This window comes from Accipiter gentilis, chromosome 9, assembly GCF_929443795.1.
Source record: "Accipiter gentilis chromosome 9, bAccGen1.1, whole genome shotgun sequence".
Taxonomy (NCBI): domain Eukaryota; kingdom Metazoa; phylum Chordata; class Aves; order Accipitriformes; family Accipitridae; genus Astur; species Astur gentilis.
In genome coordinates, this window is record NC_064888.1 from 12,824,771 (window position 1) to 12,883,556 (window position 58,786).

Here is a 58,786-nt window from a genome sequence, read left to right on the forward strand (position 1 = left end):
CTGCTGGGAAATTTTCCCTTTTTTCAAGGTTGAATTTACCTAGCTTCAACTTTATTCATTGGATCTTTGTCAGCCAGATTGGAAAGCTCCTCACGTATATCTTCCCCAAGTGCAATTACCTACACAGTGTGATGAAGGTATGTCTATGCTTTCTCTTTGGTGAGCTGAATATGTTGAGCTCCTTACCTGTCACGTCAGAAGGCATGGGGTTTTTTTTGTTAAAGCCAGAGAATTCATTTGTGACACTCACTTGAACTCTGTCCAATGTCTTCAAATCCTCTTTAAAATGCAGACACCAAGACAGGATTCAGTAACCTAGTAGGGGTCTTGGCAGTGCTGCCCAGAGATGCTGGAATCCTTCATTATTTCTGCTTCATACTCTCAGCGCCCCCCCCCCCCCCCCCCCCCCCATTAAGAGTCTCATTAGTCCTTTTTGCTACAGCATTGCCTAGACAGCTTACATTGAGGCGATTATCTATAATGACCCCTAAATCCTTTTCTGAGCTCTGTTTTTCAGACCGAAGTCTTCCATCGTGTAGATATAAGCAACTGCCATTCTTGGATCCCAAACACTTGGTCTTACCAAAATACATTTTGTCAGATTACAACTATTTACCCTGGTGGCTCAGGTCATCCTGTAATGATAACCCATCTATCTCTTGGTTACTACTCCATGAATTTTTATGTCACCTAAATATGTGACTATAGCATAGAGAAGCAAAAAAAATTGGATCAAGAAAAAGACTCTCTGGCTTAAAAATGTCGCTGTTCAGTGGTATCTGCCTACCAACTGTACTTTAAGATCTGTCAGTAGCCTAGTTTTTTGTCCATAGAATACTCTATGTGTTAATTCCATAGGAGGTGTAATTTGTCATATTTTACTCATCCTCACAAGTATCTTGGAGAAATTCAAGTGTTCATTAGCAACACATGAGCCTTTGCATTTTTGTCCTGGAAGAAAACAACATGTTCCAAATTTCTTCCCCTCTAGTCAAGTCAAATCAATTCCAAATTCCTTGTTCTCATTTTCTACCTCTCCAGTTGGCAAAAGCTTGTATTTTTTTTCTGCAAAGAATATAGTGTCAATAGGGAAATGGAGGAGTTTTGCAACAGCCTGGCGGCTCTCCTGGGCAAGAGAGGATGTGTGTTTGACAGCCATCAGGTTAAGGACAAATGGGTCTGAATCCCTCCACTCCCAGATGAGTGCTACTACATAAACCCATCTCTTTTGGCCATAACAGTGATTTCTTGCTCATTATGTGAAAAGATAAGCTTCAACCTAGTCCCGGGTTTTGAATCCTTGCTGAAAACAGGCCAAGTGGGCAGGATATGAACCATGCCCCCTCCCCCGCTTTTCAGATTTAGAATCTGTTTAAGATGCTTTTCCTTACCTTATGTGTGGATCCCACTTTTGGGGGAGAACTTATGTACCAAACTGAGGCTTGGGGACTATCCTCCAAGAGCTGGATATATTGCGTGTCTGTGCCAAGTATCTCAATATGTAGTCTCTTTGTAGATAAAAGGCTAACTCAGCAAATCAGCCCACTGTCTTGTCTCCATTAAGATTTTTCTTTGTTAGCTGTTTCAAGAAAGTTGAAACCTTCCCAGTGAAGGAAAGGCTGCAGAGCCCTCTGGGAAATACAGCATTTGATCCATACATCAGAGGTGAGATTCCATGTGATATCTAGGACATGCTGCCACCCAGTGTCTTGGTGGGTCAGAAGCCTAACTGCGGAGCGCCGATTAGCTTTGAGGTTCGAACTGACTCCGGTTCAGCAGTGAAAGAGCTGAAAAATATTGCCATCAAAGCATTGGTTTTGTCTTCCCTCTATCTGTTTAATGGCATTTTTGCTGCCCCATCTGTAGTTAATAGCATCCTTAAGCTTCTGCTTGTACAGCTGCTTTTCAGCACAAGGACCTCTCATCTAATGTGATATAATTTGCTTGCAAAACTGCCTGTATTTGAATGATGGGTCAGCTTATGGGGAGAGAAATCAAGAGTGCTGCCGTAGCACCTCCTTGTGTAGTTCAGTGGAACAAATCTTGGGGCAGTGGACACAAATCATTGAACACCATGAGGGAAAAAATCCGTTATCTCACTGTTCAGCAAGAAAATTCAGATAGTGACTTCTCCAGCAATTAGAGCCTTCAGCTGTTGTCTGCCAAAATACAGTTTGTTTTACTGTCAAGATCTAAACACATTGAAAATTTAGCTTGCTGTTAAGACTTGAAAGTTTGCTCTCTGCTTCTAATTATACAATTTTCTTTGCTGGTTTTCATATGTAAGTGAAGTATTGTTGTCACCATTTCAGTCCTTTTTTTAAAAATAAGGTAAATGCGTTTGTAGGCTGCAAATATTTATCTTCCTGTAGTGACATTCTTGTACTACCAATTAGAAATAATTTTTTTTAAAAAACTTGGCTTACGAGAGCACTATTAGACCTTGCTTTATAAGTACACAATTATTTTTCAGATTCCCAAGAACAAATTGTTATTAAAAGGAAGCACATTTTCTACCGTTAGAGACCTACTGAATTAAGCGTTGTCCTCTGAAGCATTTTTCTAAACAGCGTTCAATGAGTTGACATTTATTTAAAACCTAGGTTAATTAAAATTAGATTCCTTTAAAGCAGGTAATTGAATCTGCATCTGAAATACTTCTCAACATGAAAGTAACATATAGGTGCAAATTCTTAGTTGTATTCACTATTTCTGTGGGCCAGAGTCTCAAAGGAGGTAGCAGCTTGCTTCTGCAACCTTTGCCTCGTCTCTCTGGCACTATTCAGGGGAGTCATCTCTAACCAGTGTGCAGGAGGCTGAGCCCTGAGCTTGCTCCTGCTTTTTCTAAAATGAGGAAAATCTGTAGCCCAGCACAGCGCCTTTACTCAGCCCTAGCTTCCCTCTTCTAACAGTTCTATGATCTGGTGTTGTGTTCTGAACAAAACCTGCTTTGAAAAGTTTCATACGTGGCTAACACAGGAAAAATTCCTCCCTGTGGAAATCCAAGGGTCGTAAAGTCTTAAAAAAAGAATTCTTAAGTCTTGCATGTACAATTTTAATTGTATACATAATCATTCAAACTTGCATCTTACTGAGATCTTAGAATTTTTGTGCTTTCTGTTGCTGTTATTATTGGATCCTTTTGTCCTTCAATGATACACAAGAGATTACCTTACCTTGGCGAATTTCCAAACAACACCAAAAATAGATGTGTGGGCATGTGTTTCACCATTTAAAAATTCTTATTATTTTACATACTCTTAATGCAGCAGGGCCATCCTCCCATTTTCTCTGCAGAAAGTGGAATGCCTGTTTTCATAACAAAGCACCTTCTGAGTATTTACTGTGTTAGCCAGACTAGGGTAGCTTATACAGACCATTGATTGTAATCCTCTGATGAATAATCTCTAAGTGTGAATATGTATACAAGGCAGATGGTACCCAATATTTCTGCATTTTAACTCCAAAATGCAAACTCGCAATATCGTAGGCTGAGGTGTAAGTCTCCACTTAGCCATCCTCACAGGTGAAACATGAGGAGAAATTTAAGTGAGACATGACAGGAAGGGTAAGTACTCGTGACTAACACATGCCATCATCGTATTAAAAGGCTCTTACATTACCCTTTTAGTCTCTGTATCCCAACTTCTGAACCAAACCAATCATTAGCACTTGGGGCCATGTTTATCAATTTGGCCATCCTTTTTTCCCTTTGGCGAAAACCCAGCTCACTTCACTGTTTTACAATAATGCATTCAAAGTAGTATGATGATAGACTGGGAACAGTGCAAATTCTTCCTCTGACCCTATTCCTAAATCGGTTTGTAATGCCCTGATCAGATGTACAAGAGGTGCTAGGAAAAATACATCAGAAAGCGTACGGAGCACACGAAGAATGTGCAGTGCAGAAAAACTCAACTCCCTTTTATTGAACTGTAGGTTGTTTCTAAGCGTGGGCAGCACAGGAAAGCTGAGTCAGTAAGACCTTGATTTGGAGCATTACTGAGGACACAGTAACTTCATTTGGAGTTGTGGGCATTTAATAGCCTTGAAAATAGGTCTGTAAGAGATGCTATTTAAGGTGTGAGGCGTTTCTGTCTGTTGAAAGAAAACCTGAAGAAATTATGCTGTTTGTGTCTAGGGATAAGGAGGAAAAATCGCCTTTTATTTCTTCTTCAGAAGTCTGTTTTTCATCAGTGCATCAAAATATTCACTCTCACAAATGAGCAAAATGAGCAGAATTAGACTGCCTGTAAGAGGGATACTAGGGTGGTTTGGTAATATTGGATACAATACTGTAGATCCCTGTGTGTTAAGCGTGGTTGGATACTGAATCAAGTAATTGAACCCTAAGGAGAGGTACACTTTCTTCTTCTATTTTGATCGTGAGCAATCGTCCAAACCCTCCCTAACAAAGGGCTGCAATAGCTAACGCGAAGTAGCCTGAAGTACCATCTAATTATTTTTAAAAGTGGGTATGGGGTAGCCACTTATCTTTAGTGACAGGACAAGTATTAATCACTGCTGTTCAGATTGGCTGTTCTGGCTTATAAGCTGAGCTGCTGAATGCAGCCAGGGGTTACGCTTTTCTCCTTCTTTGTTCTTATGGGGTTTTGTTTTGGTTAGTAGGTGGGATACTATCTGTATGGGAGTGTATAACCCTGTATAACCCCCTGGGCTATACTTCGGTTAGGGTAATATAAATCCTGTTTCTAGCCATCTGGGATTCTCCAGAATGTGAAAACACGATGGGATTTTGCATGCTTCAGCATAACCTACTTGAGATACGGGACCTTGTTGTGACAGGCTTTATCAGGATGGTAGCAGATATTCATTGGCAAGATCCGGACAACCAGCAGTGCCAGAGGGCACCGGGCCAGCACTGTTGTGGTGAAGGCTGACTGTGCTAAGGATAAGCTGTGTAATTAACTGGAGGCGTGTGTGTTTGGCTTCTTGATGCACTGCAGTTCGCTATCGTTCTTCTGAAAGAAACAGCACACTTGTTGGTGCGCTTGTTAGTGGTCGTCAGCCCGTTCTTCTTAATGTGGATAAATTAGTGGTGAGAACCAGTTATAGCTGGAAGAGAATTTTTGCCTTGGTGACCAGTTTCTGGAAACTTTGACGTTTATTTCTGTCTCTTGTTTGTTTGTTTCTTTTTTTTTTTGTGTGGAGAGAGTAAGATTATCCATGATCCAATAAATGACCCACAAGCAACCTCATTTCCTCCACTCTTTGGTAGGAACTCAGCAGCCGAGGCATTATGAACCAGACCTGGGGAGATGTTTAAGTCCACTCAGTTTGTTCAACTGCTTCGTTTGCCTCTTCGCTCAGTCAAGAGCCTTTGTAACTTGTATGAAAGAGCCCCTAGGCTGGGGCAGCTATGGGCCTGACTGGTTGAGAAGCATTCGTTTAAGGTATTTAGGGTGGAGAAGAATGAGAGGAGAAATGATTCAGGTTTTACGTACATCTTTAGGTTTGGAGGTGCAGAATGAAACAAGGTGGGATTTCTGAGCAGATGGGAGCAACAGGAGGTCAAAGCTACTCACTGCAACACAGTGTGTAGGGAGCCATCTGAAGTGAGGTCTCGCTCCAGAGAGCTGTGGGAGGCCCCTCTTGGGTGGGACAGCCTGTTCTCACGTCACTGTAAGGCACTGTACTGCTTCCGCTGTGGTCTCCCTTTATAGCACTACACTGGGCTATATGAACACGTCCCATGTTCTTCAAAGCACATCTGTAAGTTTTGCACCATCCCTAGGTCTGAAAGATCTCAGTGACTTTGGTTACCTTGCATTTCTTCAGTGTGGCCCTAGAGGACAGCTTTGGTTACTGCTCAGGACAGAGGCCCTGTTCCTCTCGAGGCTTGAATACCACTAGCAACTTTACGCTCACTAAGTAATAATACTCAGCTTTACCCATCACTAGCTTTCAGTAATCAAATATGAAAAAGAATACACAAACCTAAACAGAAGTGCATTAATATTTGTAGCTGTCCAACGGAATGAAGAAACAGCTCTGCTGCTTTCTACTCCCACAATAAAAGGTTTACAGTAAAAGCAAGTCAAAAATCAATCTGAAAATGGACTAAGAGCCAAAGCCTGAGGTGAGTTCCTGAGTTATGTTCCTGTTAAGCCAAAGGGGACTCAGACCCTAACCAAATGTCTTAAGCTGTTATTTATTACATTATTACAGTATTGTTATGTAAGCCACAATGTGTTTCAGTAGGCAAACATGAAGAACACTCCTCAAATTGCAGTCTTCAGAAAATGCTCAATTTAATTTTACTGCATGTCCCATTGTTCTTGTGCTGTTGGAAGCAGCAAACAATCATTCCACCCTCACATCCCCTGAACCCCTGGTTCAATAAGGCTGTCTCTGGTCTCCTCACCAGCTACCTCTCCCAAGCCAGCACCCTCCTTCATTTCATCCCTACTGTGTTCAAGCTTCTCCTTATGTTTGACCATCCCTGTGGCCCTTTTCCAGCTTATCTATATCCTCTGTGAGTTGGAATGACCCAAACTATGCACCCTATTCAGTAAGTCCAAGCACAGTGGCTTTCAAGTTGTGTGACCATGTGTCCTCTTTTGCTTCCTATTGCTTTATTGGCGTTTTTTTAGCATTCTGCTGGGATTTATCAGTGTGACCCTGCTGACAAGTAAACTGATGATTTCAAGGCATGCCCAGGTCTTTTTCCTGAGAAAGAGATAATTACATATTCAGAGCCTGTCACTGTAGATACATACTTAAAGGTAATTTTGTGCCCATACACTTTATTTTGCACTTATCAGTGCAAACATTTTGTCATCTGCTCACTTAATATTACATGTAGCTAAGATGTAAGTCTTAGCTGTCAGCTTTAGATGTGATTACTCTGAATAACTTTGTCATGGCAAAATTCACTGTTCTGTCAGGTAGTTTGTGACTAAATTGAGCCTCATAAGTCCCAAAGCACATCTCCGAATGGGATCCTGCTGGTTAACTTGCAACAAAATGACTTTTATTTCCTATCTCCAGCCATGAGGGGAGATACCCCCTTCTACCCCCTGACTGGTCAGCTTCCAGGACTGCACCATCTACCCTTTTGTAACCCATACACAACCACTTTTCCTTACCCTTTTGTAACCCATGCACAACTGGTTTGCCTTCTATTATGTTGGAAAGCATCATAGGAATAGATCAGCTTTTTCTTTGGTTAGTTTCAAAAGCTCTTTCACCATCAATACTTGGAAATGAACCATATGATCCTTGTAAGAATCAATTAGGTTTGGCTTTTTGTACACAAAATCTCTCATATTCTGTGTCTCATGCACATATTTTTTTTTGCAAATGGATGATTCTGAAACACACCTTGTAGTAACAGGCAACATCAACTGACAGTTTTTCATCCTGTAGGCAATGTAAGCAACATGAGCAAATACAAATGTTTAAAATGGATATTTCTAATAATTTAAAATATATATGAGTTCTGATAATTATAAAATAAGTGGCTTTTTAATTGCTCTGAGTCTTTAGTCACAACCGTTTCAGTGATTGTTCTCACTTATGTAGAGTGTAGGGCAATTTAATGGCAGATGGGAAGTTAATTTTTATTCTTATGACATTTTTAAAACAGAATCTGACCCATGCCTCCCTTCAGTTTTTGCTCAGTGTTTGATAAAAAGATGAATGTTTTTTTGATGGACTACGAGCTTATTGGTTGTCCTGGTAAGCAGCAGCTGCAAAATCTGATGCAGTTTATTGTGTGACAAAGCTGAATATCACACACTAATTCATTTGAATAGGAGCCAAGCTAATATTCCTTATTGGGGTAAGATGCCTACTAAAATATTTTTATGGAATTAAGATGGCAGATTCATCAAGGAAATTTGGGAACACCCATTTTGGGTGCATTGAAAATACATTGTTCAGATGAACAAGCTATTTATACAGAAATGTGGTGTAATACTGGATACTCTTTTAATCTTTTGGTAATCCAGATGTTACCATATGGACAAACTGCACAGATTGATTTGAGGAGGCCTCACTGGATAAACGCATACCCTGCTTTAGTTAATTTGCTGAGCTTTTATGTTAGTGTATCAGGGGGAAAAAAAATTGCTTTCCAGCACATAGTTTATTTGCAGTGACATATAAAATAAGACTGATAACAATCAACACAGGTTTAAGGCAGCTTGTTTGACAAGCAGCTCTTGATGGTTTGGACAGTTATCTGGAGGGCTTTCTTTCAGTACTTCATTGTTGTAGCCAATGCAGGGCCTTTCCAATGTGGAACCACCTTTGCACGTACATATCAGAGAATGCACACAGTTTCCTCTAGTGTTTTGCTTTCAGTGATGTACCTGCATTAATTTCGCTTAATGCCGTAATGGGTTATTTAGTTTTGTTATCAACCTCTGCTTTCTCAATCTTCTGTCCTGTGAGGAACTGCCATATTCCTCCTCTGTAGTTCTCGTTCCCCAGGGCATATACAAAGGCATCCACTGTTGGCACAGTCTTGGCAATAACAGCAGGAATCTGTTGTGAGACACAATATTTATTAATAGGAAAATGCACTGAGAAGCCAATGGACTGATTTCAGCCTAGGCTCAGTTTCCCTTTACCAAAAAAGTGCCTGTCTCCAATGACAGTAGCTTGCTACCCCTAGAGAGATGAGTGGTAAAACCAATTTGGTCAGTTGGAGGCTCTTGCTCAGGCAATTATAGTCTCCAGAAGAAAGAATTTAGTTCAGCATTGTCTGAAACTGGGATATTTCAATTGACAGTGAATACAAACACTTAGGAGGAGTGAAGGGTATGCCGTGGACAGCTTCCAATAGCTAAGTGGGCTGATATTGCTAACACATTTTATGTGGCATACTGAATACCTAAGTACAGTAATGCATTTGGTGAGCTGAAACTGGGCTGATTCTTGGGGACTGAATGAAAGCTGAAAGGTTTCACGTCATATTACTGAGTCCCAGAGGCAGTCTTGGAGTGAAGACTCATAGAAAAAAAGGAAAAAAAGGAGGCAGCATAACCCTAAGAGTGATCAATTGCAGCTTCCCTGAGGAGAGAAAAGTATTAGAAAAATGAATGAGACAAACAGTCTCTTCAAAATTTTGAGCTGGTACTTGACTCTGGGAAGGACACAAAAAACTCTTACAAACCATGAAGGACTACAGGCTACAGACCCCTAACTGACTGCTGAAGAAAGGCCCCCCCCTCCCAGCTTCCTAAATTGTTGCTGGATCAAAGCAGTAATATAATACCTGTTATATCACCATGCTCAGCTGTTTTGCCTCAAAAGTGATAGCTGAACAGAATGCTTTGAGGAAACAATCTACTTGTTACATATGTTACAACATTTACTCACAATTGGTTTTACTTGCTATATATGTTATATATGTTATAGCAAGTAAAACCAATTGTGAGTAAATTGGCATTGTTCCATAGGAACAGAGAGAAGAGAGTAAGGAGAATGTCATGGTTTGAATTCCCTCAGGTGGCATAGACGTACCATGCGGTATTTTGGTGAAATGAACATCACATTTTCAACTGCTGCGTAGAAGCATAAAAGGCAATAGGGACCCCAGCAAATAACCAGCGTCTTCAATGGCAAACCGGTATTAAACTGAAAAACAAGAGCAATAAATTCCTTTGCGCTTCACAACCGCACACTGCGACAAAGCGCATTGGACAGATCCTGCGAGACCGTGGTTTGTGTTCAGCAGCAGGAGAGGATCACCCAGCAGTGTACACCGTATCGTTGCTGCTCGGCTGCTGACGTCAGAGGTGTGCAAGCACAGCTCCCTCTGCATCGAGGACTGCCTGTGCAGCAAGCCCCAAAGCCCTGTTCCCGGGGGCCGGGGGGGGGGAGTGGCAGTTGCTCCTGGGCAGAGGTCAAAAAGCACCTTATGGTAGGTCAGTTAAATCAGTGCGTGTGCTGGACACAGAAGCCATGGCCAGTAATTGCTGCTGAGGGGGGAGGGCAATGTGTAAATTTAGAAACAGATAAAAAGGAATGACAATTTGCTGACTTCTTAGAGGGTCTTGCAGATAAATAAGCTGTGTTAAGCCACTACTATGGCAGTGCGACAGATGGATGCAGTGGCATCTGTGTTGCGGTGGCAGGATTCCTCTGTCCTTCATGCTAGGGCCTTATCCATGGTGTTCATGGCCAGCTGCTCCCAAATATGTTATAAATACTAATGAATAGGGAAGTGATAATTTAATCCTTAAATTTTCTGCATCGTAACTAGTCTGCACAGCTACAGAAAATCGTAAGGAAAAAATCACACGCTGTTGCATAAACTCACTGAAAAAAAGGTCATAGACTTACAATAACAAACACTGAGATTTGTTCAAGAAATATGGAAAGGGCACATGTATTTATTCCAGGCAGCTACAAACCAGTCTGCCTGACTGTCTCTTTGCTGGTATAACATCCCTCTTGGGAACTGACCGTCTTCACTGAGTGCAGGGGTCGGGCTGTGCCCGCCAGCCATGCATAGTGCCCCAGACTGTATAGCCTGCACCCAAGGAAACAACTCATATAATCACCACATTACATTCCCATAAACCTGCCACACCAGAGCAATTCCTTTGTTTCCAGCTCATAAAGCTTTCTGAATTTCCTCAGCCAAGTGTAAACACGACATGTATAAAAAGGCCCTTCTCCCCCCACGGGGTGCCTGCGTGTTTCCTTGCAGTGCTGCAGCTCTGGCTGACTTCCTCAGCGATAAGCTAAGAGCCTGTAGCAAAGCAAGAAATAATCATACTTCCTGAGCAAGTTTCTCTGCATAAATATTGATATGCTATTAGCAAATATTCTGCATGCTGCGTGTTTGCTTTGTGACTAGAGTTGGACCAGTGTTGGCGGAGGGGAATCCTTAGGGTCACTAGTTTGACCCACGCGTCGACAGGGAACTGTCTACAGCACTAGGTCAGGGCAGATGTGGCTGGTCAAATCTTGCCATCTCTAAGGATGGGGTTTCCACAAACTTTCTGGGTGGCCCCATCCTGTGTTGCACTACCCTCTTACTCAGGTAACACTGGGGAGTTAGCACAGAAGGAGCTGAGCCGAAGACTTTGTGAAAGAAATTGGCTTTTTGAGAACTTTGTCTCTATTGGATGCAGCCCTATTTTGGCAAGGCGGTTGCAGGGGCTGAGGAAGCTTTCTTACCTTATAGTGCCCACTTTTCTTGAACTTCTGGTGTATGGACTGATAGGCCGTCAGCATGATGAAGCCCGGGATCATGAAATTGAAAATGGACAGAGCAAAAAGGAACGTGATATAGTTTCTGGAAAGGGTGAGGAGGGAAAAAAAAAAAGAGGTTGTTAATTCCTCTCTAGGGCATCTCTGTAAACTTGCTGTAAACATTCATTAACTTGTATTTTTAAAATTGCCAAACCCCGTTTTGTCAGCATGCTTTAGGTGCAGCATTTGCTGAAGGCCGGTTGAGTTGTGCCGTGTTGTTGTTGTTGTGCGTGGGATGGATAGTGTTGTAGAAAATCACAACGGGCGTTTGGTTTCTAAACCCAAGCATCCCTACTCAGACATCTGTGCTGGACTGCATGAAAACAAAGCCGTTCTGAAAGAGCTTCAAGCCCGAAATCCCGAAAAGATGCAACTCGTAGATGAGCAAGGCAGTAGCAGGAGCCTAAGCACCAGCCTCTCCCACGGGGGAAGCTGCCTTTAACTGTTCCCGCACGCTGCCACGCGAGTCGAGGCAGCCTCGGGTCGTGCCTGCCTCGCCCCAGCCGCTGGGGAGGGAGATCTGCCCCAGCAACAGTGGTGGGGGGCAGCTGGGGGGCTTGGCGTGCTGCCGAGGCCACCCCAGGGGACGGCAGCTCCAGCCCCCCTCCCGTGGGAGCTGGCCCTGGCCCTCACCTGTCCCCTTTGCTGTAGTCCAGGGTGCAGCAGGTTCGGAGGGGTTCGTAGTCGTATTCCCCCCACCCCAGCAAGGGCATCACGGACCAAAAGGCAGCAAACAGCCACGCAAACACCATCATGGAGACGGCCGTGCTCCACTGCATCTTGCTCCCTGCGGGAAGAGAAAAGGGGGTCTCCGCGCCCATAACAAAACCACTGGGAAAAGCTGTCTGGCTCTGTGGGGCCAGAGCCAAGCACCCCGGCCGCTGGGCCTCGGGCAGAAAAAAGCAGTTGTCTCTGTTTTGCAGCTTGAAGCTGACCTGAGTCTGGAGGAATCAACCTCGCATAAAATATGAAGGAAGCTTTTAGACTTCAGGAAACAGCAAATCGTTTTTGTAAGCAAAAACCCTTTGTGTGCTTTACTTAGAAGTTGCATTGCTGCTCAGCTTTGCGCCGCACTGGAGATACAGCTGCTGTTACAAACATTGTATTCTTGTGTTTTGGGAACGTGTTTGAATGCTCAGATGAGGCAGCAAGTAGAAGGAACAGGGCAATGCAATAAATACTGTTTGAAGAACTGGAGCCCTGCTGCAGGGTGTGGGTCAGATCAGAACTGTGACTCTGCACACACTCCCCAGCCCCTGCCTACTTGCTGCCCTGCCAGGAGTGCAGGGCACGCGTGGATATTAAATGTACCCTGTTCTAGAATTGCTGCTCATCTATATATGTGAATATATATACACAACCTGACAACAGATCTTGTTCTAAAAACACTGCTGGTCAAATTATTTTGCCCTTAGGATCATTGCTTACCCTGGAACAGGAAATATGAAGCCCAGCATTAGTAATTTTTTTCTCATTTTAGAATAAAAATTATCACTTGTGCCTATCTCATCCAGTTCCAGAAAGTACCATAGAAATAGGTCAATGAATGAAATGAAAGATTGGAAACGTCAGAAGACACAGGAAGTATTTCTTCATGGAGAAGGCAGGCAGGCTTCCCCGCTGCTGCAGGACATTGTGTTAGCCTTGCTGCTTGTGGGTAAAAAGGCCTCGATAATTTTGTTATTGAGGCTAATGTCCATAATCATACCCATGCTGAATAGCCCGTGACGCCAGCTGCACCAGCAGGGAGCACGGTGACTTTTCCCACTGCTCCTTTCTAATCAAATCTCCCATTAGGGAGAAATAATGAGGTAATTTTCGCTGAGGTTGGGAAGCAGTCTTTTCGTCTGCCCTTAACAGCAGCATCATGACAGCAGGCCAGGAAGATTCAGGCCAATTCTGACCTTTTCCAGAAAGGTGACGGACTGGAGGTGAGGTGCATGAGGTGCATGAGGTGAGGCCCTGCCATGGGATCAGACGTGGCTGACTCGTGGGTGCAGAGCATGTGGGGTCCGCACAGGCTGTAGATCCCCATAAGGCAGCAGCTCCAGGAATGACCGCAAGCTCTCCAGTAGCTATTTTGTGTGGTACTGTCCTTGTATATTGTAAAGATGGTTAATAAAGTAGGTGTGTCAGTGAGATTGCCCTTTTACAGGAATGCTGATTCTACCTTTGTCCTTTTTCTTATCTTCCAGAGGTTCTTCAGGGAAAAGAATTAGAGATTGAATTGCATTAAAAATCAACTTGGAAAACTTGTTTGCTGCAGGTGTTCAAAAATTAGTTATGGGAAAAGACAGGTGTACACATTGCAATTTAAATACCAAGGCAAAAGTAAAGAAAATCCTTTTTATTAAAGACTCTGTGTTTTTATATGCTAGTTGCCAGAAAATCTATTGATATTTAGTCATTTAAAACATTATTTTTTAAGAATTACTAATGAAGAATGATTAGTAATGACTAATATCTGTCTTTTGTGTGATTCCTACATAGAAGATATGCTTTGTCTGCAGAGGCTCAAATATTGCTTTGTTGTACTGACATAATATGACTCTAGAATGACATAGATGAAAATAAAGGAATAGTTTCTGATTTAGAGGACTAGAAATACGAGTCAAACATTTTAGTAACTTGTAATTATTCTTAATCTTCAAGTCCAAAGAAGCAATGTAGCCTAAGTTGTATCTTTCAGAACTGTGTCCTATTTAGGTATATGCTCAAACGAGCATGTTAGAGTTGTTAGTCATCCAAGGTTTCCATTTCCATTTGTGTTTTACATAGCAGTTCTTGTAGCTTGGCTTTACACAACTGTAACTTGAAATTCAATCAGGAGAAAGCTTATTACATAAGCTGTCGGGTTTCTTTTGTGTTTTACGTATTCTAGCAGTGTTTTAAAGGCATTATCAGAAGCAGCTGCACTGAAACCTGGATCTGAATCATGTTTCTTTTAAACCAAGCTCATGCCAAAAGTAGCTTTATTGCTTTGGGGATACAATTTTGTAAGTGGTAAGCCCTCCTGATATTCTGAAAAAGCCAAACTAAATCTTGGGGTTTTTTTGCTTCTCAGCAATTCCTATAAAATAGTTAATACTGATTATTTTTTGTGGCACCTTGTGGCAGAAACGTTGCTCTCTTTCCACCCCATCCTTTCACTTCATGGACTACTGCAATATCGTGAAGGTCTCAGAACACGACGGGCCCTGACTGAGGCACTCTAGTGCCACCGGGTCCTAGCCACACACCGGCCCCTTACGGATCTTTGCACGTAAGGAAAAGATCCTCGCGTTGGCAAAATTTGCCCTCAGCCGCTGGGCTAGCGTTGGTGGCATGCCGAAGGCAACCTGGGGGTGCCTGCACTGGCAGAGGGCGGCTGATCCAGCTGCCTGCAGGCTTGTGGGGGGGGGGGGGGGCTGCTGGAAATCTCACCTTCCTTGCTGTCGCCTTGCACAGAAAAGCGGGAGAAGCTCTTGCTCCACTGCCTCCCACCACCTCTGGTGTCCTTCACGGTGGCCAGTCTCTTGGTGCCACATCTTTCCTCTGGCCCCATGTACTACCAGCTGGGATGCATGCAGGCAACAAGAAAGTTGTGAGGCCTCCTGCTGGAATGGCTTTCAGATATTTTCTATCAAGGGTAGCTTTAATGAAGATTTCTACGTTGAGGTTTTTAACAGGAGAAGTGGAGCCCATGGGACGCTCTAGGGGAAAACTGCCTGTGCTTTTGGCGGTCAGTGCCCTGCCTCAGTTGTCCCCCTGCTGCGGCTGGGGAGGCCCCACACACCCGGCGGGGCTGTGGGGAGCACAGTGAGACCACACTTCTCAGTTGCCATTAGCTTTCTTTTTTTCCCTTTATTTTCCAAATTTTTTTGCTTTGTTTGTGCCTCTTCTATGAAAAACTGTAAGACGAACCTTGGTTTTAGTTACTCTTCCATGGGTGTTACAGAACACCATTTTCTTATTGGATGTAGAATAAAAGGACCATGCAATAATGGAGTCTGGCACCGGGCATGTCTCGACGGCCTGGGTTTGGAAAGCTCATCTCTGGGGCTGAGTTCCTATGTTCTCTCTCCTCACACTTAAGGAGTCCTATTTTGGACACTAGAAAAGGAGAGAATCAGAACTAACGGAATTAAATTTTTCCTTCTCGATTTGGCCTTTTGCAAAATGAGATTAATGGTGAAATAGTCCTGGTGAAATCAGCTGCCCGTTGACCCTCCAGAAAACACTTAATGACACATCAGAAGTAGCTATGACTATAACATTAAACAAACTTGATATTATTTCAGTTTGACCCAGAAAAAATACTTTCAGTACAAGAACAATAAAAGAATCGTGCTTCCTTCACATAGCAAAAATGTTCTCTTCTGAGAGGCCTGACAGCAAGAGAGCAAGCCAAGAGCAGTTCAGTTGTTTTTGTGTGGAGCAGGCCATTGCTTCACCTTAAATGCTTTTTTTTGGCCTGATAAAATTTAATGTAATAGCTACATAGGTCATAATTCAGTTAAATGTGTATGTATGGAGTTCAGCATATGCTTAAGGATGTAATTCCTGATTAGGGCCCAGTGCTGGCAATATGGTCCTATAAAGTCTAATCACTCTTGTTCTCTGGCTTGAAAAGCAAGAGGGAAGCTTCTCTTTTCCATACAGTGAAATATTAATACAGGGAATTTTAAATGGCTTCTGTAACTGCTTTGGAACAGAAAGAGGTCACTCTTATAAACACTGACACCCCCCCCCCCCCCCCCCCCAATCTTTTAAAGATTACTAAAATCGTGATGTCAAAATTTTAAACTTAGGAAGTGCTAGATAGAGCATGGTACTTCAATCCTTTTAATTATGCTGGCCAGTTTTTAGTGTCATAATCATAGGGACATTTATGAATTTAGATTTTTTTTTAAGATTTATAAATTGGTCAAATATGTAGCTGATTTTCACAGAAAGAGCAAAAATATATCTCTGACACAGTGGCTACTTTTCAGCTAGATTTCAGGCTGTTGTTCAAAAGGAATTTCTCAAACAAAAGGTTAACAGGATTTTCTAGGATGGAGGGAAAAGTGTCCTTTTTCCTCGTTCTTGCAAATGATAAAATTATAATAGCTGATATATTACAGAACAATATGGCTTGTACCAGGCTTCATGGCATGCATCACTTAAAATCAGCAAAGTTTGTGAAAGACAAAAATATCTGAATGTCTTATAAGGGAAAATATGTATCAGTCATAAGTAAAATAGGTCTTGGTACCTACATCATCTGCAGCACCAGTCACTGGTGCTCAGAAGTATTCGTTTTTTGTAGGAATAAGAAAGCTGCACTGCGTAATAGCTTCTTTTGTGCATATCATTAGAGAAAAGCTCTTTAAAATAACCTAATAAAGGGATTTTTTTACTCCATTAATTTTTTGCTGTGGTTCTCCATGATCATAAAGCTGTCTTGGCGATTACCTCCTGCTTCAGTGAAAATGCAAGAGCTGTATAAACATTGGCACTTTGTCAGGGAAAAATGATGCAGGTAGAAGACTAGATGAAGGAAGTGTGGCAGGGTAGCTGCAGTAAGTGTGACAGGAGGTAAGGAGTTGCTCCTAATTTGACAGCTGACAGCTGCAACTGGAGCAAATGGTAGTTGCTAATCTTTGAATACTGATATAACAACCTAGGTTTCCTTGAATGTTAAGGATTAGATAAAACTCACTGCAATTCTGCTTCTTGAAATTGAATGCTGCTGTGAAATCCTTGCTGATTTTGTTCGTCTTTTCTTTCGTAATATTGAGAAAAGTACTGACATAAATCACTTCGGATTTTCCATTTCCCCCTAATTCTTAAATGTAAGTGTAAAATCTTCTAGATTTTTCTCTTTCCTTTTAAAACTGTAACTGTATGTGGTGGTTCTGAAAGGAAAAAAACCTGACCAGGATCCTTCCCCTCTCCACAAACTGCTGATGGCAGCGTGCCACCCTCTCACCAAAATGAACCGTGCGTTAGATCGAGATGCCTTCAGCAAAGACATCTCTGTGGCAGGTGGCTGCCTGCTTTCTGGTTGCTGACCCCTGGGCTGTCCACAAGCTGCCCTCTGCCTTCCTGATCCCAACTCCAGGGAGACCTCCCAGGCTGCTGCTTCCTTCCTCCCTTGCTATGTTAAGAACATAATCCAGGACGTTTTCTTCATTTGAATGGCCAGACAGGAAGAACTAACAATATAAAATGTCATCTTCTGCCCTGAATGCTTGGCTATTGATAGACAGCTTCCTCAGAGTTTGCCCTTTCCTCCATCACTGTCGGGCACTAACATAAAACTGCTTCTATTTTCTCCTTTTCCTCCTAACGATCAAATTTTGAGTATTCCCATTTTGCTAGCGATTGACATTCAAACCTTTCAGACTCCCTTGCCTTTTCTCCTCTTACTGCATACTTTTAGACTACAGATTCTACAGTTCTCTCCTTCTTGCTATGAAAGTAGCATCTCATAGGCCCCAAAGCCACATTTAGGGGATGAAAAGAGAGTTGCCCAGCATGGTTGCCTGAGAGTAAAATGTCTTGAAACTCTAGCTTCTCTGTCATGGGTGGTGGTCATACTGTTTTCTTGCATATGCCAATCAATATCAGCCTGTTTTCCGATGAGTTACATGTCTAGATATCAATACACTTTAAAGGCTAGCACTTTGTCACTGGGGGTTGTATTGACTTCCACGTTTAAAAACTCAGTTAATTTTCAGGATGTTGGTGAACATATTTGTGTTATTAGCATCCAGAATGGCTGAAAAGTCCCCTTTTTTCTCATCATCATAGTAATCTCTCACATTCTCATGAGCTCTTTCATCCTCAGAAATATGTATGGTGGATAATCAAGTGCCAAGCTGAGGAATGCCACAACACAGGTTTTCTCAGGAAACTGTTAGGACATAACAAAAACATTGGGGATGATGTAACTGAGTTTGGAAGGAGTACCAGTTCCCCAGGGAATGAAGATAAAAGTTTGATAGCTTTGTTTTTTTAGGCAAAGGTATTTGGTACCTTCTGTACAGGCATGCAACTCGCACCAGTGTCAACAGGAGTTTAATGTATGGATTGAGAACACAGTGTAGCTTGTAGGCTTGGTATATCAGATCTATGAAATATGACTTAAACTTCCTCACAAATCAGCATGTGAAAGATGAAGCTAGAAGGGGCTGGTTTTACTGGAACAGCCACAGAGCATGAGCTTTTAAAACCTTCTGGGTTTTGGTTTTTGTTTTGTTGTTCCAAATGTTCAGTAATAGCAGCAATGTTTGGCCATCACTAAGTAATAATTTGAGCAAAGTAAAGAAGCTTGCGCCCTTAGGGTCTCCCTGCCTGTGCTCTTAATGTAGTATGCTTTTGACTGGAGGAGCGCATGACACAAAAGCATTAAAGTCAATGTTGCAGAGAGTAAAATGTCTTTCCAAAGACACGCTTATTTTCAGGCTCTCTCTCTTGTAAAATACAGGTGCTACTCTTCTAGCTCCAAACACATTTTAGTGTCCAAAGGGTGTTAGTATGGATTTAGCTAACCGCCTGCATTATTTGGGGCCTTTGTCTGGACATGAAAAATAACCATTTCCTTGCCTGAGCTGAATTCTTGACGAAGTTGCGGAACAAAGAGTTGGCAACCTTGCTGCCCTCAGTGGGATCACCAGATTGAAGAGGCTCACTACGGGCTCTGGGGGTGTTTTACCACTTCCTGCTTTAATCAGAAGGTGGCTGTGCCCGAATGGCTGTGTGGGTGCTAAAGGCAGAGGGGATTGAAGGGCTGCAGCTCAGCAGTTTCTTCCCCAGCCAAATTTTACATTTTCATTTAGAAAATATTTTGTGTAGTGGTCTGAGCAACCTGTGCTTTAGCAAAAGAAAAGGAGGGCTGCATTTGCCTAATCAACATTGCTAAAGGGACACAATTTTGGGGGGAACAGTGGGGTCACGTGAGGTGCTCTAGATTCCTTACTCCTCTGGAAAGAGCCTGGCTTTAGCAGGAAACATGAAAGCTGCAGATCTTCATGGGAGGACCTCATCCATTTCTCCCAGGTGGCTCCCACATGACTGCCAAAATGGCCAAATAGTACAGATTAGGGCATTCCTAGCATTACAGAGTACTGGGATGTCCTTTCAGAATAAGTTTATATTTCATATCGTGTCTCTTTCCCTTTTCCTAATGAGGGCCATGAGATTGTACACCCTGTGTTTGCCACTCAGTCCCCTCCTAATAACTGTTGAAAACATTGGCTACTTAGAAGGAAACTGGAGAGGGAAGTGGGGACTGACAGGTACTAAGTTTCTGCATTTACTGTGAAAGTTGGTGTTTGGGGAGAGGTGAGGCCCTGTGAAAGAACCCATAGACGAGTCAGCACAAGCCTATCTTATTAGACAGAAGAGAACATCATCCCTATGCACCATATTTAGGAGAAAGCAGGTTTTGCCAGTTCCAGTGCTCACAAGGCTGCTAGTTTGTTTTACAGCAGATGATAATGCCCCTTGCTGTGCTTCCTGACTTCTGTTCTAAGAGAATACAGTTATCCCCCTGTTCTCCCTATCCGCAGTGGTGGCTGGAGCACAGCTGGAGTCCCAGCACAAACCCTAGCAGTCTCTGCAAACACCAAATCCACCTCAGCACCCTAATTCAGCAGAAATTTCCACTCATGCTACATGAATGCATAAATCCAGTACTGCCAAAGTTTGGGAGGAATTTCTATGATAAAAGACAGAGTATATCTATCTCTACAAATCCATATATTTGACAATCCTGTCAATCTCTGTTTGTCCCCTAAATAAAAAACATGTTTTCATAAGTCCACCAGAAAAGGCAAATTTTCTGGGTTGATTTCCCTGTCTCATATTAGATTTCCATTAAATCCAGATAAGGTGTCAGAGCTAGTTAAAAACTGAATTGCAAGAAAAAAAACAAAAAATGGCCTTCACTAAGAGAAGAAAAATAACATATTCCTCCTCTTATCAGTACTTAAAAATAGCTCTACTACTTTTATTGAAACTTGCAGATAATTTGTTCCTTGCTTGGGACCAAATGTACTGAGTTCCAGTCTTCGTAAGGGGGCCTGGAACGTAGCACAAACCCCACAAATGGCTCTTGCACCCCAAGGTGCCTGTGTGTTGCACAACGGGGCTGCTGAGCTCTGTCTGCTTCATTGCACCTCTGCAGGAGTGCTTTACATGGGCTCTGTTCCAGCTGCTGTCTCTGCAGAGGCAGCTCTCTAGCTACACCAAATTTATCTGTAATTAGTAAACTCTGCATGGGTATGAAGATCTGTTTTGGTACACAGCAGGGTGTTGCATAGAAGCCCAAGGTACATAGATTTTTTTCAATATGAGGAGTTGGATTTTGTTTGGGACACTGAAGATTACTTATGGACAAAGTGAAAGCATGGCAAGAGGGTCACAACTTGGATGTGATCTGGAAGAGGAAATATCTCCTGAAGGTTAGTGCCCCTTGTATGGGAAGAGATCCTTTGGGTCCTTTGGAGAGATTGTTTGTATTTACTTTCTCTATAGTGTGTAAGATAAATAAACTTACATCTAAGATATGCAGATAATAAATATGCGCTTGCTTTGATTCTCTGAAATCTAAGCAAGTTGCCTTATAGCAGGATCTGGGTAAGGTTGCTAGGTAAATTATAGCCCTTACTTGTACAGTAGTGATGATATCGGTCCCAGGCGACTGCAGCGCTGGAGCTAATGCTGGCTAGTGCTGTCAAGAAGCCCTGGAATCCATGAATTTGACAGCCGTCAGAGCCGTAGGGCCAGTATCTGTCAACAAACACAGAATATATTAAGAAAATGATAGAAAAAGGTGAAGACATGTTTGGAAATTGCATTAATGGAGAGGGTAAAATGATAGCCTGTGCCCATGCTTTCTAAGTCTGAGAAACATTGTGAAAGATGTTACTGTGGTTATCTTTAGGTATTTACCAGCATTTATCTTGCTGCGGTGTCTGATATAGTACAACAGCTATTTTTACTCTTAATATGGAGAAGAAAATATAACTCTGCATTTCTGTATTGGAAAGTTGTTTTTTAATTTGAAATCTACATTTTATCCAATTATCCATATTTTCAAAATTTGCACCCACTGGGAGCAGCCCATTTGTCAACATGTGAAAGTAGCAAATGACTAATAAACTTTTGAAAAGTCAGTGTTCACCATGCAACACAATACATAAGCTCACAACACATAAAAATACTCCTGATAGCAAGACCAAGGCCTTCAAATGTCTTTGCAGACATAGAATGAAAAGAACCATGAAATGTCTCATGTGGCAGACATCTGCTGACATGTGCCTTCAATATCCTGGTCACCCATGGCAAGGAGCCACAGCTTTTTTTCTTTCTGTGTTCATCTAACCTGACTCTTACGCTCATAAAGCTGGCTGTGAGGTGGAAGTCTTCAGCAATCTCCTTTCTCATGTATTTACAGAACACCAGTATAATTCATTAGGAGACTACCCCTGGAAGTCCCTTTGAACAGGAGATAGCTGACTGCTTGGGAGGCTGGGAAACTTCTGCTCCCATTTAAAAGAAAAGGTCCTGCAATTGTTAAAACCAAGCTCATTTTGATGTATTGACCCTAGCTTCTCAGCTCCAGTTCAGTAAAGTCATCTTTACTGACTTCAGTAAGACATAAGTGTCTGAAACAAGAGTGACCTATACAAGAGGTAAAATAGTGTTGAATAAGGCCTCACTGGAGCTATTGACTTGTTAATTTGTGAAAATGTTTTTATACACATTAAGAGAGAATAAAATGGTCACATTCTGGCTTGAAATGTATTTCTGTTCTCTATTAAAGGTATTTCCAGGGTTTAAAAATATGCTACTTGGAATTATTCATCAGCTATTTTATAGGGTGGTGGGTTTTTTTCAGTATGGTTTGCTTGTGATTTGTTTGTTGCAATTATTCACTGAAATGCTTGATATTGTTTCTGTCCTCTGATTAAATGATTGATGTGTGTGAAAATGTGGAAAAAGCAAATGTGTCATAACTGATGTGACCTCCCTGCTAACAGATCTGCATTTTCATTCTCCAGAAGCTTCTTAAGCCAGTGCTTTAATAGAAAGGTTCATAAAAAACCAGAAAGACTTGCAGATAAATTTGGGGTCAATCTAGAGGTTTAGTCAAATGAAGATGTACTACTATTTTGATATTCAAGTAGCTTCTGCTATAGCCACTGGTAAAACTGTCTGGTTAAACGTCTTCTATAATCAGTCTTATAATCTGTCAGTGATTATATGCAGTAAAGTGTTTTTTTTACTTGCCTGGTAGAACTATACAGAGTTTCATTTTGCTGTTTCAGATTGAGAAAATGAGAAGGTTGGTTAGGTGGTATGCTAGAAAGAGAGTAATTTAATTAATTTGACCTCTTAGAACTTAAGCTGTTAATTTTCACACTGTTCTTCTGAGCATCCTTTAAGAAAAAGAAGATATACCTTAGGAAACTGGAAAAGGCAGCGATGAATGCATTGATGCAGATCCCACAGTCAGCCAGTGCAATGCTGAGAACCAGCAGATTGCTGGGTGTTCGGAGTTCTTTGATTTTTCGGAAAGAAATAATTGTCAAGCCATTCAGACAGAAGCCAAGCAGGGCTGAAATACAGAATTGTTTGGCGTGATTCAACCGGAAATGGAAAATATCTACAACGATACTGCTGTTTTCTTTATTGAGAGAACAATTATTACTGTGGAAACTTACGCACAGGGAATGTATCTGTAGTGGTCACAGTCTGCACTCAAGTTACAAAGACTTTCAGGAGAGAAGTCATAGGTGACAGCTGAAGCCGCATCAGGGATATGGCCAGTCATGTGGAGCAGAAATGGTTTAATCTTATTTGTAATTCTGCCTTTTGTTTTAATAGAGAAACCTGATTTCCAGACTCTATCCAGGGACACATGAGTCAGAGTGAGGGAGATACAGAGGGGCTGGCAGCCAGCACGTGCTTCTGGTGCACACATCTCCAGGCCTGTCTTTGGTGGAGAAATGGGTTGTGTTTAATAGCAACTGTAACATTCTTTTGTGTTTAAGCATAGAAATCCCTCAGCTGATTTTCAGTCAGCCTGCCTGCCTTCGGGCATCCATCTAAGGTTAACCTAGACAGTGCTTGAATCACACCAGCTCAATCTTATTACTGCCCTTCGTCAATAGACTATACATGGAAAAGGAATAATCTAATTATAAAAAGCAGTCACTGATAGATTTTAAAAAATAAGTTAATGTTGGTCCTCAGAGGAGTATCCAAGCAACCCCAGCTATTCACCCAGAACAGAGCTGTACCAGCCTGAAACCTATTCTTCTCTGGTTTAAACTCAAGCTTTGTCCTTTAATGTCCTTTTCAAGATGACCTGAATTATTTTAGCTCTGATGAGGCTCTGACTCAACATCCCATCTCTAAGTCTCAATTAGATGAGAGGCAGTGTGTCTGTCTTTGTGTTCTTCTTGGAAAGAGAAATTATGTAGTGCAGAAAAAATCCATATCCCCTAATTCTGTAAAGTAGTATAGTTACTTATGCTCATTGTCTTAATTCTGCAGTTACATAAGATGGATGATTTTGTCTAGTCAGAAATCCTGCTCCTACCTTAATTGCATTAATGGCTGATGGGATAACCATAGTAACAGCTGATGTGCGTCTTTCATTACACAACATATAACATAATATTTCCAGGAGAAATACTTGGAGCTCTGCTGTTCTTATTTCCTCCCTGCCAGTTTACCTCCCACCCAGAGGGTAAAACTGCTGCCAACTCTCCCAAATGCAGTGATGCTTTTCGGAGAGGTATGTTGTGACCATATTTAGAGTAGAGCTGAACAGTTATTACTGTATCAGCTTTCTGCTATCTTTCCCCTGATTTTGGAACCTCCAGGCTTCATCCCACTCTTCTTTCCTGAAGGCCATCATGAGTGTACAAATAGAGAGTTTACTAAATTAAAAAAAGAATAGCTCTGAGTTTTCATTTTTAGAACAGCAGATGTGTCCAGTTAATAAAGTGAATGCAAGGTTTTCCTCTTCCCCACAACTTTTTTGCAAACTGCACTTAGGAGCTGCAGCACCAAAAGGGAGGTCTTCATTGCCTTTCTCTCAGAGTCTTTGAGAAAGTGAATTAATCTTTAATTATTTAGTTTGATCTTCTAAGTCAGATGACAAAGAGTTGTTTTGCCAATCCGCTGGGCACATTCTGCCTCAAACCCTATAGAAAATACTTGTGTTTAGTAAAACATAAGTGTGTTAGACCACATGTAACTTTACAGGAAGGTTGCCAGCAGGTACTTTGCTTGGACTTCAGCAACTGCAGGTCCCCGGGAGGCTGCAGCCCCTGCGCACGGGTGGGTGTGCGGGCAGGTGAGGGCCGGCAGGGCCGTGGTACCACAACCAGCCGTTCCCCGGCTTTTGGCCTCTGCCAGCACCCAACGGTGTCCCTGTCCTCCTGCCACTTCTCACCACTCGGTAACGATGGGTAAAGTCACGCCAGGCCCTGCAGATGGCTTGATGGCTGTTGGCCAGGCTTAGCCCTGAACTGTCCGTTTGGGCAGCAGCTCACCCATGGGCCAGAAGTAGAAGCTTTTTCTTCGCTCGCTCTCTTCCAAGGAAGAGTTTCTGACACAGCTCTTCCAGCTTTCCTTTGCAGGCAGATACGATGCTGCTTTCCAGCTGAGCTTGCCTGCAAGGAGAGGGCGGGCATCCTCCTTTCTCCCATGCTCTGCGTTCATGGGGTGAGATGATGAGCATTTATCCCATTCCGATGGTGCTTACAGCTTCTCCTCCTCTACTGTTGGGGCCCGCGATCCCTGCACCCCTAGCTGAGCAGCACTATGCAGGGCTGGAGTCCCAGGCCCTGACCGGGATGTAGCTCAGAAGAGACTCCAGCGACTGACACCAAAATAATCCTAGCCACAAGCCTGTCCTTTGCTAACTGCCGGGTAGATACAAATTCACGGTTTTGTGGCAGTATCTCAACAAAGTGGCACACGCCTTAAGAAAAGCCCACGTTGGCTAAATTAAATGAATACGGTCTCCTACCTCAAATCTTGCTTCTTAACACTGTGAAAGCTTTTAAATTTCATGCAACTATATTTCTGTTTGTTACTTTTACCCAGCAGCCATTAACTGCAGCACTACCAATGCAATCTGGAGGTACGCTCACAGTTAACAGACTATTTTGGACCTATCATCTTTGATTATAGAACAGCCATCACAGCCCACAAAACAAGCAGCCCAGTTTTATTGAGAGATTATCAGTCATTTCAACATCCTTCCCCTGAGGAAGATAAAATTGCCTTAAAAGTCAACAACAAAATCTTACATCCCAAATTCTTGATAAGAAAGCCAACTAGCAAGTACTTCCCGGCCATAGGGCAGCTATGTATACAGAGCAGATCTTCACTGCAAACAGCTTGCAGCTCACCCCGATTTACTCACCAGAAATACTGGTGATATAGCCACAGTAACCACCATAGCTCTGGGTCAGCATACCACAAATGCTGCTGTTTACTTCAATTTTCTTTCCCCCTCCCACCAGGAATAATAGGGGCAAAAAATCTTACTGCTGCTGAGGTCCGGCACCGAGCTTACCTTCTACCAGCAGGGCAGTGCCGATGGCAAACACCTCTAATTCAGTGAAGCCTTCAGGGAGAGGGTACGCAGTGACCATACTTGCGATAAAAATGCCAACAGATTTAACCTCTGCCCTCTGGTACAGCTGTAGGGCTGCCTTTTCTCTGGATCCCCCTTCTTCCACTAGCCCAAGGCTTCTTAAAGGAGCAGCTCACGTGCAGACACATGCTCATTATTATATAAAAGCTTTGGGATTTTTACTCCCACCACTACAATCCCCGCAAGAATGTTATTAATGATGGGACTAGCATCAACCCGCACTCCCCCTTTCCCTGCAAATCGTATTTCAGACACCAGCAAAATGAAAGCATTCATTGCAATTACAACAAGTTCTTTGTAGAGACAAGATTAAGAACCCTGTCCAGTTAATTCTGCAACGCTGGAAAAGAATTAAAGGTTGTGGAATGAAGGAAACATGTAATATATAATTGGGGAGTGACCTGAAAAACAAAGGGGCACTCACTGAGTTGGTAATTAGGGGAAAAGTATGAACCAAGAATTTCTGCAGCATATAGGTCTTCCCATCACCCCTTTTTTAGAAACTGGGCAGTGTATTTTTCTGGCAATGACTATTCTGTATATTACATATCTCCTCTTCATAACTGAGGCTTAACTGAGGTGCACGCTGGCACAGCCTGATTAAAGGCAAAACTTACAAATTACTGATTTTGGGCCCTAGACGTACAAGGATGTATGTGAGTTGCCCAGTGGTGAGCACTCACGGGAATTACCTTACTGTCCTTCTGGAGATGTTTGAGGACTGGGGTCTTGGTGTAGCGTGGCTCTGGAGCATGTGCAACGTACAGCATGTCCAGCCTCCAGATCCTTAACGGCAGGCTGACTTCCCACCACGATCAAACCACATGATGGATCTGAGATGTGCGTGAGCCCTTATCATTTCCCAGCAGGGTCAACCATTTTGTTTTCATTTCTTGTACTACTGATTGATTAACTAACTCCTTGGGAATTTGAATGCCTGGATCCTGAAGAATGGAAAAGAGCAGCTTTCAGAGTCCAAGTGAAACAAATGGTACTTTTTTTAGCTAGACAGCTATTATTTATGGAACCTTCAATGCCTGTCCATTAAAAATGAGCAACTTGGCCGCACTTCTCAATTTTTAACCTACATTTAGGGTAGCAATAGCTATGATAACTACTTGATATGGTTGTTTTCTTTTAATGGTACTTTATTCCACCCTTTTTAGTGCATTTGTTTCCTTTTTCTTCACTTCTCATTCCTTACTACTTTCCCACAGACCCACTCATCGCCTTAACAGCAAGGTGCCACTAGCACGACAGTTGCTACTTTGACACATAACTTTCTTCATCCTCATAATCCTACTGCAAAATGGGAGCAAAAAGGGAGCTGAAGCACAAGGGATTTTTGCTTCCCCCAGCTTAGGCCTCACACTGTGCTGATCTGGCTCCTGGTGGATTGAGATGACAGGCAGAGTGAATTTGTTCCAGGTTGCATCCAGAGCTTGTTCATGGTTCTCCTGACTACACAGTGGAGGTGCATTCACAGTCAGGGATCTTGGTTGAAGACAGTGGTGGATTTTTTTCAGTTTTCCTGAAATCTGTGCTTGTAGGCTGTGATGCCCAGGAGAACTGATTGGAACTTCAAGGCTGTTGTGAAACCATCTTGCTCTGTTTTGTGATCTCTGGCACTCAATTTACAGCTGGTTTTGATGTAGGTAATTGCCTTGATGGATATGCTCTTGGATTTTGAAGGAGGTTTCAGGAGGGCATGATATTTGTTAGGCTATACAGATATTTGGTTTAAGCAGAGCAAAATTACATTGCACCACATAAATCCATTGTTATGTTTGTCTTTCACTTACCTACATGTCTAGATGACAAAGAAGGTGACAGCCCTGCTTCCTAGCAGGGCAAATGACTGATCTAAGCTGTGTTTTAATAGTGATCCATTGTGTGTTCTTGCAAAAATTAGTGCTAGATCTTGTAAATGTGCTCTAAATCTTTTTAGTTTTCAAAATAGATGGCTCATTGTAATGCTTGTCAATGTAAAGCTGCACAGCTCTTCTAGACTAGGGATAAAGGACATGGATATTGTGTGAACTGCCCTCCTGAGGGCTGTCAGGTGCTTTTGGTTACCTGCCACTGTACTTTGCCCTCACTCCCAAGCAAACCTCCCAAATGTGTTACACTGCTGTTATTTTTTGTGGTGTGTATTAAAGTCTGTGGTGCAGACTTTGTTCATTCCAAAACTCTTTTTTCCATGAAAGTAGGCTACTACCCCAACCCCTTTGGATTTAGCAGATCTTTATTAGAATGAAAATTGTGAACTTGTTAGCTGCTTTTCTTCAAGTATCTTAGAAATTTCTGTGTCTAAACCTTATTTAGTTTATCAATGCTGAGTCTAATAACACAAGTCAGTCACAGGCAAGCTTTCCAGTGGTGGTTCAGTGTCTGACTCAAGTGCAATTGGTATCAATAGAAATTTTATGCATCAGGCTCTCAATATCTATTTTTTTATGCTGTATGTCCTGGTTTTGGCTGGGATAGAGTTAATTGTCTTCCTAGTAGCTGGTACAGTGCTATGTTTTTGAGTTAGGTATGAGAAGAATATTAATGACACACTGATGTTTTCAGTTTTTGCTAACTAATGTTTAGACTAAAGTCAAGGATTTTTCAGCTTCTCATGCCCAGCCAGCGAGAAGGCTGGAGGGGCACAAGAAGTTGGGAGGGGACACAGCCAGGGTGTGGCCCAAAGTGGCCAAAGGGATATTCCATACCATGTCACATCATGCCCAGTATATAAACTGGATCACTGCTCAGGAACTAACTGGGCATTGGTCAGCGAGTGGTGAGCAATTGCATTGTGCATCACTTGTTTTGTATATTCCAATCCTTTTATTATTATTATTATTGTCATTTTATTATTGTTATTATTATCATAATTAGTTTCTTCCTTTCTATTCTGTTAAACTGTTCTTATCTCAACCTATGAGTTTTACTTTATTTTTTCCTGATTCTCTCCCTCATCCCACTGGGTGGGGGGGAAGTGAGTGAGCGGCTGCATGGTGCTTGGTTGCTGGCTGGGGTTAAACCACAACACTGTGTTAAGCTGACTTTCTAATAGTTCATTGGGATAGTATGGGATGATGTATGGTCCAGTATGGCTGCTAAATTCAGTTAGTTATAAAGAGTTTTCTTCAAGAAAAGAGGAGGTGTAAATAGGGAATAAATTACTGAGTTTGATAGAATCTGTTAATGATAGTTCTTTTTCCAGTTGGTAAAACAAAGCTGCATTTGTTTCCTTTCCCTCCTTTTTATGTAAGACATAACCTTACATCATGTGTTTCTGTGAAGGCAGTGAAAACATGCAAAGGGTAACAGGTTTGCCAAAGACGTTTATTAACTCCTTAAATTATGAAGTTTTTAGTGATCCTTTTCTACTTTATGCACTCTTTCGATAGCTACTAGCTGTTTTCAAATTCAGGGGAAAAGGTCTTTCACTCAACTTCGTGTTATCTTGCAACTTCATATTTTGAATTCCCACTGATCTCCTCTCTGCATCAATAAAACATCCATTTCGTTTTACCCTCTCACTTAAGAACACTTCACTGGTTACTAATCTGTTTGCAAGGAACATGCAGAAAAAAGATCTGATAGGTTCTTTTCAGATGTCCCCATGGATTTCATAAGACTGTATGGATTTGGTAGGAGCATATTAATCTTTGTAAAATATGCACTGGTACAAGCACAACAAAAAAAGGTGCAGTGCAAAGATAACAGAGTGCTCATGCACTCTGAATTTTCTCCAAGCAATCAATGCAGATTACTGACATACTTTTTTATATTCACAGCAAGAACTTTGCTAAATTGATTTATTATTATTCCTCTGCCTTCCTAATCCTTTCTTCTGATTCAGGTTTAGCCAAATCGTCTTTGACTTTTTATATTGAAAAGCACCTTTAAATGACAAACTGCAGCATTTCAGCAGAAGCGGGCTGGGAATACAGCCACACAGGACTTCAGTTTGATATCACAGAAATGAGTGGTAATCTTGGTCCCCATGGGAAATGCTTCTCATCAAGGAAAGAAAACCAGAAAGCGTATTGTCTGGAGACCTTCTAGTTGCAGGTGTGTAAATTTGTTTTGATTTGGAAGCAGTCATTGGGAACACACCCCGGACTGTACATAGGCACCCGGCATTAGCCCCAGGAGGCACGATGCAGGGCACAAGCCCGCAGAGCAGCACGTGGATGGGCGTCAGCCCTTTGGACAAGCCTGCGGCCGTGTAATAGCCGTTCTCCTCAACGGTCTGGCGGTCTGATTTTCTCTGCAGCTGCCTCCAGAGCTGTTTGGAGGAAGTAGTGGTGAAGGCCTGGGGATGGCCAAGGAGGCTTGGGGGAGGCAGAAGCCAGTGGCCATGCTTTTGGGGGTGAGCGTGGCAGCCCTGGGTCCGGTGGGGAGGACCCGAGGGGCTCCAGAGCGGGGTTTGTGCTCTCTGCGGACAGGGTGGGGGCTGGGGGTAGCAGGTGCTGCCTGTGCAGAGGAAAGTAGAGGAAGAGGATCGCTTGCAAGTGCAGAGAGACAAGATCGGGGATAATATCCAGGGAAAGCTCCTCGGCCATGCTGAGCCGAAGTGAAGGAGCTGTAAATTCAGTGGGAAGTAAGAAAGCAGGAGGGGCATCTTCAGAGTCAGAGCCAGAGCGGTGCTGTGTGACAGTCCCTTCAAAAAATGACACAGGTCCCTCACCTCCTCCCCAAATGTCATGTGTGTCATGGTTTAACCCCAGCCAGCAACTAAGCACCACGCAGCCACTCACTTCCCCCCCCCCCCCCCAATTTTTTGGGGGGGAGAAAATTTGGAAAAGAAGTAAAACTCGTGGGTCGAGATAGGAACAGTTTAATAGGACAGAAGAAACTAATAACAATAGTGATAACACTAACAAGATGACAGCAGTAATAACAAAAGGATTGGAATATACAAATGATGCGCAGTGCAGTTGCTCACCACCCGCTGATCGACACCCAGTTAGTCCCCGAGCGGTGATCCCCCCGCCCCCACTCCCCCCAGTTTATATACTGGGCATGACATCCCATGGTATAGAATACCCCGTTGGCCAGTTTGGGTCAGCTGCCCCGGCTGTGTCCCCTCCCAACTTCTTGTGCCCCTCCAGCCTTCTCGCTGGCTGGGCATGAGAAGCTGAAAAATCCTTGACTTTAGTCTAAACATGAGTTAGCAACAACTGAAAACATCAGTGTGTCATTAATATTCTTCTCATACCTAACTCAAAAACATAGCACTGTACCAGCTACTAGGAAGACAATTAACTCTATCCCAGCTGAAACCAGGACAATGTGTTAACCCTGTGCTTGGCTACACAAAGGTGCACTGCTGCCTGGGTCCCGACAGTCATTCACAGCCGTGCTGTGAACTGGTCTCCGCACCGCGCGGCTGCTCGGGGCCAGGCTGTGCTGGGGCTGGCTTTCCTGCACACAGCTGCGCTTTAGGCATTAGAGAGTTGAAACTTGCTGTAGAGTTGAGAAGCATCGCTTTTCCTTCCTACTGTTTGAGTTACCCCTCTAGAGACAGGTAGTTTAATTCATAGTAAATTGAATACATATTTAATAAATATATGTATGTCCACCCAGGCTAGAAAATTAATAAAGTTACTAGAACGTTAATTGCATCCTAGACTTCTTAGTCTTTGCTGGATACACCAATCATGATCATTATCAATTACGTGTAATTGTTGCCTTGATCTGTTGCCTGTCTCTCAAAATGTATTTTAGACACCTATAAATAATATGTTTTGCTTTCAGCTAGCCCACTAATTTTAGAGTCATATACATATTCACAATATAATGAAATATGCTATCTCTGCTGAATAGCGGCATATTTCAGGACTTCAGAGGAGAAGGCAGTCCTACAGAATATAGGATATACTCAGCACTGTTTAGTTTGTCCTGCTGGGTTGAGACCTTCCCACAGCATGCAGAATAATAACTCTTCCAGGAATTACAGTTCAAAGACCAATACCCAGTTCTCAAAAGAAACTCTGCTTTCAAGAGGGGCTTTAGTCGTATTAAGAGAGGATTTGCGCACCAGCTCTCCTTCTGTTTACTATTGCTCTTGTAGAGAAGCAACAGGACTCTCGCTGAACCATTCCTCAATGAGTCTATGCTACTGACCAGGTATGTAAATGAACTTCTAGGCCACGTATGACAAAAGCACCTCATTTTTCCTGTGACTGTGATATTGCATATCTTGCTTGCCTTAGCAGTCTTCTACCAGTGTCTCTCTACAGGGATTTCCCCAAACTTTCTGCTGATACTTCCCTCCCGAACATTACTTAAACATGAATTCTGCATAGCTTTCCTTGACTTCAGTATAATAGCTGTGTTTACATTGAGAGAGATTCATCACATCCAAATTTTTCCATATTAACCCCAAATGTGCTAATTATCTAGCCTAAACTAGGCCCTCCCTACTGTTACTGGAGGGAATGGGCAGCTCCCAAGCATCACCTGTCTTGGGGCAGGACAAATTGTGCTCTGGAGACACCTCTTCCTCTTCACTGACCGTTAAGAGAGCCCAGAGACCGCTTCAGATTGACACCTAGCTTTCAGGTGGCTATATTAAGGAGCAGTTCAATCATTTTTACCAGAATGTGAAAGATTTGGGACTTCGCACTTCTTTTGAAGCTTGAGGTTCACCACAGTCATTGCCTGCTCCTCTGTTCTTTAGGCTTCTTTCTTCTCCCGAAGGCTCCTATGGAAGCCTGACCAAGAATACATTGTTTACAATAGCTGTATCAAGGCCTCGTCTTATCCAAGCGCACTTTTTAGTGCAGGTTAGGGACAATCAACAGAATTATTTACAAACCACACCTGTGAATTAACCAAGGCTTTCCCCCGCATTTCAATAAAATAAATGTCACTGTTTTTCTGAAGGTTGCCTAATTGGTTTAGCTTCTGTTATCCAACCATTTGAGCTCAGTGTAATAAGCAAAGTCTTCAAGCTGAGTTGCCTTTTATAATAGAGTGGAACGAGACTTGTAAAAACTACATTATGTTATCTCAGAAAACAAAGTTAATCATGGTGAAGGCAAAGCCTTCAGTTGTGCTTTTGTTGTCATCTCTAATGTGAGAATGTTGCTGAATTATTGTTTGTTTTGTAGCTAGCTAATGAAGGAGGAGAGAAGTTTCCATAATGCGCCATTTCAAAATGATAGTTCCAGGCTCTCTTATTCAGCTTTCAGTTACTTTAGTCCTGGTAATTTTTTTTTCTTACTATGGAAAAAAAACCAATCAGTTCCTGAATAGAATCTTTGGTAGTCAAAGTCCCACCATAAAGTGGAACTCTTGATTAGGAAATTGCTTTTCAGACAGACAAAATATATGAACTGTATGTTACATAGGTATCTCACAGATAATCTACCAAGTTGGAATAAGAGAGAATGCCCAGGGAACAAATTTTTTCTTATGTTCCTCCAGCAAAATGAAGTAATCTGCCAAACACTTTACATGAGACATTGAAGCAAATATAAATGGTAATTTTAAAACTTTAATGGATGCATTTACTTAATAAGGTAGAAATGCCTAGAATTGTTGAGATTAAAATACAGGCACTGAGGAGTAAACTGTCAAGAAAACAAGAGAGGCTTCGTATTTTTTTCCAATATATTGGTAAAAAAGCTTAATGTCCATTGTGATAGATGATTAAACTCTTCCCAGATGACAGGACCCTGTACACCCCTTCGCTTCTGTGGGAATTCCTTAGGGAAAGCCCTCACCAAAACTTCATCTCATTATACATTTCTTGCAGGCTGCAGCACAAGTGCTACCTCCTGCTGTTGCCCTTGGAGGTGCATGTTTCTTCCCCATGTTTCTTCTGGTCTGACTGGGACTGCAGGACTGCTTTTGCCCTAGAAAAGGTCCTCTGAAGTAAATTGAGTTTCTCTGAAGACACATCTGCATGGGTTTAATATTACAGTGTCTGCAGGCAGACAGGACAGGAAGGCAGCACTTAGAGGGAGCTCCCGGTCATCATAGGCTTCCCTCATCTTCCCAGGTTTCTTTCTCACTCTTGGTAAGGATAGGTCATCAAAATTAGGCCAGTTATATATCTTTAAGAGTTGAACAAATGAAGGATGGGCTGTAAAGCAAATCAGCAGGACCAAAGTGTGGTACTTCTCCTTTTTTGCCCTTCTGTGGGTCACTAGGACAGGTGTGGGGGTAAGAAGTTACCTGAGGCATGCCCTGATTTTCTGCTGTTACCTCCCCAAACTCCACATCTCTTATTTCACAAATAACCATATTTGAAAAAAGATGTGTATAACGAGGCATTTAGTCCAAGAATAATTAGAATAAAAATAAGAATAATTACACAGGCAATGTAATTCTCCTATTATGACCCCACCACATGCATATATATACATAGCATCACTGAAGATAATAGATTGAGAAGAGCTTATTGCTCTGAGAAAAATAATGTTAAGAAAATAGAATACAGCAGGGCAAATGCTTTCCTTTTTGCTTTCTTCCTACCTTTTCTCCCTTCTTCTGTTTTCTTCTTTTTTTCCCTAGTTTTCTTGGTCCCTGTGTGTAAGACTTGACTTGCAGCTTCCAAAAGGTTTACTAGAACTGCCACAAGGGCATGTACTCGGCCTGCAAAATCTTGAGGCTGTAGGCAGGTAAATCAGAATAGGAAAGCTGCTGATTATCAGACTGGAAAGAGGGCAGAGGGCTGCAGTGTAAAACATTACGCTCCATTTGCATTCAGGAGCCAGATGAACAGTGCCAGAAGTTTAATTCTTCTTGCATGCCTGAGGAAGCAAAATAAAATAGGCACTGTTTCCTAAGCAGAGGTGACTCTGCAGGGCTTAGACTAATACTATTATGGTCCAAATCAGAAAAGGTTGTTGCAGTCAGCAATATTACTGCATGACCCCCTCTGTCATGCAGTTAAGGATGCTAAGCCCAAAGTTAGCTGATTTTGTTAAACTGTAGGAACCTTACTGGATTTTGGGGAATGAAGGTACAATAGAGAAGAGAGGCCAGGAACATAAACCTAAAAAAGTGTTACCCATTTAAAATAAATATGCCAGATATGGTTATGGTATGTCCAGTCATCAGAATGGACTACATTAGACTGGTATGTGGCTGTGGCATCTCAGAGAAGAACAGTACTTTTATGTGAGTATGATGCTGCTGGACGTTACATTTATGCTGTTCTAGGTGTACGTTTTGGTAACTCTATGGGGGTGTGCGTGTGTGTACAGACACATTGTCATGGTTTAACCCCAGCCGGCAACTAAGCACCATGCAGTCGCTCACTCACCTCCCTCATAGTGGGATGGGGGAGAGAATCAGAAGGGTAAAAGTGAGAAAACTCGTGAGCTGAGATAAAGACAGTTTAATTGGTGAAGCAAAAGCTGCGCACGCGAGCAAAGCAAAACAAGGAATTCCTTCACCGCTTTCCATTGGCAGGCAGGTGGTCAGCCATCCCCAGCAAAGCAGGGCTCCATCACATGTAACGGTTACTTGGGAAGACAAAACGCCCTAATTCCAAATGTCCCCCCCTTACCTTCTGCTTCCCCCAGCTTTATATGCTGAGCATGACGTCATACGGTCTGGAATGTCCCTCTGGTCAGTTGGGGTCAGCTGTCCCGGCTGTGTCCCCTCCCAACTCCTTGTGCCCCCCAGCCTGCTCGCTGGTGGGGTGGGGTGAGGAGCAGAAAAGCCCTTGGCTCTGGGTAAGCGCTGCTCAGCAGTAACTGAAACATCCCTCTGTGTTATCAACACTGCTTCCAGCACAAATCCAAAGCATAGCCCCTTAGCAGCTGCTATGAAGAAAATTAACTCTATCCCAGCCAAAACCAGCACACACATAAATACTTCTCCAGTCTTACCATGTATTTGGTTTCCTTCTTTAGAAGGCTTGTAAAAATTCCCCTTTAGCTACCATTCTGATCAGAAATCAGTCAAGAACTTATGGCTAGTGGAGCATATGTATTAGTTTTTGTATTCATGATAACTTGAGCTTTAAATCTAGATGTTTATATATATATGTACAAGTCAATGATACACTTGCTTTGTTTATATGTTTCTTTCCTTAATCTTTGTGTCATGTCGTCTTTGTCTGCTCCACTAGAGATACAGGTGTTGGTCTTTGCTAAAAACTTCTAGAGTGCCTATGCCTCACTAGAGCTCCTGGGCATTGTTTCGGTATAAGTGTGAAATAGTGAGCACTTTGTAAACCATACATTCCAACAGTGAGAATTTGCTGCAATGCTTCTCTTTTCCTCCTTTTCTTCTTACCCCTAACTACCAGCTGTAATGTCAAGAGAGCTGGCATAGCAGAAAGCTGATAGACGACTGTAGCATGTATGAGTGGTACTTGTTTTGAGCTTTAAAGGTCTTTCTGTATGTATAACAAAACTAGTTAGAAACATCTGTAGCCTCGGAAAGATTCACTCTGTGCAACTCAGTTTTGTTTTTTACATTTGTGTTATTTTTATGCCATTGCCTTGGTCGACGGTTTTGCGGTAGTTAAAGCATTTACTGACATGGAATTATACACATTTTCTGTGCATTTATTGTTTGGGGGTGGAAGCATTTTCCAGCTTCCATCTAGTGGGCAACACAAGTTCACTCTCTCATTAGTGCCCAGGACTAGTAGCCTCAAAGACAGGTTTGCAGAGGGCTTTTAAGAAAGAGATAGTTACTTCATCTGCTGTTTTCCCTCTGCAGAGAGTTTGTCCCAGAGAATTTTGCTCTGGTGTCCTGTATGTCCGACCCCAGTGGCACTTGCCAGTCCCTGTGGGGCCTTTGGGGAAGAAGAGTAGAAGAGCCGTGGCGGTGGTGGCTGGCCCACTCCTCCCTTAAGATGAGGCAAGAGTTAGTGTCACCTCCTCCAGCCCGGCGCCAAACTTGCCTTACTGGTTACTGAGGGGATCATTCTCCCGTTGGACCTGGAGGTCCTGGGTACAACAGTGTCATGGACACCCAGCACTTTAAATTTGCATCAGTCATGACAAGACCTGCCCAGGTGCACGAGCCCAAAGGGAGAAGAGGGAGAGACCAGGTGGATTGGTGTACACCTCCATCTTCTGCTAGACCTTGCCTTACTGAGCATTGCTGGTTGCAATGTGGCCTTTTGAAGCGGTTTCTGCTGCATAGACAGAAATGGGTCAAATGCTGCATTCGTAAGGGAGGTGTATGCATTTATCTCCCCCTTGGGTTAGAGGTCTGTACCTACTTCTGCTGTCCTGTACTGCCTATAACAACCAAGGTAAATGCATGCACAAAAGAAATACCTCTGATAGACTTGCAATGCTCCATGCCAAAAACTGTTTGGGTTTATTTTATTTCTTCAGCACGCCTAGAGGTCTATTAATGACTTCAGTCCTATAGGTCGGGAGGAGCTGCCTTCATCAGCATTAAGTGTAAGATCCAATTTAGAATGACGTAATGCATTAACATGCTCTCAACTTGCATCAGTGGGAAGGATTTTCCACTTTACAAGATGTGCCCTGCCAGAAGCTTCTTGGAGATGCATTTACCTAATGAAATTGATTTAGTGTCTGGCCTGTGTTGCCTGCTAATAAAACCTTTCAGACAAAATTGTGATAATAAGGTATTTTATGGCTTTCGTTTATGATAAAATATGCTGGTTTATTTGCTTTATGCCATATTTATCTAAGTATATGGGGAAAAGAAGTAAAAATAAATTCTGTCCAATGGCCATATTAAAAATGAGTGATTTAGTGGACCTTGCTGAGTTTGTCACTCATGTTTTGCTTTTCAGCTCATGAGTAGAATCTGCTGATAAATCATGTCTGTGTTCAAAAGGTCTATATGGGAAAAAAATGGAAACTATAATGTCAAGTAATTAACTTAATCCTATTAAAAACACACCAAAAAAATGTTCTCTAAATTATACCCAGCTTAGGAAAGATAGGAAAGATAGCCATGTGCTGAACTTTGCTGGCAGTAGACTTTGACCCCATTTGCTTTGCATTTACTTACACCAAAAAATATAAACAGGGGATCTGGATATTCTCAGAGAATGCAAAACGAATTCTTACACTTCTGCTGAATGACACTTGCTGGCTGCTTCTTTGTATGTTTTTTTCTCCAGCTGATATTTTTAGCTTGATGCAGAGAAGAAACATTTTACTTCCGAAGTAAGCAGCAAGGAGCACTATTTTTATGATTTAGAGTGCAGAATTGTGCCTATGGAAGTGAAGGGCCTAACTCCCACTAGTTTCATTGTGGAATGGAATTGGCTGTCATGAAAAAAATGTTTTTACTCTGCACTGGTACCTTTGGCACTTGCAAAAGGTGATATTGATTTTTAAATGCTCATATAAATATCACCTGCACCTACAAGGAAATTAGCTAATGAGTGTTCATTTTAAATTAAGTAGCATAATGTGTGAATAACTGTTCAGTAGTTGGGAGGAAGTAGCACACTTGAGCCTTAAAAATACCACAAAAACTTAGAAAGCTGTTGCACTGCAAACAAATGCTTCAGGACAAACCAGAACTGTGAGTTAAGTGACTACATGGTCTGTTGAACACAGTAGCCAGATTTTGCTTCCAGTTTTATCTCTTCCGTCTCACTGAATGAGGGAGAGAGCATGGACGTAACCAGAAGTAGCACCTTCTTGCAGCCCACTCGCTGATGCTGCCTCGCGCGTGCTTGCGGTTCCTGTCATGCGGTCCCTGAAGTGCAAGTACTGGCATCTACCCTTATGTTTTTAGGCACCGCGTTTCATTGCCTTTGTTTTACCAATTCTCTCTCTTCTCTTCCGCCTGCTCCTTTCTGTTACATCTATGAAGCCTGTGCACCAGGGGAACGTATCTGCTCCCTGTCCGAAGCCTACCTGAGCTGGTTTCCTCACCTCCTGATGAACCTCTTGCTGAGTTTCCTCATGGTGAGGCCAGTCCCACTCTCTTGGCCGTTCAGATCAAGCCTAACATGGATGTATCTGTGGCCTGACGCTTAACCCATCATTTGCATCATTTCGTGGTGATGTGCCAGCGAAGGATTATAAGAGAATACAGCCAATGGGGAGGAAAACCTCAAACGTGTAAGCGCTGATAAAACTGGGTTGTTGGTTGGCTGGTCCTTTTCTCTCCCTTTTCCACATGCCTCTGACACACTTCTGGGTACACCCCAAGGTGAGAAACGTGTTAATGTTACCACTTGTAATTAGCTTATTTTATTCATCTCTCAGCCTACCACCAAGTCTTTCTCTTTCTTGTTCAGAAGCGAGTCTGTCATGTTAACTAAGTAGCAGCTTTCTTGACAAAGTGCATAGCGTTAGCAGCTGCTAAGGCATGCTTTATTGATTGCTGTTGTTTTTTTAGAAATTAAGTTTACTTTGACTGCTCCCGGCATTTAGTTGTAACTTAGATGTTTCATTTGTGAGGCAGAATTGAGGTTCATGAAAGCAAATCTTACCATGCAGTTACTGGCTACTTTCTACAAGTTTATTATTCCAGAGCTCCGATGGAGGGAATCCACTTAATCAGATGCATTGAAAAAAATAGAGGCGAGAGGTTAATTATGTTGAATTGCTTTTTCAAGTAGAATTTAACTTCAGTGGGGAGAGAGATGTTTCAGTCAATGTTGTGCGTATTGAGCTGAGGCAGAGTCTGGTCAGCAAGGCAAGTTGACCAATGAGTGCGCTAGAAAAACTGATGAGCTTGGTCTTAGCTTGGAGATCATTAAGGGAACTGAGAAATCATTAAATCTAGAAATGGGACCTAATGGAAGTCGATGAGAGAACAACTATGGATATTTAATGAGCAGCACTGCATCATGTTCTCATCTCTTCAGAAATAAATAATGAGATACTTGAATTTCTCTTTGAACATCAATAAATGTAGAATGTGAAAATAGCATGGGGAAAAATAATCCTTTGGGCCATCCTCTTAGTAAGTGATTTCTACAAGCCTTAATTAATTATCGGAGTTACTTGTGAAACAAGCTTTTGCGAAACTATGGCACCATAAAATGTCTGTTTAATAGTTAGCCCCAAACCACATCTAGATTACCTTGAAACTCTGAGAGTTCATTACCCAGAATTATTGAAAAATTGCCAGTGTAATTTCATTCTGCTGAAGAACACAGGATGAATTCTGCATGAAAACAGCTATAAGCCAGAAATCCTGGTAAGCAATCTTTGTTAGGAACAATGCCTTATACACTGTTGCTGTACCGTACTCATTAACCTTCAGGTAGCTTGTACCTTGGAATAGGTATGTTATTGCTGCACTTCTGACTGGTTACTACACTACTGATTACATATTTGAAAGGAAAAGCAAAATCAACAGGTCCGCAACAGGGAGGAGTGTTGGAAAGGAGAGGTGGGAGGTGAACTCTGGAGCTGGAGCTGCTTCAGCCAGTTTATCCCATAGGGATCCTCCTCGCGCAGGCGGATCCTCAGCCCGGGCAGGAGAGCAGGGAGCAGTGGGGAAGCAGTAGAGACATGAGGGTTGTTACACCATGTAGCCTTCTGCATCCAGCTTAGCTGGGAAACTGGGCTCCCTTAATTCCCTCGGTTGCCAACAGGAAAAGAGACCAGCTTCAGCAACAGGCAACTCAAGTTGCCCACGTTACACTTATTTTGGAACATCCTGTGACAGCTATCTCGGACCAGTCTTCTGTTAGGGATCTGAGATGGCTGCACAAGCATGGAAGGAAGAGATTTGAGTTTTGAGGAGTAAAATCCACAGCAGCTCTTCAAAACATGTCTGTCTCTCATAGCACTCTCAGGTGGAAGCTTTGCATGTTGAATGATCTGTGGTGGGGTTTTTTTGTTCGGTTGGTTTAAAATCTTTTCTTCTAATCTCCAAAAATGTCTTTTGGGCTAGATTGTTCACATTTCTTCCTTGGCTTTACGGCAGTTCATATGATTTGATTTTTCTGTGCATCTCTGCAGAAGGGCAGCTGTAGATACGACCAGGCTTTTTAAAAGGTGCAGAGCTGTAGTTGTCTCCCAGGGAAATCTGAATTTAGATGGTTATCTACAAGAGGTGGACAGAAGAGCCGTGGCATCTTCAAGCACTGACAGAAAAGACAGTGATGGACACTTTTTCTGATCAATATGACTATCATTAAGATCCAAGAAAATATAATCCTTAAAGAAATCTTTGTGGTTGTAATTCCTTTCCCCTTCTTCTCTGACATTAGGTAAAGAAAAGGGAAGCTGGGAAGTGACCAGCGCTGAAAGGGCAACAGGATGCTGGGTGGTTTCTGCCTCAGCAGCCACAGCTTGATCCCACACTCCCATTTCTTTGGGTGAAGCAGATGGCAGAGTTCCTACTGACTTAAGAGGGTCCAGGATTTTAGTAGAACTGCCCACGTTTTACGCTGGAGTGAGGCATCTGGGACTCTCCCCTGTAACACTGCTGGGCACTGAGGCTTTCCTGAGCTCCAGAACTGGAAGAGAAATACTTTCCTAAAGCATCTCTGAAGGAGTAGTGTCTGGTTAGTGCTTTACCGCTAGCTGTTCAGCTCCATTCAGTTACTCCTCATTTCTGTTAACTTTTAACTTGTGTTTTCTGTTTTGTGTACGACGGGTCAATTTTTCTGCCAAAGCTATAATGCAGTATGGGTGGGAAGTGGGGAAGTAGCAATCTGATCAGGTTGAAAGTAATCATCTATTAGTTCCTCCAAAGCTTTTTACTTTTAAGAGAGTGTTGCATATTTGCGGTGTGAGTGATTAATGTACTTTCACACTCCACAGAAAATAGTAGTCTTCATAAACATGAGATGTCCTTGCTAGTATGAATAGAATTCTGCTCTCATCTCACGTAGCAACTTCTTAAGCCCTGCATTTGTGCATATTTGGGGTCTGCTTTTCTCACATGTATTGTGTGCTTTGGAATCAGATGAAGACTGCTGAAAAAATGGCCGGTCTCCATCAGCTTTGCAGTTATGGCTGCTTTTGCTAATAGATGGGAAACAACTGTCTTCAAGGGGAGTGGACAAAAATAACTTGACGCTCGCTCCTGGTCTGTCCTTAAGACAGAGCTGAGCTTTTCTTAGCATTCCTGAAGCTGTCCCTCAGCCCTGCACCCAATGGCGCTCCCCAAAATGGTCCCTTTTCTGGGCTTTGCTGTATCGACAAGGGAGAACACAGTGCTCTGTCCTGCAGGCATGTGCTAGCCCCGATATAAACTGAAATCTGTGCATATTTACTAGGTTATTCATTGTTTAGTAATATCAGGCATGCTGCCAACAGTTCAATAATTGCTTGATCAAACTAGGAGTTTTTAGAAGAAAAGAAACCCTTTTAATAGTATCACTATATATTTTTAGCATTCTTATATAGGAGGCTTGCGTTCCATTAGCACAAGGAACGGTTTTCAAGTATTCCCAGCTCCCTGTGAGGAAGTAAATTATTGCTAATTCCTGGTCAGATAACAGTTATCTTGCCTGTGGCGCAGGTCCCCCCAAAGTGTATTTGCTTTTTGTCTTGCACAAAAGCCACAGATTGCCCTAGGAAGATGTTTTGATGGGGCTCCCTGAGGGAAGACATGCTGTCCGTACGGTTCCAGGAAGCAATAAGCACCTTCATGAAAATAACTCAAGTCCCCATCCTTAATCCCTGCCTATCCTTTTTTATCTGATGGACTCAGCGAAGGCTGGAAGATCACAGTGTGGCTGAAAACAAAAGGGAGTTAACAAGATGTGACCAGTCAATGGATAAAACAATAGGCGAAACCCTCCACGTTGTCTAGTGCCCAGGTGTCCTTCCCATGCGCAGGTAGCCATGTGGATCGCGGTGAGTTTGCTCTGCTGCTTAACGCTCGGAGGGCTGCCGCGGGCGGGCGGCTCGTGCCCATCGCAGTGCAGCTGCGCCTTCCACAGCCTCAGCGAAGGGACGAAAGCCAGGTATGCCGATACTCTCTCCAGGGGGGTTGCTGCTCTTTCTCCGGTTGTCGGGGATTTTATTTCTTCTCCTCTGTAAGGATGCTTGGAGGAGAAAATATTGCATCCAGACTTTGTGTCCGTTATTTTTCCAGTCGCTTTGCACTCTAGCTTTATTTGCAGAGGATTAGCTTCTGAAAACACAGTAAGCTGATTTCAGAGAAGGCTTTTGGGCATCTCCTCTGTGGGAACAGAAGTGACATAATTACTGCTGGTGCAATGGCAAAAAGGGAATAAAATTTATAAAACATTTTCTTTTTCTTTACCTTTATGCTGAAAATGCTAGTTTTAAAAGGCTTTATTCTGCTCTGCTGGTTTGTTTCTGAAGCGTAACTAGATTTGGTTCATGTTGTGGTACCAAAAAGTGCAATTCCATTTACTTAAAAAATCCTTCAGCTGGAGATTTTAGCAAAGCGATAGACTCTAGATGAGAATGAACCAAAAAAGAGAGATGATGATAATAATAATAATAATAATAATAATATAAAATAAGGTAATTCTCAGATCGGAAACTTTCAGTTAAAAAAGAAGACAAGACCAGAAGGACATCCATTTTTGAATGCAACGCCATTTTACAGACATTTCTCTGGAGGACTGTAATAAAAAGTCTTTCTGAAGGGTAATCATAAAGTAATGATCTGACTTAATGAAATACAGGCTACAGTTTTATAACGTGATGTTCACAGTAGAGGAAGTTTTGTGACAGAGATACAGTATTTTCAAAATCCTTTGGAAGAATTTTTTTCTAGACAAGACCACAGTACTGAAATGAATGGCTCTCCCCTATATTTTGGATCCCCATTAAATAGATCTGATTTCTTATCTCTTTTATGGTGCTATAGATTTCATACCAGAAACTTTCTCAGTAAGAAGCAGGGTAGAGAGACAAGTAGTCTGCAATTGCTAAAAGGGAGTGCAATAGCGGGAGAGCCAATTATTGCTCCATAAATGTCACAGTTCCCGTGGGAATTTCCTCTCAGTGACTGGGAAAAGCTGTAGTGTGTTTTGGTAAGATACATAATGAGGCAAATATCCATTAGTCCCTTAAGGAGCATAATGTCACCTTTTTTTTCTGCATTATGATTCATATTTCTCACTAGTAGAAGGAGATTATCCCATAGATTAAATGTTTAGTGCTCACTGACATCATTTAGGGACACTTTGAGAAGTACAGTTTTACTGCCATAGTGTCTCTGTTATCAAATGTTTTGTGTCATGCCTACACACACAAAAATGTTTTATTGAAAGAGGATTTCTGGATTTTTCTTATTTGATAGATTTTTCTCATTTGATAGATTTTTCTATTCCTCAACATCTCAACTTTCAGCTGAGGGTGGGCAGGATTTAATGCCACAATAAAAGTTCTGGGTGAGAGTAATGTACTATGATTTTATTATAAATTAACAATTTAACTGTAGGTTCAAATAACATTTAACTCCAGGAAACTTGCATGAGCAGTTCTGGGATGTTATTTGTTTTTGTTGATAGTAGAGGAATAATTGCTTTCAGCCAAAACCAATCTGGTTTTGGCAGCTTTCTAATATTCTGTTTATCAGCCAGGCAGTGTGATAAGAAAATGTTACTTGACTGATCACATTACATTTCTTACCGTATCTTGTTTAGCACGTGGAGTGGGACATGCCTATCTAACCACTTACCTTTTGCAAGGTGGCTTTGTATTTTGTTAAGAACTTGCCTTTCTCTCTTTGTTGATAGGCAAATTAAAGTGCAGTCTGAGAGACCTATTTTGTCTCCCTTCATTCCTCATGGCTACCTACAATCCCACATCTTGGCAAAGTCAAAGAAGTCAGAATTTTTTATACAAAGGCTGTGAAAATACAGCATTGGGTTTTCGTGATTTGACCTCTAGAGATTAGAAATGGGAAGGAATGATTTGGACACATAAATCCTCCTTGCTTTTCGTATAGCATTTTCCAAAGAGTTAATTTTCTGCACTTTCACTTTCATAACTGTATATGCCTGTGGTGCAGTGACTGCTACCATCTATACACACCTTCCAGACTATTTCATAGTAAAGCAGAGCTTGCTGTAGTGTATGCTGTTGTTAGTTGACTTTCTTATTCTCATTTCACGAACCAAAGATCTTGTGCTGTATTTAATCCATATTACTTCCTGCCATCCCACACATCAGTAAGGCTTCTTTTCAAATGTCTTTTATTGTTCAGTTTATGGATCCTTTCGCTTTAACATGCACTAGAGTCCTCTGTTGTGCATGAATGTTGTCACTGCTGTCTATTATAAGTACTCAAAACAAAATTGAAAGAAAAAAAAAAGCAGGAACACTATATGGGCCAGACTCGGGCTCACACTACTCCACGAGAGGCACAAGACTGCAGTCTCTGCAGTCAAGAGGTACACATGAATTGCTGCACGTTGATGTACTTACGGTTGTGATGTAGAGATCAGCAGCAAGTAAAAAATGACAAGAAGAAATCTTACGAAAAAAGAAAGGCAGATCAAAATCTTGCATTAAAATAAAGTTTCAAAACTTTTTCAAAATACAAGAAAGTGACATATGTGTTTGTGTTTCCCCACCAGAACAGTGCTGTGTAATGACCCGGAGATGACCCTCACTCCTGTGAACATCCCTGTAGATACATCCAAGCTTCGGATAGAAAAGACTGCCATCCGCAGGGTGCCAGGAGAGGCTTTCCATGGACTCCACAACCTGGAGTACCTCTGGATGCCCTATAACTCCCTGGCCAGCCTCAGTGGGATCACCTTCAAGGGCCTTCGTCGCTTGCAGGAGCTGAGGCTGGATGGGAACGACTTAATATCATTCCCCTGGGAAACCCTGGCTGACATGCCACAGCTAAGGCTTCTGGATTTACACAACAACGAACTTACCTCGATCCCTCCAGATGCTGCTCGTTATGTCAAGAATATCACATACCTGGACCTGTCTAGCAATAAGCTGATGACTCTTCCTCAGGCTCTTATTGCCACCTGGGCCAACCTCCAGGCCGTTCCTTACTTCCCCAACGATAACTCCAAGATCATCCTAGGTAAGAGAAGGGCCTGTCATTTTGCTGGGGGCACAAATGTCAAGAGCTCCGCATCTTATTGCAGCATTTTCACCCACTGTGTTTACCACAGCAAGTACACTGCTGGGTACAATTTAATACCCCATATAAAGTGTGCAGATTCATTTACACATTAACAAATTCACCTCAGGCTCCCCACACCTGGCTTATTACACCATAAACTTCATCACTTGCTTGAATTTTTGTAACAGAAAACTGGTGACTCTTGCTCAAGGCCTTTTTATTTATTGACACTGCCATTTCTGACAGAAATACAAGTACGATTAGAGCTCCACATCTTTCATGTGCCTTTTTCTAATAACAGTTACTATGGAATCGATCCATCTGAAGCAGCATTAAATAAAAAGGTGTATATTTATTATGTCCAAATTAAAGAGAAATAAAGCTATCACTGAGCATAAAATCTGGGTCGGGACTGCCAGTTTTTCTCTTCCCAGAGCCTTGTTTATCTGTTACACAGAATTAAACCCTAGTCTCCCCAAAGCCACCAAGATAGTGCTGCCTTCAAGGGCAGTTATAAAGTTACAAGAGTCCGTCTTTTGGTGCCAATTCTGGGCTTCTCAGAAGTATGGCTTTGGGGCAATTGTCCATTTTTGTGTCAGAGGGCATATTACAAATGACTGTCTTGAATCCTGTCAGTTGCTGTATCCCCAGAGGAGGTTTCAAGCACATTTACTGGTTCAGGGGATTACTACTTAGCCTTTTAGCCATCGTGACTGGTTCAAATCCACGGTGGGTTGATGATGGTTCAGCGTTGTTGCCATCTGCTGTCTTCACTTGCTATGAGCTGACCCAGCTCCGCTGACTGCGTTTGATCTGCGGGGTGTATGCATCTGCGTGTACTGCCTCTACAGCCATGGATGTGAATTCAGGCACTTGCTGATAATCTCATCAGAGACATTGCAAGTTTTCTCTCACTCTGGGAAGTACCTGCTGCTCTTCGCTGGATAAATTTAGGGGGGTAAATTTTTAAAACCAGATTGCAGTGGAAAGAGACATAAGACTTACTTTAAAAATACTCAAATTGCCACCTACAAAGCTTTTAGTGTCCTTAGCAGATGTTGTTTAAGGTTTCATTAGCATCAGGAGAGGAGCAGGTGTTTCATCTTGCTTTGCCAGATGCGGTATCAAGTTCTTTAAGCCAAAGCTAGCTGTTTGGGATTGCCCATTTCATTTGTGGCATGACAAGACACTGCCTAGATCATATTCTTCGTTTATTTTTTAGAGTCAAGTTACGTGTAAAAATGTCATTCCATTCAATATAGATTAGGAGAGTATTTTGTTGAGAACAGATCATGCGTTGATGCTTGTGGCCAACCTGAGTATTTGCATAGCCAGCTGTGCACAGGTTGCTTGTGCCAGGATCCTAAAAAATTCATGTAGGCAAATGAGTATAATGCTAAGATTAATATTGTAATGTATAAATGCTCCAGCTCCTAGGTCCTATCCTGTTGACACCCACAGGGACCAGGTATATGAAATGCATGTCCCTCGCAGGAGCAGAATAGGAGAACACAGCTGCATGTTTCTGTTTCACTCTGCTCATGACTGTTTCTCATGGAGGCATAAAAAAATCCATGAATAATAAAGAGTCACCTCAGTCCCTTCCTTTGTCTACAGCGCATCATTGTGACTTCTCTTCAGAGCCCTTGCTTGTAGACTATTTCAAGAAGAGGTACTTCCAGTGGTAGCTTGCTAGCTGATAGTGTGTGCCAAGGCTGCAAGCATTTGCACGTGAGGATTGCCCACGTGAGCCCCCAGCACTGTGCTGTGCAGGGCAGCAAAGGGCTCACTGGGTCTTTGGGGGTGCTGTGGCATCAACTGCGGCTGGGGCGCCTGCCAGGGAATCTGGAATAAATTGTTATCTAGTGCATGAAGTCAGAAGTAAGCTGCTAGCAAAAATGCCATAAACCAACAGAGCCAAGCTGCACTTTCATTCTTTATTTAGTCCCCTCAACTTTAATATATTAATTTGTAAGAAGTGCCCTCCTGCCAAGGCCCACCACTTCCCAATCCCCTTCCAAGCCCGGGGAAGATGGTATGCAATGGTCTCAGAAGAGATTTTTCAACAGACTCTTTAAAACAGTTTAGCTGAGACCTCAGGGGCTTTTGATCAACCCTCTGTTTCTGTTGTCTCTAGCAAATTTAAGCAGCCCCTTGATGCTCATGGAGCCTTGTGATGCGCCCTCTGTGCCTGTGTCAAAACTTGGTTCTTGCCAGAAAGCCGCTGCTTGCATGACTACTGCCGCAGTGTGCCAGGGGCCAGCAGGAGTGGGCACCGTAGGGTGGGCAGCTGTCTTTTCCTCCTGCCAGGAATCGAGGGAGTATTGGTACTTTACTTTCAGGCAGTTGCCAGCCCCAAGCCACGTCCTTGGACTGCTTGTGGAAAAGAGGAGGTGAAGCCCCCTTGGAGGGAGCAGACTGGGGTTACATGGTTTAAATATCCCTAGTGCCAATTCCGCTAGCTAAAGTCATTAGAGACTGTAAACTGTCCATAGGACAGGTGAATGTGAATATTTGTAAGTAGGATGACACAGATTTAATCAAAATGCAGCAACTTCTGTTCATGGATATGCATTGCTCTAGTTCCAATTCTGCCTTTTCAGTACCAACTTCACAGGACTATTTTTAATAGAGTAATGTCTCATTTTTTTCAGCTTTTGAGTTCAATAGGTGCACACTGGGATAGCAGAAAGAAGAAAAAGAGAAACATTCTGGGACTGAAACAGGAGTGTGTTCTTCAATATACTCCTTTCTATGTGTATATTCTTAATATAGTTATTGTCTGTTTATGTTCTTTTATATACCATAACATGTATATTATTCAATTTAATCCTTAAAGCAGTTCTTTCCTCTGATCAAGTGTAAATTAGCATTTCAGGAAAAACAACTGATTATTAAAATAATGAAAATAATAACTTAGAATTACAGGGCTGGAAGAGAAGTCTTACAGTCAAGTGGGATCACCTACACCTATTGCAAACCTGACAGTTGGCATGACAATCTAGCTAATATTTTAGTAATTCAGTGAGAAGAATTTCCTGGCTTGTCTAAGGAAGAGACTCCATAGTCTTTTCATACCAAAAAAATCCACACCCCAAAACAAACCAGCCCTCCCCCATGGCTACTTGTTTTTTCCACCCTGAACCCAAATGTATTTATAATAACTTCTTTGTTTTGCTTCTTTACGTGCATAAATAGCGATGTTTCCATGATATGAATAATCCTGCTTTGGACTTATAGAATATGGTTTCAGCTCCAGATTTTGAGATACTTTAGCAAGCCATATTTATTCCCTTCTACTAACAGGCAACTATGGGATCCATCAAGCTCAGCCAACAGCAGTGGGGCAGGACCAACTCCCGCCCCCCCCCCCCCCCCCATGTCCCTGCACAGGCACAGGCAGTCCTCGCAGGGCAGATTAGGAGCCTATTACAGTTCATCCTGCTGAAAAATAGAAACAAAAGTAGCAGAAGCAAAAGGTGCAGTTGGAGTGACTTAGTGCTCTGATTTATTTTGACAGGCTTGCAAGACAATCCTTGGGTATGTGACTGCAGTCTGTATGAAATGGTCCATTTCCTAAATTTCCAGTCTCCTAACATAGCATTCATTGAGCCCAGGCTGAAATGCTTCACCCCCCGGAGCCTTGCAGGAGTCCTCTTCAGCCAAGTCGAGCTAAGGAAGTGTCAAAGCCCCGTTGTCCATACGTCGGTAGCCAAAGTGAAGACCATCCTGGGCAGCACTGTGCTACTGCGATGTGGAACGACGGGGGTGCCCATTCCTGAGCTCAGCTGGAGAAGAGCTGATGGTGCTCAACTAAACGGCACAGGTGGGTTTGGTTTAAGCTTTTCTCGTACACATGGAATGAGTGAGGGAGACCTGCACCTTTATTGTCTACAGACTGTTCAGCAAATGGAAGCTTCTATGACAATAGATCCCTCCCACTGATAAAAGACACCCAAAAAAGAAAGTAAGCAGTGCAAAGTTAAGATTCACTATAATTCTCAATAGTATCGTGTATAATTCACTATTGAATTGTGATTTTCTATGGACTATGAAATTACTTACATGTTGATGTAAATATCATCAGATAAATGTATACTATCGTGTAAAAAGTTGGTTTTGCTTTGTTTCATAACAACTGTGGCAGTGAGACAAGTCAAGGGGTTTTCTGCAAATATTTTGGAGCTGAAGAAATGAAATATGTCCAGCTGTAGCAAGAGGCTGTTTTAAGTTAACTAGTTAGTTATTCAGTCACTGAAAAGGCTTCCCACTGAATTATTTTATGGGTTTTTGAGACTAATGATAAGCCACTGTTAATTGGTTAGTAAACATCTCTGGCAGAGAGATGCCTGATGTGAATTCAACTGGGATTCAAATCTGCTGTGGCAAAGAAAGAAAAGGTGGCAATCATGCAACATTACTGATATATTAAAAGAGAAAAAAAGCCACTAAACTGCTGAAGGATACCATACTTCAGTGACAATGCTTCCAAGAAATGGTTTCTTTCTAATGGATTGACAAGGGCTCTTGGGAAAATGCTCTGTGGAAGAAATACTGACCAGTGCTCAGAAATACCGAGCACTTCTGTGCTCACCCCTTTTGTGGGGGGAAGCCTTCAAACAGCCACTGTTTTTGTGACCGATCACGTTTTAATTTCCATTTACAAGACTAGTTGGACCTAAAATTGCAATGTTGGTCCTTTAATGTGTGGGCAATTTAGAGAAGAAACCTTTGCTGCGCTCAAGGCAATCGTCCTTAGCTTTTTGCCCTAGAGGTTTTAGGTCAGGACCTGAACCTTCATCCCTCCAACCTCCCTGAATGCTACTGTATCCTAGGCCTGGCCCTGACTTTCATAGAGGGTCTAAACTCATCAGATAAATCGCTAAGCATGGGGTCTGAGCTTCAAAGGGTTACAGGGCTCCTTGGTGCACAGAAACAGGGGAGACAGCATTTTTCTCTCACAGCAGTAGAACCACTTGTAATAAATATCCTTTTTTTTGGGATCCGCACAAGTCATTGCCTTGTTGTGCATGATGTGCAGGATGTAGCAGAGCTGCTCCTCATAATGGTAATGTCTACCCATCATGCTGTGAACATCCCTCCTACACTTGAAAGAGAGCCACAACAAAAAACCAAAACAGAGAATGCTTTCCTGAAAGCGTATGTTGAGTTTACTTTGAGCTACAACTGAGAATGATGTATTTTGTGCCCCATTAAATCAGACTTTAGCACCTTTCAATAAAAAGTTGGCTGAAAATACACATTATTTCTCAGCAATGGCAGCTTCTGTGCCAATGCTATATGACTGTTTGAAATGTTGGTGTTCTGAATAGAAAGGAGTGAGAAACAGCCCACAGTTTGCATGTGTGGGCAAGTGCTGTAGGAAGACCAGTAGCTTTATGTTTTTTAATATACCCATTCAGTAAATAATTAAATTGAAAAAGTAACTTCTGCTGCCATTGTATTTCACTGCCACTGGAATGTGCCCTGGTTGCCAAGGCTGGATCCTGACTCCAGGAGGGCTTGGGAGAAGTTTGCATCTTGTCTTACCTTTGCTTTTCAGACATCTTCCTGGTTTACCTTTCAACGGGAAAGGGCAGAGATAGTATGTGCTCATCCTAAGGAGGCTGGTTAAATAACAAAGGTACTTTACCCCTCTGCATGATGCCAGCTCTTTTTTTCTGCACAAATAGAAAACAGCAAAAAAAGCTAGTGTTAGCCTCCTGGTAAACCAGGTGAGAAAATCAGCACTCAGCTGTGTACATACTGTTCAGTAGTAACTGATCAGACTTCCCCGTGTTTGGCTCAATATAAAAACCTGCACTAATTTAGCAGTAAAAGGGATATTATTTTTTCAGCTATTTTTCTCCATATACTCTAGACTAGTCTATATATGGTTTTCAGAAGAAAATCTCCACTGTTTGTATTTTCTGTGACTCAGAGTACTGCATCTAATGTTCAAATACATTGTGTTACCCCCTACTCCTTCCACTCTCTCAAGTATTGTAGCTACCTAAGAGCTTTTAAGCTTTTTTTTTTTTTTTTTTTTTAATGGAAGAACCTTTACTGTTTTGTTTTCAAACTGTACTTCACTTTAGAGGAAATAGCATCAAAGGCTTCAAGTATATTCAGTCTGAAGCACTATAAATCACAACATAAACTGATTTTGGTGTTACTGTCCTTTTCTTGGATTTACTTGGATTTTGTAATGTTCTTGATGGCAAAAAGAAATGATGATTCTACTGTATTGAGAGACATTTGGCTAATTAAATCTTAATATTTTACAAAACATGTTACTGATTCTATTGATTATTGCCTATTTATTTTACCTTTTTCCTTCCCTGCAGTTCACCAAGAGATTTCCAGTGATGGCATGAGCTGGTCTATTCTGGGCCTGCCTGTAGTCTCTTATCTCGACTCTGGAGAGTACATATGTAAAGCAAAGAATTTTCTGGGGGCAACAGAGGCGTTCATATCTCTCATCATCACGGACTCAGAAAGCACAGATGACCCCAACTCTAATGCCAAAGGCGCATGGAGCGGGAAGGCGAGTGGGATGGAGGCAGCTGCCTACAATGACAAGCTGGTGGCAAGGTACATTATCACCACCTCCACCGTGCCTACCCTGGGGTCTGGAGTGGGCACCGGAGAGGGCCTTCTCCTCCCAGATGTGGCCCAAGACAGCAACCCCAGAAACCTGCTGGTGAGCCCACCTACCAGTCAGCAGGAGCCGGAGCGAATGGTGAGGTCCGTCAGGGTGATAGGAGACACCGACCAGAGTATCACCCTGGCCTGGAAGGCACCTCTGGCAAAGAACACAACAGTGTTCAGTGTCCTCTACGCTGTCTTTGGAGAGAGAGACATGCGGCGGATCAATGTGGAGCCGGGGAAGACCAAGGTCACCATTTATGGGCTGCTGCCAAAGACCAAATACATCATGTGTGTCTGTGTGAAAGGGCTGATCCCCAGGAAGGAGCAATGCATCATATTTTCCACAGACGAAGTTGCCAGCGCAGGAGGGACCCAGAAGCTCATCAATGTGGTTGTCATCAGTGTGGCCTGTGTCATTGCTGTTCCTCTGACGCTGGTGGTCTGCTGTGGAGCACTGAAAAGGCGCTGCAAAAAATGCTTTGTGCGGAAACCCAAGGAAATTCAGGAGTCCTACGTCACCTTTGAAAGCCTGTCTCCTGGGGCCAAGGTGAAAGGCGTGGAAGGAGAATACTTGACTAGACATACCCCCGATGAGTCGAACAGGCTGCTGTCTGCCCGATCCAGCGTGGACTCAGAAGCAATACCAAAGATAGAGGGGCAACCTAATGAATACTTTTGCTGAAAAAACTAGGCTGATTGTCGGCTTGCTGGGTGGAAAGCACGTCGCTGTATACACGACTCTGCTCCAGCACTGCCGGCTACCTTGTCAATGCTTCTGTCTCCGACATGTTCTGGAGGAGGATGCAAGAGGGTAGACGGTGCCCAAGCTTTACAGAAACATGTTGCTCATCCCACTTGGGGTTTGCTGTTTTGTACCCGGTCAAAAGCTTCTGTGATAATGGCCTCGTTCTCCTGGACCACTTTTATTTTTGTAAAATGAAGCATGCACACTGAGTGTGAGGACATTAAGCAACATTTCTGAGCGTGCTCTGCTTGGTGGTGTTTAGTACCTGCTCTGCAATATGCTAAGTATTTTATTCTCAGCTCTTTTGATGTTCTGTTGGTTGACAAACAGGGGAGTGTTTAGTAATTTTAATATAAATATCTATGAAGGTGAGGATTGAGAGCCTCACCTTTTACCCCCCCCACCCCCCCCTTGTTTGCATGAAACATGCATCTTGATGCTTAATAGATCACTAAACACAGAGGAACCTCAACCCTTTCTACAACGTCCAACATAATGACAGCTCTATGCTCTGAATTCAGAGAAATGTGCAAAGGAGACAGAAATCAAGAGACAAAACACAGGCCACTCCTAAGAATACATAATAGAGAGTGTTTTGTGATTGCATTTTGGCCCTAAACACTATTCTTAAGATTTTCTTGAACAGGTCTTTCAGTATCAGTCCTAGCTGGCATTTTCTAGCTGTATTGTAATTAGTAGAGTATGTTTTATATCAGCTGTGCTAGTTAAAATCATACAATAGCCTACTCTGCAAATTGTGTGTGGCATTGTAATCCTTTGTAATCATACCGAAAACCCACATTAGACAGTTCTGCAAAAATCTCCCAGACAAGCCCTGTCATTGCTGCCGGCTCTCCTGACAGAACTGGTGGTGAAGACCAGAGGGCTCAGCCAGGCACTTGTGGCTTGGTCATGAAAATACCTTGATTCTGTGTAGAGCAGGGGTATGTGATGCGGTCAGGCACACATCAGCCATACTTCGACCATGGCATCAGTGGTGGCAGAGGCTCAGTGTGGACTTTTGGGTTTCAAACATTTTACAAGTTCAAGAACCCTGAAAAAAAACCCTGTCTAATATTCGTCTAAATGTACTTTCATAGCCAGGGTGAGCTAATCAGTTATTTAAGTCCTGCAGCTCCACTGGAACTTGGATCTGAGTGCTTAACAGAAAGCACTTCCCAGCTGTCTAATTTTCCACTCCAGTCTCTCATGTAGTAATACTGTATATAAAGTTTTTCTCTTTGTAATAAATATTCTTCATGAAGAAAATTATATATGTTCTGCCAAATGTTGAATGGGAGGGATCCAGCCAAGTTGAAATGATAACTGATAAAGCTTGCTGACCTGTTTTGAAATGTGTATTTGTAAACTTATTGGAAGGATCTCCACTCACATTCTGGATGTGTACGTACAGTGTGGGTTAACAAAATTCACTGGTTGAAATAGAGCCCGGTATGGATTGTGCAAGTCTTCCTTGTACAGAAGGGTTTCAGTTATGTTGGTTACTTGGCCTGACGGAAAAGGAAGTCGTTTGATCTCAACATAAATACTAGCAATAGTGGATACAGTATAATAGTTTCTGATAGGACTCCCTGTATTCCTTAAATTAATGATAAAGAAATTCTCTTGTATTGGGAGAATTTGTCAATCCCTGTATAAAATGACGCTTGCTACTTCTATCACTGGACTGCAGAGATTTTTAGATTTACACGTAATGTTTTGCAAAATTATGTATTTTAATACAACAAATTAATTGATGAAATATGTAGTATGTAATAGATCTATTATTTATTTAGACAGTTGCATTTCCCAGGATAATTTTTAGAGTCTCCCTCCACGGTAGAAGAAAAATATTCTTCTAGTAGTAGTTTTTGGGATGAGTTGCAAGGGTTGCTGTATTATTGAGCCTCATTCCTGCCTACACCTGCAGCAGTATCGCTGTGCTGTGCAGAAATCAGCCTGACATGGCCCTGGATGGCTAAGCTAGCCCTGAAGAATCAAGGCTGTCCTAAATTTCTCCTGCAGTGAACGGAGTGGACCTACTGCCCAAGGACTTTCCTGTAAGTCAGGTTTGCAGGAGCTGACTGGGAATGAGAGGTATTTACCTCTCCGCTGCCTGGAGGCACGAGCTGGGTAATTTGCCACATCCAGCCCTGGCGAGGAGCAGCTCTCACCCGCTCCATCGGTGCATGCTCCGACACACGGTCTGTGAGTTGGCAGTGGAGAAGGCACCGGCTGGGCCAGTGCTGTCGCTCTTTGCTTGCTAGGAGGCGAGGATGGAGAGGTCATCCTGTGACATTCACTGCGCATGGGTTAAGTTTTATAGACTCTACTGCATATTTTTTGCCCTTTGAATAAATAGCGCTCCCAAGTAGAACGAACGTGACTTTTCTATTGCCTATGGCTATTCTCACTGGCTCATAGGTGAGGCATCACAGTTTAGCATCTCAACTGCTGCTCCAAAACAAGCCTCTCTCTCTCCTGCATTGGTGATTCACACAAGAGAAGCAATAGATAGAAACTTGTATAAGCTCTGTGTCATCTGGTGTTGGTCAGAAGAGAAACCCTATACTTGCTAAACTGCAAGTGAAATTTCAAACCGTTAAGTAAACTGATCTTCTGCTGAATGTGACTTCAAGGCTCTGGGTGAGATTTTCAGTGGTAGGAGGCATGTAAAGATAAATACCTCACTGGATTATTTTTTTTGTTGTCTTAACCGAAGGGGTGTTGGGCACCTAGTTGCAGCAGGGTCAGCTTAGGCAAGCTTCCCTGTCTGGTCATAAGATGTGAATGGAGCTGGCTCAGAGTTCAGGCAAGCAGACTATTCATCCCTGGAAACAATTTCTTACTCAGTTAAAGTCAATCCTCAGACAGACATGTGCTTTAAGAATTGAAATGAACACCTGAATCTCTTTTGGAATTACTGCATTAGTAGTATTTTAATTTTATTTTTTTTTGACACTATTCTGTTTGGTTTTCTTTTTCCTTGGAAAGTGTTTTTTCTGTTAATAATCTCTTTGTGTCAGGTTTCGACCAATTTGTTGCTTTTTTGGGTCTATTTTAAATACTTCAGCACTGTCAAGCAATATATTTCAGAATGTCTTGGACTACAATATTCCCTACCTTTACTATCAAATAATTTTAAAATTTCTTCTCAGATGAGTGTTGGACCACTGCACTAATACTTAGTAATAAAGTAACCGTCCACCTGCATTAGGCAGGAGGTTTGCACTGGCTGCCTGGGCTTTGGAGAGCAGTACGAGCCACTCTTTGCTGGGCACATCATGAGATGATAGATAACAAAGACAAGCTCCTCCTTCCACAGTATCTTTTTATACTTATTTGGGAAATCAGAGTAGTGTAAAATTGTAAAATTAAGGATAGGGTTTAAAAAAAGAAGGTAATCGTGTTTTAGAAATTAATCCAAATAGCTCTGAACTGTACTGAAAAATGGTTATTATTTCTTTTTCTTAAAAGGCTCTGGAGAAAAGCAGTTATCAAAATGAGGGAACCGAGCAGAATATAAATGAAATAATGTGCCCAAAGTGATTAAAAAGGAGTACTGCAAGTAGTTGAAGTTCAAGAAGAAATGTAAAAAACCCCCATGTTTAGGCTTTGATATATGTTTTTCAAACATCTTAAAAAGTGTCCAGATTATCTGGTGAGTAGATCCAGACAAAGGCTAATATTGTCCCTGAATTATAAAGTCTCCGCAAATATTTTTAATGCCATATATGTATAAAAATTCCACAAATGCAAAATAATGTTCAGGCTGACAAATGTCTTATTTCCACAATGTGTTTTAAGCATGTTGGAAGGCTATAATTGTGTTGTGAGGTCACTTGCACATTTATTTCTGTGTGCCCAGAAAGAATAGACTAAAAGCGGTTTAAATGATTAAAAAAATGTAGGACACAAAAGTATGCATGTGCATATACATAAATTTATGGAAAAAAAGCAGCAGCAACCAAAAATGTCAAGAAAGACAGTAAAACATTTTTCAAGATATTTTAAAAAAGTCATGGGCGTTGAAGAATGACTTTGAAAGTATTCCAATGGTAAAATAAAATCTAAAGGTTAAAAAGCTCCTGAAGAAGCTGACATCAAAGTCCCTCAATGTCAGAAGTGTTCTGGGAATGTCTGAAAAGTTTCGGGATGTATTTAATCAATAGTCAGTGCTCCAGTACTGTGGCTTAGTGGGAGCTTCACTAGCTTTAAAGTCCATGAACAGAAGGTGCAAATTGTTGTCCAAAACAGAGCAAAAGAATTGTCCCCCATTTTACTTTCCTATTAATCAAAATTAAATCGAAAGAATTTAGCAATTGCCAGCAAAGGTTCAAGTTGATGAGAAAGAAGTGTGTACACCCCAGAGAGCAGGAGCAGGAGCTTCTCAGAGGTGGCAGCAAGCCTTGGAGCAGTGCCCATGTTTCCCAAGAGCCGAGGCTGCTGGTGGTGACGTGGGGCTGCTGCGACCGCAGTCATACCCCCCAGGAGCGTGCTGGCCCTTGGCTCCTGGTTTCGGCATGGGAGATGGACTCTGCCCCTGCCCTGACGTGCCCTGAGTGAGAGACAAAGCCTTTCCTTTCCTCCGGAGGGTGAGAGTTTGTGCCCCTTTGCCAGGTCCCTTGCTGCCAGGGACTTGCTGCAGTGGGGCTGGAGGCGTGGTGCCCCAGGGGACCCTGCCAGGGGTGTTGGGTTACTCAAAAAAATTGGGGAAAGACTGAGAAGCTTGTACAGCTGATGCTGTTGTTGAAGAAGTCTTATTTACCTCTTTTCACGTCACCTTCTGCTTTTTCAAAGCTGCTTTTTCAAGCCTGTACCATTTGGTGTTACATGCACCCTATCTGAAATACCCGACTGCAGCCTTCACCTCTTCTGTCCTTCCCAGCAGGGATTTCTAACACTGATAGCCCTGGCAGAGGGACTGTAATTGTAAAGCAGCAGCATGGGCTTGATTTCTTACAGCCCTGTGTGTGCCTGTCATTTCAAGATGGAGTTCGACTCCCTTGCCATTGCTGGGAGCATGCAATGGGTGTCCTTTTGGCATTTGCTTTGGCAATCAGTGCAGTCTCTTAAACTCCACTTCCCATAGATTAGCAGACAATGTCTCTATGGAGATTTATTTTGACAGCTTGGGTTTTAGACAGCTTGTTCTGCATTTTGGCTTTGGCCAGAATGCCACATGACATTAAAGAGCAGCTGAACTGAGCGGACAGCTGCTGTCACAAAACTGACCGTTAAATTTACAGGCAGGCATAAGCAGGGCTGAATAAAAAGGCAACAAAATCCCATTCCAGTAGGAAGCATAAATATAACGTCTGCGGCTAACACTGGGGGATTTTTTCCCCTCTACCTCTTTTTCCTTTCTTTTCCCCCTTCTCTCTATCCAAGAGAGTGGGTAGACTCTCTACTAACTAATTTATCTGATTTTGACAAACAATTCACACTAGTTTCTCAGGTTAATACTGAACCTTCTGAGTACACTTGGGGTTTGGGAATATTTAGAAAAATGGCCTCTCAAGCAGCAAATAAGTATCAGCCTGAAAACAGCTGGA

The 58,786-nt window shown here is 42.4% G+C and overlaps 2 protein-coding genes across 2 annotated transcripts; one reads left to right on the forward strand and one right to left on the reverse strand.

Moving 5' to 3' along the window:
* Positions 1-6,033: 6,033 nt before the first annotated feature.
* Positions 6,034-25,972, reverse strand: RGR (retinal G protein coupled receptor). The gene is made up of 7 exons (XM_049809710.1): positions 25,802-25,972; positions 22,666-22,822; positions 20,870-20,991; positions 11,866-12,019; positions 11,158-11,275; positions 9,493-9,606; positions 6,034-8,511 (listed from the first exon to the last, which is right to left on the reverse strand). The coding sequence occupies exons 1-7, from the start codon at positions 25,878-25,880 to the stop codon at positions 8,368-8,370; spliced, it is 888 nt and encodes a 295-aa protein (XP_049665667.1). The 5' UTR covers positions 25,881-25,972; the 3' UTR covers positions 6,034-8,367.
* A 16,408-nt stretch (positions 25,973-42,380) lies between these two features.
* LRIT1 (leucine rich repeat, Ig-like and transmembrane domains 1) lies at positions 42,381-57,848 on the forward strand. The gene is made up of 4 exons (XM_049809695.1): positions 42,381-42,731; positions 45,327-45,793; positions 49,356-49,661; positions 52,183-57,848. Exons 1-4 carry the CDS (start codon positions 42,610-42,612, stop codon positions 53,166-53,168), a joined length of 1,881 nt encoding a protein of 626 aa, XP_049665652.1. The 5' UTR covers positions 42,381-42,609; the 3' UTR covers positions 53,169-57,848.
* The last annotated feature ends 938 nt before the right edge of the window (positions 57,849-58,786 follow it).

What these genes read in the sequence shown, in the direction of transcription:
- RGR (XM_049809710.1), bottom strand. Translation starts at nt 25,880, where the DNA reads ATGGTCACTGCGTACCCTCTCCCTGAAGGCTTCACTGAATTAGAGGTG. An exon ending in ATATCATCACTACTGTACAA is followed by an intron (nt 12,020 to 20,869) that starts GTAAGGGCTATA and finishes CTCTTCCCGCAG; the next exon opens with GGAGCAAGATGCAGTGGAGC. An exon ending in TTTCACCAAAATACCGCATG is followed by an intron (nt 8,512 to 9,492) that starts GTACGTCTATGC and finishes GTCTCACAACAG; the next exon opens with ATTCCTGCTGTTATTGCCAA.
- LRIT1 (XM_049809695.1), top strand. Translation starts at nt 42,610, where the DNA reads ATGTGGATCGCGGTGAGTTTGCTCTGCTGCTTAACGCTCGGAGGGCTG. An exon ending in AGCGAAGGGACGAAAGCCAG is followed by an intron (nt 42,732 to 45,326) that starts GTATGCCGATAC and finishes TTTCCCCACCAG; the next exon opens with AACAGTGCTGTGTAATGACC. An exon ending in TGCTCAACTAAACGGCACAG is followed by an intron (nt 49,662 to 52,182) that starts GTGGGTTTGGTT and finishes CCTTCCCTGCAG; the next exon opens with TTCACCAAGAGATTTCCAGT.